Source organism: Aplidium turbinatum, chromosome 11 (assembly GCF_918807975.1).
Source record: "Aplidium turbinatum chromosome 11, kaAplTurb1.1, whole genome shotgun sequence".
NCBI classification, from domain to species: Eukaryota; Metazoa; Chordata; class Ascidiacea; order Aplousobranchia; family Polyclinidae; genus Aplidium; species Aplidium turbinatum.
The window spans coordinates 4,734,877-4,806,965 of record NC_137482.1 but is presented as its reverse complement, the minus strand read 5'-3'; the positions used below and the strand labels follow the sequence as shown (position 1 = coordinate 4,806,965).

The 72,089-nt window shown below is 38.5% G+C and overlaps 4 protein-coding genes across 4 annotated transcripts; 2 read left to right on the top strand and 2 right to left on the bottom strand.

Moving 5' to 3' along the window:
• The first annotated feature begins 15,718 nt into the window (after nt 1-15,718).
• LOC145779869 (carbohydrate sulfotransferase 9-like) lies at nt 15,719-23,576 on the top strand. Its single transcript, XM_082591537.1, has 2 exons — nt 15,719-15,859; nt 22,009-23,576. The coding sequence occupies exons 1-2, from the start codon at nt 15,775-15,777 to the stop codon at nt 22,962-22,964; spliced, it is 1,041 nt and encodes a 346-aa protein (XP_082447663.1). The 5' UTR covers nt 15,719-15,774; the 3' UTR covers nt 22,965-23,576.
• A 7,770-nt stretch (nt 23,577-31,346) lies between these two features.
• On the bottom strand, nt 31,347-43,331 carry LOC145779241 (UDP-glucose 6-dehydrogenase-like). Its single transcript, XM_082590782.1, has 11 exons — nt 43,135-43,331; nt 42,560-42,661; nt 41,809-42,009; nt 40,277-40,474; nt 39,865-39,985; nt 39,099-39,220; nt 38,455-38,575; nt 37,820-37,925; nt 37,107-37,239; nt 34,873-34,977; nt 31,347-33,862 (listed from the first exon to the last, which is right to left on the bottom strand). Exons 1-11 carry the CDS (start codon nt 43,291-43,293, stop codon nt 33,767-33,769), a joined length of 1,464 nt encoding a protein of 487 aa, XP_082446908.1. The 5' UTR covers nt 43,294-43,331; the 3' UTR covers nt 31,347-33,766.
• A 7,166-nt stretch (nt 43,332-50,497) lies between these two features.
• On the bottom strand, nt 50,498-60,390 carry LOC145779516 (uncharacterized). The gene is made up of 6 exons (XM_082591124.1): nt 60,245-60,390; nt 58,395-58,554; nt 57,922-58,058; nt 56,488-56,607; nt 55,697-55,750; nt 50,498-52,930 (listed from the first exon to the last, which is right to left on the bottom strand). The coding sequence occupies exons 1-6, from the start codon at nt 60,342-60,344 to the stop codon at nt 51,939-51,941; spliced, it is 1,563 nt and encodes a 520-aa protein (XP_082447250.1). The 5' UTR covers nt 60,345-60,390; the 3' UTR covers nt 50,498-51,938.
• Nucleotides 60,391-68,964: 8,574 nt separating this feature from the next.
• On the top strand, nt 68,965-70,167 carry LOC145779742 (SCAN domain-containing protein 3-like). The gene has a single exon (XM_082591381.1). It carries the CDS (start codon nt 68,965-68,967, stop codon nt 70,165-70,167), a length of 1,203 nt encoding a protein of 400 aa, XP_082447507.1.
• Nucleotides 70,168-72,089: the final 1,922 nt, after the last annotated feature.

The following is a 72,089-nucleotide window of genomic DNA, read 5'->3' as shown; positions in this document are numbered from 1 at the left end:
GTTAAATTGGTGTCATCAGCAAAAAGGCTCACCTGGAAAGAAGAAATGGAAGGAAGATCGTTTATGTAAATAATGAATAACAACGGTCCAAGAGTGGAACCCTGTGGAACACCACATGTTACACTGCGCAGACCTGATGCCATACCATTAATTATTGTGTATTGCTTTCTGTGTGTGAGATAACTTTCTAATAGTTTCAAAGGTAGTCCACGTATTCCATATCTTTGTAATTTCTTGATTAGGATATCATGATTTACTGTATCAAATGCTTTTGCAAGGTCAAGAAATATTGAACAAGTTATGTTTTTTTTATCTATATTTGAAATAAATTCATCGTATATGTGAGAGACAGCGAGTGAGGTAGAATGACCACTCCTGAAACCATGTTGACATGAAGTCAGAAGATCTGATTTGTCAAAATAACTGTAAATCCGTTCATAGAGGCATTTTTTAAATATTTTAGAAATTGGGGAGAGAAGTGATATAGGTCTATAATTTTTACAGGTTTCAAATGAACCAGACTTGTGAACTGGTACAATTTGAGCTACTTTAAGCTGGTCTGGATACGTGGTTTGTACAATACATTCATTAAATAAGGTAGTTAAGATTGGAGAAATGATTGGAGAGGACATTTTTAAAAACTTAATTGGTATTCCATGCATCCCAGTGCTTTTATTTGCATTAAAGTTTTTTAAATGTTTTGATACTTCTTCTGTGGTAATAGGTTTAAGAAAAAATGTTTTAGGGTGGTTAGGAATAACTGAGACAGGGTCATGATAACAATCTTGAGATGGAGCAGAAATTTTTGATGCCATTTTATTGCCTATGTTAGCAAAGTATTCATTAAACGAGTTTGCAGGGCTGCGATTTTTGCCTTTTTCGGTGACGAGGTCACTCGACACGCGCCATCACTATTCGACAAACGCCGTGCCTTACGAAAAAAAAAACATAACGAAAAAAAAATAAAATGGAAAAAAAAAAACGAGAGAGGACTAAACATCGTCAGGTCGAGGAACCATCGGGGGGGGGGGTATCACGTGATGCAATCATAAGAGTGCTGACTTACGTAAGCTTTCCTTCGCCAGGTACTTCAAAGCAAGGTCTAAAAGCGACGCTTCACACGAAAAACTCCCAAGGCGTCAGCGCCGCCATTTTGAACACTGCGGGAGAATGCTTTGATCGAAGTTCCAACGCCTGGCATCAAACATTTCGCAACACACGTTTCGTGCTATTCGTCACAACGGGTTTCCTTTATAGATGAAATAACCTAGGTTACGTTGAGTTGTCAACGTCTATGCCAGTTTGTATTTCACCGTTTGAGCTAATTAACAATATTGCTCTGGTAAAATGACTGTTGGATACTTGCTATGAAAGTTTTTCACATGTAGAAAACAGCCTAGTTTCCGACCAGACGTTCAGAAATACCGATGAAAAAAGCCGCTATTTTTATGTAAAGGAACATTTTGAACACTGCGGGAAAATGCTTTGATCGAAGTTCTAACGCCTGGCGTCAAATATTTCGCCACACACGTTCCGTGCTATTCGACACAACGGGTTTCTAACTTTCTTCGAAGTAGGCTACTTCTACTTGTCAACGTCTATGCAAGTTTGTATTTATGTCTGACTTATGCACTTGTTGTTCCAAGAATGGAGAATTCTTTTGCAATGTGAATAAAGAATAGTAGACAGATAAACACGGTTGCAACTCGACTTCCTTCCACTAAAAGGGTTTCTGTGATTACTTAATGGGCAATTTTCCACTTGCATTCACAAAAGCACACAACCCAGCTAGCAAAACCCGTCGTTTTTACATTGACTCAACGTCTGCAGACGTTGAATCGAAAAAACGAGAAGCGAAAAATATACTAGAGTAGTCTATCACGACCGCACTGTTTGATTTGTTGTGGTGTATTAATACCACAAGTAGCGATACGCACGCTGTTACGTTAATTCACCTCAAATAACTCAGGTGGGAAAAGTAAGTTAATTTTGGGTTAACTTTAAAGTAAGTTAACAGCACAAATCGATTTAAATTTCCTGGAGGGTTATATTACGTAGGCTACCCAGACAGCAAAAAATCATCATTTTACATTGATTCAACGTCTACAGACGTGAAGTCAATGCAAAAATAACGAATTTTGATGCCTGCGTATCAATGCCCAGGACGAAATTTACATTTGTTTTACATTAATTCGACATCTAGCGACGTTGAATTATCATAAAATAACGTTAATTGTTCAACCAGGTACCGGTAACAAATTAATAGCTCACTGCGAGATGATTGCCTCGATTTACGTTTACACTAACATAATTTCGGCACAATTGGGAAACTGCGAGCAAACACGAGTCTGTTTGATAAAGAACTAGCTGTCAGAACCGGAATTATCAGATGCTGTATCGGAGGATGAGGTTGTCGCGTCGTCACTAGAATACTTGAAGACGCAAAACTGTCCGTTCATGAACGCGCGATGCCATATGAGCGGAAGCATTACTTTACTGCCAAAGAACCATTTATTGAATTTCGTACTACTTTTTTAACTTGACCCCGTAGCTTTTCTAATTCCAATTTGTTTCCGTCATAAAATTCTTTACAAATTTTGCAAAATACCACACTAACTTTTCCTTTTGTTTGATAATTAATCTATAGCAGGTAAATTCTACTTTTTAACTGTATCTTCTTTCACCATGATTTATATTCGCAACGACACCGGTAAACAATAAGCATTCGATGAAAGAATAACTTTTGCGTAACAATTAAGCCAGTATTTACAAGGTTGCAAACTTTTCACAGTTCACAAGAGCATTGTCAGCGCATAAAATACCGGTAGCTTGCGTAATGCTCTGGGCTACCGCCGTGTGACACGCGATGAAGAAGCGCATAAAATTTCGTTTGGTTAAACTTGAAAGCATACTGTGCGGCAATTGCCGCCGCAATCCAAGGTTTGTTGATTTGGCGACGGCAATGTTTTTGAAGTCGTAGATACAAGCTAATTTCGAGGGCTGTATACATGTCCGGTAGGTAAATCAAATATAGTTATTACTATCTGTCCGGTAGGTATATAACTTAGCGCTTGATACTCCTTTGCAATCACTCAACCAGCGTGCGATTAAAAACTTAAATAAGTGACTCATACCACACAATTGTGCGGTAACTCGCGGCCAAACGCTTATAATCTCACTTTTGTGACGTCATATTACTATTCGACAAACAAACGCAGAATTTTTGGTTGTTTGACAAGAAAGAAAAAATCGCAGCCCTGCGAGTTTGCATAGAAAGTAGGTAGAATAGCAGTAGAATCAGAGATGATTTCATCATCTTCCTTCTTGATACTTGTAGGTGTATGTAGTTTACAACTTTTTTTAAATTTTGTTATGTCATTTATTGTTTGCCATAGCTTAGATGTGTTATGATGAGTGCTATGAATTAATCTGCTATAATGCATTTTTTTAGCTTGTTCTTTAATATGTGTTAGTTTGTTTCTCAATCAATCACTGGTTTATTTTTTTTCTCAAATTATCACGACAAATACATTGGTACATTACATAGAAGTGAGAGAGGAAGGAAGCGAAAGACCTTATGAGGTCACCAAGTCAGCTTCCACCCCGGCGGCAGTACCGTATTTTACATAAAAATACTACCAATGAAAATTATACTGAAAACACTTAGAGAAAATAATGAAACGTTGAATAAGGTTACAATCGCAATGTGGGGGTTAGTAAATGCAAGCCAAAACATGAGAAGATTGTATATGAACATAACAAAACAAAACAAAAACAGAGAAATCAAACAAAACACAAATTAGATCCCAAAAGTTGTCAGACACGTCAGATCAATTTCACTGAAAAATACACAACAGAGTTACATTTAGCAAGAGTAACAACCGACCAAGTGCGTTTGATATTGCTTTTTGATTCTGTACACTCTGTATTCATTTAATGCTTCGATAGTGTTTACTTTTAACCTTGACTGAAATAGTTTGTTTTTGTGCTTAATAGACACCAAGATTGCTTTAGTAATCCAAGGTTTTCCTGTTAATTTTTTTTCTTTACGGGTACGTTTCCTTAGTGGTGCATGCTTTTGTAAGACTGTTTCAAATATGCTAATGAATTTGCTCATAGAGTTATTTACAGAAGTGCAATTAATATCAGTCATTTTTTTCAGATTTTCATCAAGGTCACACAGAAACTGTTCAGGATTAAATTTTTTTAATGCACAAGTATCTAATTTAATTCAATTCAAATTTGATATGTTGTTTAATAAGTACGGTATGTTGTTTAATAAGGCAATAAACCAATGTAGAGCTATTTTGAAATAATTTATCTTAGATAACCTAAACAACATAGATAGCAACAGCAATGAAACAAAAAGTAGTAACAGAGTAACAACCGACCAAGTGCGTTTGATATTGCTTTTTGATTCTGTACACTCTGTATTCATTTAATGCTTCGATAGTGTTTACTTTTAACCTTGACTGAAATAGTTTGTTTTTGTGCTTAATAGACACCAAGATTGCTTTAGTAATCCAAGGTTTTCCTGTTAATTTTTTTTCTTTACGGGTACGTTTCCTTAGTGGTGCATGCTTTTGTAAGACTGTTTCAAATATGCTAATGAATTTGCTCATAGAGGTATTTACAGAAATGCAATTAATATCAGTCATTTTTTTCAGATTTTCATCAAGGTCACACAGAAACTGTTCAGGATTAAATTTTTTTAATGCACAAGTATCTAATTTAATTCAATTCAAATTTGATATGTTGTTTAATAAGTACGGTACCGGTATGTTGTTTAATAAGGCAATAAACCAATGTAGAGCTATTTTGAAATAATTTATCTTAGATAACCTAAACAACATAGATAGCAACAGCAATGAAACAAAAAGTACAGTATATAGGCCTACATTGCCATGTAGCTACCTGCTACAGTGACACCATCTGTACTCCAACAAATTTATCTGCCTAGCGTACTGTTTTGTGTAAACTTGTGGCAGGTGCCACGCAAACTGGTGGCAGGTGCCACTGCCACAAATTTGTCACAACCCCTATTAGTGACGTCATGACCGGTCAAATAGTGTTTCAGATTCAAAGACCGGCGCCGGTTAAATAGCCACTGCCTTCATCTATATGATCAAGCCAGTTTGAAACACGCAAAACAGCAAATTTGAACACGTTTCAGGTTATCTACATATTCTGTGATGCACAGCCTGCTGGTAAAAAAAGCTTACCACCATTCTCATATGGGCTGCATTGAAACAAAACTCCAGGGTCCAAATGAGGATGGGTTTATTTATGTCTGGTTTTCTTTTCTCATCATATTGTCATTATCTGCGCTAAAAAACTGCATTAATATTGAAACTGGTATATACATCACTTTTGACATCTAAATCATGACATCTTCCATAAAGCTATAAGCTATGTTGTTTAATATATTATAATTATTAAGAGCATTTCTTCTCTATTTGAATAAGACCCTTCTGATGATCAGTTAAAGGTGAAACAGGCTGTTAAGGAAGCAAAGGAACTATAGTTGATTTTATTATAATTATATATGCTTGTCTTTGTAAGAAGGGCCATACACACTTCTTTCTAGAACATCATTGCTAATTCAAATGGTATTTATTTTGTATAATTTGGTTTGAAATTAAACAACATCAAACAGCACAAAACCAGTGACAAATAAAATTTTCCTGCTACCCTTAAGTAAAACTAGCCCAATTCTGCAAAAAAAAATCATAAAACTGGCAACCCTTCTTAGTTATCCTGTCTATAAAAATGTCAACAGCAAAGAAAACATAAGCAGTGAGGAAAAAAATGTGTTCAGTTTATTTCAGTTGCTTTTTAATTTCTGACTGTCACAGCGAAAACAATACACGTCAAAATAGCAAAGGTCTAGAAAAAGGTAGAAGCGACTTAACGCAAACGTTGTATCGTGCTTGAGACCGAGACCGAAATTAGGAATTAATTGGTTTTCGAAAAGGAGAGAATGCCAGGAGAGTAAAAATAGGAAGATTGATCGATTGATTGATTGAATCTTTATCCTCGGACTGGGAAAGCTTCTTGCAGAGCTTAATCCTGGCAGTTTCGCATACTTGTAGAGGCTTTGAATCACCGACGCAGGCCCGGTCGCAACTTTCTAAAAGGTAGGCTACCATAAAAATATCCCCTTGGAGCAACAAAGGAAAAACGCAAATACAGTAATAGCTAAATCAATTCATCGGTTGCCACTGCCTGACTTGGCGCGGAGGGTTAGGGTGGTGGTAGTCATTGCATTGACGTGGGTTTGATTCCCACCACTGCTTTGATCTTTTTCTTCCGTAATTACCAAAGAAAATTCGAAGGGGATTTTTTAATGGTACCTTTTCGAAACTTGTGGCCCGGTCACCGAGATTGACAGAGTGAAGTTTGTGATTGTTGAAGTCTTGTTGCCGGGGAATTATTTCATCCATTACATTCCTCTGAATGGAGAGCAGTCCTTAACGTGCGTTGCTCAAGCGCACACCCCGAGAGTCGAACCAGCGCCGCTTGATATTGAAGCTTCTTCGTTCCAGAAGTTACGCGCTAACCAACTGAGCTATTGGGGCGGACTAACGTTTAAGCAAGTGGTGTTTTAATTTTTTTCAGTTTTGTAAACCGCACTAGGCCTAAACATTGAATAAAGCTCTTGATCCAAATTAAAACTCTTCGCAATCCAAATTTAGCCGGAAGTTAGACGTAGCCACGATGGAGGGGCTTGAAGGACCAATAGCCTCCCCAAATTTTATCTTGCCTTCTCTCCCAAAATAGGTTTAAAATTTTTAATTTTTTTTTCTGATTGCTGATCATCACTCTTAACAATAAATAGGCTTATGGTAGGCTACTATGAACACTACAAAAGTTGCTCAAAGCCAAACAAAACAAACGAATTGAATCATTCGCAAAATAGTCACCTATAGCAATAGGCAGAGATGTAGGCTACGTACACGCCGCAAGTTCTACGCCACATACTTGCGGCGTATACTTTTTGTTTGCGCTAACGCTTGCGGCCACATTTTTTTGGATAGTTTGCGCTTGAGGCTACGCCGTAAAGTTTTCGCGGTTTTTTAGCGCATAGCGTCAACGCATACTTTTTAATGTATTTTTTTTCTCTACAACACGCCAATACCTTCCAGCGCTGCAGTTGAAAGAATGTTTTCAATGGGCAAAGACATATTGGAACCAAAACACAGCAAAATGTCAGATGAACACTTTCAGATGCTTGTGTTTCTTAGTGGAAATTCAAAATAAAACTTGTTTGTTTCGAGTGTTTATACCGCGTGAATGTTTGGCACCTAGCAAACAAAATTAGTTTGCGCTAGTGTATGCGCTGACGCCGCCAACTTTTTTTACAAGTTGCGTTGACGCATACGGCGTATGTTTTTTCGAACGTTTGCGTTTACGCTGACCGTGTCAATATTTTTTGTATGCGCGTACATCACTGCCTATAGGCTACAGTAGCCTAACGGTAGGCCTATATCAGGGATAGCCTATATATAGGCTTTTACAGCTTGTTTCACCCTAATTGAGATGATCGGAAGGTTCTTGTATTCAAGTATAACGTATGATTAATATAAGTTAGCCTGTATTATATAAAATGTTGTGTATTATTAATGATGTAATATATTTAACAAAACTTATTGTTTCATTTGAGTAAGAAGCTTCTGCTGATCCCAATTAAGAAGTAGAAGTATTAAAACACCTTAATAATCTTTCTTTCTGTAAACGTATAGGCTACAAGACATGATGGGATAGCCTACCTACAAAATTTGTCAAACTAGGCTATCCTCACCAATAATCGCCCCTTTCCTCACCAACTTATTCAATGAGTGTATCGATAAAGGAGTATATCCTGATGTAGCCTACTAAAAGTCGCTCCAGTTACCTCAATCCTCAAAAGTGGCTCCAGAAAATAATGTTCCAACTACAAGCCCATATCACTATTGTCCCCTTTCACCAAAATATTCGAAAAATGCCTCTATAAACAATTGCACAATTATCTAACAAGATAAGACCTGATCCACCTGATCACGCCACATCAGTATGGATTTAGACCACAATATTCCACTTCGCTAGCTGTGTCAAACGTTTGATAACATTTTAACTAATCCAGATATTAAAAATACAACTTGTTCTCCATTTGTTGATTTAGCTAAAGTCTTCAACACAGTTGATCACACTATTCTCATAACCTACAGAAACTGCAAACATATGGTTTTCGGGGTCTTCCATTACAATTGGTAAAAAGCTATATCAGTAATCGTCTACAGCACACGGTCGTCAATGGAATCTCTTCAAGCTCAGGACAGGTTACCTGCGGTGTGCCCCAAGGATCGACATTGGGACCCCTTCTTTTTTACTTTATATAAATGACTTACGACATTCAACAAACATAAATGTTAAACTATTTGCAGACGATACCAATCTTACGATGAATAACAAATGTGAAATAAATTTGCAGGACAATGTAAATACCGAAATACAAAAAGTTTCGCCTCCTGGTTGAAGCTTAGGCCTAATAGATTATCGTTAAATTTCTCAAAAACTGAATACATGCTAATAACAAATAAAAAAAAAACACATAAAAGATTTTAACATTAACATTGATAACACAAGCATTCAACAAATGATCAAATAAAATATCTTGGCGTTTACATAGATAATAAATTAACATGGAAATACAGTACCACATAGATAAAATTTGCGGAAAAGTAGCAACAGGTTCACGGGCGTTGCTAAAACTCAGAAAGTATGTCAACACAGACACTTTAAAAGATGTGTATCATGCTTTGATTTACTGCCATTTATAGCATTGTATAAGTTATCAAATTGGGGAAAGGCCTGTAATAAGTTAAAATTACAAAAAAAGGTTATGACTGTTAGACTGTGAAATTGCGCACTTTTGAGCCGACAAATCTGCCAATTTTTCGTTGATTTCAATGTAGAACTAGCAGATGGTGTTAACTGAGCTGTAGAACAGAAAATAAAACGATGAATTAATACAGTACTACAACCCTGATTAAATAAACCTCCAAATGTGAATTTTCTAAATCAATTCCCGTTGTCAGTCAGATCTTAACTTATTCAATATGCCACATGATCAAGAGAGCATGGAAACCGGAATTTCTGCTGACGGCGGTAAGTTCCTCCAAGTTGTCGGATAAGGAAGCTTTGTCACGACAACCTCTTTAAGAAAAGCACACTCATCGTTCTGCTTTAAAGACAGAGGACAACTTTTCCTCGGACTTTCCAGGCACTTTTCTTAAAAACTTGACCTCAATTTCTCCATCTTCATTGAAGCATTCGATTTGACCAATGTCGTGCACAATGTTGTACGTTGACGTACAACTCTGTGACGTCAATTTGACGGCATCAACTTTTTGTTGACGCTGAGGCTAGCGCCGTCAGTTTATTGTTAGTTGACGGAAGTGATAGCGCCGTCAACTAGTTTGCCGATTTTAAGCGTCAAGCGCTATGCGTCATTTTTTGTTTTCATGAAAAATCTCGCTTCACAATGTTTGTCGTATCCAGGCTTACACCCGGTGGTTGAAGATTTAGATTCAGTGGACGGGAAGGCAAGGAAGCCAATCTTCGTGTCCACCTTTAGGCATGCCTTCAAGTGTTCTGCCACAGACACAGCCGCATGCTCTTGAGTGGTGTCGAACCGGCACCCTTTCGATTGCCGTTCCAGTGTTCTCACCACTCGGCTATGCAGCCAGCTATACAATGGCTTCACAATGAGAGTTTCACGATGTATTCTGGCCAGCGCGACTCATCCGAATTACCCGCTTTCGCGTTGGTTGGAATGGCTACCTGGAATACAAGCGGAAAAAGTTCGCCAAATGGTGATCACTCGTATCGAGAACGAGGGATCAGCGAGAGAAAGCGAAAAATTAATGAATGTCATTGGGGAGGTTGAAGATACTTTATTTCAAGAGCTCTATGCCTCTGAAAAGAGCGATGTTGGTGCAGTGGACCTCGTTAAAAGATTTATATATTATGCTGAGCCATCACAGCACGCTTGAAACAGTGATCCCTTTCCGAGTAAACGTTTTCAAGACTTGTTTTTGAAATACAACATACCGATACCATCCAGCGCTGCTGTGGAATGCATGTTTTCACTTGGAAAGGACATTATGCGTCCCAAACGCAGCAGATTGTCAGACAAATGTTTTGAAATGCTTGTGTTTCTATAAGGAAATAACTAATAAGCTAGGTAGCTAATTGCAATACAGTCTCAAAACATAAAACCTGCTCTTATTTTATAGCCATTGTTAGCCTAAGCTTGGTTGCAATACTTCTGTTTTGTGAGATCCTGGCTAAAATAGCGCTAAAAATTAGCGCTGACGCTGACGCCGTCAATTTCTTTTTGAGTTGACGTAGTACTTTACGCCGTAAAGTTTTTAGGCAATTCGCGCTGACGCTGACGCTGACTCAATTTATTTTATTGACGCGTACAACACTGGTCATGCACAGGTCGGGTTGTCCCTTGCATGTTGCTAGTAGGCTACAGGTTACAAATAAATTCAAACTTCAATAGACTAATGGACACTTGGACAGGTTATTTTTTCAGAGAGTTAGACTATTAAAGAGTAAAATACACTTTGTTAGCTACTTAAAGACTAAATATATCATCACTCAAACTGGCAGCTGAAGTGACGTAAACTGAGCCACCGGCTCAACTTACATGTACATCACTGGGTCAAGTTGCCTCCAACGCCGCCATTAAAAGTTAAACTGAAATTTCTTCAGACATAAGTTAGTATACATGAGCTAGGAACCTCACTTTAATAGTTTTTGAATAAGCTATCATTAGTCATTACTATAGGGCCATTTTTATTTTGACCTAAAAAAAATTTTTGACTTTATTTTTATCAAATTTTGACTTTATTTTGACCTAACGAAATTGCTTATTTGTAGAAGCCACAGTTCTTCCTTGAATTGATACAAGTCACCCAAACATAATATTTTATCGATTTCAGACCCAAACGTGTTCAATGAAATGGGCTTGTTCAATAAAAGTTTGCCCTGTTTGCGATGCTTGTCGCTCCAATCCAGCTTGATGGCGCTTACTTTTCCTGCGGCTTTCAACAAAATACTTTTTATCGCACTTCACTATAAACTCGCAATAATTGCACCTTAAATCACCCCCGGGAGTTGCATTAAGTTCATCAGGAAAATCTCGACAAATCTGTCCAACTTTTGCTGAAGACGATTTAGCTTGCTTAAAGGGATAGGCTACTAAAGGAAAAACCTGACTTGGCGATTTTCCACGTTCTGTGTGTTCAATGCTACCATAAAACGATTTTCAATAAAAATTTTCCCCATTGCGGTCTGATCAGCATTCCGCGCGTGCTTTTGTCAGAGCTTTCAAAACAGGAATGGGCGTGAGCAGCGAAGCGTGCGACTGTACATCTACGTCACTATAGACTAGCAATCAGTTGATCGCGCAATAGTTATTACTGCGGGCGATTTAACTGTAGGCTATGTATGGATGTACATCAAAACAGCAGATTTCAACATCAAAACATCACACAGTTTGCTCAAAACATCAAATCTTATGTTAAAACATCGGATGTGGTAACGTGGCTTTTGTTATTGCTGTCGATAGAGACGTATTCTCGAGCAGTTTTCCACTTTTTGGTCATTTTGAAAAAATAAATGAAACATTGGACTTTGGGCCTTGCCAGTGCCATTGAAAACAAATTTTATTCGGTAATTTTTTTTAAAATGTATTCTTGAATGTTCAGTTTACGCATTTTAATGCTTAATTCCAGTTTGAAAATTTCATTTAGTAGGCCTTTAAGCATTTTTGTATTACAGATAGTCAGTAAGCTATTTCTAAAATCCAAACTGTTGATCTTTGAAAAGACAACGTTTGTGAAGAGAAAGTGTTTTATAAGAATTATTTAAATATACGTAACAATGAATAAACAATGGACAATTTGTGATAAAAGTTACGGTACTGCGGATCCAAGTGGGCATTGTGACATATTTTCTTCTTTTATGAGTTAATATGGTTTGATAGTCCGTCCGCCCCGTTAGCTCAGTGGTTACGTGCCACGCGGCGCTGGTTCGACTCTCGTGGTGTGCGCTTGAGCAACGCATTTCAGGACTGCTCTCCATTTAGCGGCACCTAGTGAATGAAATAATTCCCTGGTAATAAGACTTCAACAATCGGAAACGTCACTCTGCCAATCTCGATAACCGGCCCTGCTTCAACAAGCCTCTACATAGTCTACAAGTATATGAAGCTACCAGGAATAACCTATCAAGGCTTTGTCAGTCCGAGGATAAAGATTCAAACCAAACCAACTACGTGAACTCGTGAAGTCTTGCATTTCTTTTTGTACTAAACTATGTAGGGAGGATGAGGTAAGTTGAGCCACTTTTTACTTAAACGCTTCTGCTAAGAAAACCGCTTGGTTTACAATAAAAGTGAAAGTGGCAGCATAATGGTTGATGTTTTGGCCTCTAAAAAAAATATTTTCATAACTCATAATTGTGTCGCAGTTCCTAATTTACCATGCTTCTAGAAGGATTTAACAAAAATTACTCAGAAACACAAAAAGTTTGTCAAAAGCCATAATTTGACAAATTTTGACTTTATTGAAAATTTTGACTTTATTGTCAATTTTGACTTTATTTTGACCTATAAATTTCTTAGAAACAGTCCCCTAGGTGCTGAAAACAAGTTTATTCTTTGATTCTTGGACAAACGAGGTCCTTAAAAAATTTTGACTTTATTGACTTTTACGGGCCCTAGTGATTACTGTGGCCTACATATAAATACTGGTAAATGCCACAGACATTTTGGACAACCCAAAAAAACATTTTTATCAAAAAGTTCAAACTTCTTCAAAACTTCCCAAAATCCCTAAAAACTGTTTTTCTGTACAGCTCCATATGAGATAAACCGTCAGGTGGGTGGCAGTAGCAAGTTGATGCGATTTTTATTTTTCGAGTTACGAGGAGTGGCTCAACACACCCATTGGCTCAACTAACCTCATCTTCCCTCGGTAACTAAATTGTTTTCGGAACTTTTCACTGCTTTGATGTTGTGTATTGTTTTTTTTTAGGCAATTTTTGGTTCAAAAAAATTGAGTTTAGAAGGCTGGCCTTACTAAAGCAATGGTGCCTTTTTAAGGCCCACTCAGCAGTAATTAGAAAATCAACTATAATTTTAAAACTGTGGTCAATACGTTATTAAAATTGTTCTAAAGAAGTGCTTTAAAGATGCTAAAACACAATAAAACACACATTGGTAGCCGCTTTTTTTCATTTCATGATCAATTTGCAATCAAATCAAAATGGCGGCCTTATTGGGGAATGGGGAAGGATACCAAGCACAAAATTTGGCAAAAAGTCCATGCAGGTATTGGGACCAATGGACTGGTCAGAGGTTCCAAGTAAGCTAAAATCTTATCATTTCATTATTTCAAAAAAAAGATCAAAACGTTACTTTTACAGAGCTACAGTGCATCGTAAGTGATATGTTATGGAAATCAACTTTTCAGTTTCGTATGCAATATATTATTATTTATTTGCGTAAGAAAAAGCTGTCCATATCCAAAGCAAAACAACGAAATAATACAGGTACACACACTGCGAATGCACAAAGGTCACAGAAAGTCACTTTAGATGTCGTCAGTTTAAGAGCTTACTACATATCTACTGTTACCAATTTACATACAATGAGAGTTGGAAGAGTTGAAAGTATTCAGAACGATAAAAACAATCAGATGACATCAGGTCTGATATAAAGCGATTTGAGGAGTGTATGCAACGGTTGATAAACGAAAACATGTTTTGCCTCAATAAAGCATCAAACGTTGTTATATTATTCATTACTTGATATTCACGGACACTAATATAACGAAGAAAATTGTGCAATATTCTGAAAGAATCATTGTAAGCAACACGTAATCGTTTTTTACTGGAAGATCTAAACCTGTTCTACAACTGGGGTGCGTAAAACGACATACGGTAGCCTACAATAAGAGCGAAATACAATATGTTTTTTACAGCAGTTCAGTCGGAAACTTGAGCAATCTCTGCTTACTTCTTGGAACTTTGTGTTTACGTTATCTTAAATAGGCTAAGCTTTTTTGGTGCGTATGTTGAAGCGCGGAAAGTTTTAACGTTTAATTTTTTTTCTCTTGTATTTAAATGGAAAAATCGTCATTTCCGTAAGGTGGCAATTGACTAGTAGACGATATGGTTGTCTCGTTGTCTCCCTGTCTGTATGTGAACTTCTGTAACTTTTGCATTGTGTATAATGCTTGCATATTTCAAACATGTAGGCCTACAATGTTCCTGTTACTGACAAATAAACCATTGATTGATTGAATTAAGGCAAAACAGGCTTGAAATTAGTGACTTAAAGTGATTGTATTTGGTATGATTTTCATCACACTGAGATAGCTAAGTCTTCTTGGGACGAGCTCCTATACAGAATCAAAAGTAAAGTATTCCAGTAAAGAACCACTTCATTGTCCGCGGCCGCGCTACCTTCAATGCAATTATAGTTCAGTTTGTTTTTATTTCTGACTACAACGAAAAAACAATGTATGACTAACATAGCAGACGTATAGAAAAAGGTAGAAGCGACAAAACGTGGACGTTATAACGTGCATGATACCAAAGCAGGACAACCAGTTTTAAATATGGCAGTAGATTTGTAGATAGGCCTACCGCTTCTGTGTCGCTGGTAAGTCACATCTACTCAACAAAAAGTTATAAGCAAATCAGTCAAAAGCATAGCCTACCTTTTGCAAAGACAGATGTCGTAGCCATCATAAATCAACAACAAGAAAAATGGGAAAGAAGGCTTTTTTTCTTCAGGAAGCAAATAAACTTTTGTCAAAATGCTTTTCAGGTTATTTAGAACTTCAGACAAATCTCCCATTTTTTCTTTTTTTGGTCATTCACATTAGGCTAGAGTTAATTGAGTATGGAGTGGAGCCGGAGTTTGTCCGATTTTCAGAAAATGGAGTGGATTCGGAGTTTCACTTTTCACAAAAGTTTCGGAGTGAAGTGAAGTCGGAATTAGTTTTTTTAGCAACATTTGGTTTTTGGTTGAGTAAAGTTAGTCTTGTAGGCTATTGTTCTGTTTGTAGAAGAAAATAGTAAAAACTATCCCCACGATTTTCGACCAATCAGAAATGTTTAGCTTATAAGTGTGCACCATCAAAAACATTTAGGCTACCGGTATGTGTTACTAAAGATGACAAAAAATTGCACCCTTGAGCTACTTTGTGGTAGACTAATAAGCCTGCGCATTATAGCTAGTAGGCTGATCATGTTACCTCAGAACTTGATTTTGGAGTGGAGTAGATTTGGAGTCTAAAATGATGAAATTTTTTGGAGTCGGATGATCGGATTGTAGTGGAGTTTGATTTCATGGAGTAGGAGCAGAGTCGGAATCCAGGGATCTCTGAAGAACTTTAAAGATCCCTGTCGGAATCGTAAAAAATTCCACTCTGCTCAACACTGATTCATAAGTGTTTGATTTATTTGTTTTTTTAATCCGTGTTAGCCAATGGCCAATAGCTTTCATGGTACGTAGATAATTATTAAAAGACCAGAAACCTAAAATCGTCACCAAGTAAACATGTTCGCTGACAGGTTACTTGGTTCTGTGCTTGGAAATCATTAACAGTAACAAGGAGAACGATGTTCGCCGTTCCAACTGCGGACACAACTCATTTTAAAACTGAGGCTAAACATTTTTAAGACATTGCAAATTTAAACGTAGGCTAAAACATGGGAAGGATTGGTAGTAAAGCAATTGCATTGTTCTGCACTGGCTGTTTGTTTTTTGTTTGTTTAATTTTGTATGTGAACAATGGTAAGTACCGATGATTTTTGATTACTTTGAATAAAAATATTGATTGCATTACTTTTGTAGATGGTCGCATTTTGAAAGCAAGGACAATGCCAATAAAATGTTGGTTCAAATTGTATATTTATTGTATATTAAGCCTACATTACTCTTTTCCGCTTAATTGTTTTTATTTCTGGCCTTTGCAAAGAAAACAATACCTATAGGCTATGTCAAACACAACAAAGGTATAGAAAAAGGTAGAAGCGACAAAACACGAACGTTAAAACATACTTAGGATCGAAATAAGTTATTAAAGTTAAAGAAAACTGATATGGTCGCATCACTTAAAAAAATGTAAGATGAAAAGGAAATAGTCGCAAATTTCATTTTGCTTTGACATTGGTTGTTGTACAGTAGGCTTATAGTACAGTGGGAAGACGGCAATCAGAATGATTTTAAAATATTGTTGTTCGTTACGACACGTCATAGATTTCATTTGATAAATTTTCTCGTCACGTTTATTATTTAAACGTTTGCAATTTTTTGAGAATGGAAATTAAAGTAATATGCCGCATTAGGGATTATAAAAAAGCGGACCGTGTGAAACTAAAAAATTTTACAATGTAATGACAAATGATTTTTTCATCGTTTTGTTTCAAACGTTTAAGATGGACTCGTTATTGAAACTATGAAAAATTAGCCACCAGGGCTATGCCAAATCAAATAGGTAGATGGGCAAACAAACTACATCAAAGTATTCCAATATAGGTAGGTTTATTTTGAGAAAGAATATTACATACTAAGTTGTCAGTCGTAAATAAACATTTTTTTTTACTGGAGATCTTCAAATTGCGCATGATTTCTTTTACGAGTTCCTTAGTAAAATTTACAAAGTGATGATAGCCTAATTGTATTTCAGGCAGTCATTTGTCAGAGAAGCGATGTGTCCGAACGTTTTTAATTGAATTACCACGTGTTTTGCCTTTACTTGGTTGTAACGTAATGCATCTCCAGCTCATTTGATTTTAGTAGCCCACATCACATAAGTTATTATTTTTTTCTTTGAAGTTCCTGACGATGGCTAGATGATGCATAGCCGAAAACGCTACCAGTGTTTTTGAAACACAATAAGTGCTGGATCTTGTTTAACTCGGTTTCGCTGGTTAATTTCCGAAAAAATACCTTATAGAGATATAGTAGGGTTAGGCTTATATATTCTGAAGTGTGCAAATCACGGCGCAAATATACGGGTCCGTCCAAAACCGGAATTTTGAGCAAAGTGAAAATCAAAAGATTAGAAAATAAGTTGTAGATACGGAGAAATGAGATACTTATTAATGAGCTGGAAGGAGAAAGTAACAAATGAAAGATTGCTGAGTAGCCTAAAGTGAAAGAAGTGAAGTGTTAATAGAATTCATCAATAAGGGAAAATAAATTGACTAGCTATAGGCTAGATTTTGAAAATGTAGTTTTAACTGAGCGGCTTTGACAGTTGTGTTGATCAGATGTTCAATGACCAAAATTTTGAATGTTGTTATTAGGCTTGTTAGGCGTCACGCATATCAGACTTCTTTGTCTGTGACCTGCAGTTCTTGCAGTTTCTGCTTCTGGTTGTCGTCATTAGCCTGGAAAAGCTACCAGTTACCAGGATTCACCACGTGGAGGTAGACGACACGAATCCCATGCCAAAAATTAGACTTCTGCATGAACGAGACAATGTGCATGGTTACTGGATGCTTAAAACTAACACCACAGCAATACCTGGCCTACCAGTGCTGTCAGGTATTCTTTACCCGCTAATGCAGGCAAAGAAGCGCTGGTGTTTTCATTGGTAAATAAAACCTGTGCTCATCCCAACTCATACTACACGATCGCGTATCCGCTCTCAATGTCCCAATCATACAACGCTTATCTAACTCAAGCTACCTACAACGCTTACCTAACTCAAGCTTGCCGATTTCAGCACGTCAGATGCCTGGTTCGAGAGATTGAGCACTGCACCAAAAATAAAATTTGCCTCGTTCTATTTGGTATCTCTCCTGCCTTCTCACTTCCACTTGGTTCCGAGGTTCAGAGACGTGAGTGGGTGACGCTGAATCGATCAAGAACGGGAGTTGGCCGCTTCAATGCTTGCTGGACACGCTGGGGCATGAAGGACTCTGCTTCGTGTCAGTGCGACGGAGCAAACAGCCAACCACATCATCTTTGGGTGTCCCATCTATTCCTCTCCCAACGGAATAACAGACCTCCGCACACTTGACGATCTGAGGAAAAGTTGGCTCCAAGTCCTTTCATTAGGCTGACCACAAACGTTCTGCTCCATACGAACGACGAGCTGAGCGGGTACGCAAGATCGAAGGGAAAAAAATTGCGATATGATATGATTATAGGAATTTCTATCCTAGAACTAAGATGGCTTCTATGAAAGCTTAATCTGGTAGTTTCGTCTGCTTGTAGAAGATTTGAACCACTGACGCAGGGTCGATCATCGAGATTGAATATCTCTCTTTATTGAAGTGTTGCTGTCTGTAAACTATTTTATTCACAAGCTGCCGCTGAATGAAGAGCGGTCCATAAAGACGTTGCTCAAGCGCACACCCGAGATCCAGACAGTAAATCAACCGTTTTTACATTGGTTTAACGGCAGACGTTGAATCAATGTAAAAAACGGTTGATATGTTGTCTGGGGAGCTGAGCCAGCGCCAGTTGTTCTTGCGATGACTTATACATAGATGCTGTAGGTAGAGTGACTGATACCGGGGAGATGTTACGGACAAACGAAACGAATGAATTTTAGGAGAAATGACTGCAAAATGTTTAACCTATATTTTCATCAGTCCTTATCACTACGCATACTGTACCTATGACTGAGTCTAAAAGCCTCGTTTTAGCAGCAACTGTGGAGCACAGCAACACTCAGGCTGCAACGAACGTGACCAGTATCTAGGCCGAAATTGCTTTTCTTGTTGCCGTGATACTATAACGTCTTCTTCTGGTCGTCAAATATACATAATAAATGTGTTCAACTGGTATACGCCTTAAAAGAAACGAATTTTGGACGCTTTTTAAGCAGTTGCTAATTTACGACAATTTTGGACAAGTTTGTTTTGGTTCCATTATGTATAGGTATTCATCGGTGGCAAATATTGTATCAGCAATTAAGTAACTAATTGTCTATCATAGTGTGTTTGCATTTGTGACAACGTCTTGTAACATGGTTGCTGCCTAGTTTGTTTGTTTACTTGGTTTGCAATGTGTTTTTTTTTATAGCTGTAGGTGAAAGGAAAGTAGTCTATTCAATTTATTTACAATAAGCGCTTCCAGGGTCGTTGAGAGAAAATTTCGGCCAAGCGTCAATCAGAACCTCGGACACCAAATAAGACACTTCTAAGAAAAGCACGCACTTTATCTTTTAAAATATACGGTGATTTTTTCACGTTCCTTGGCCTCTTTAAAAGGTTACCGGCCTAACGGCTCCTAGAATCATATCGTGCCCGGGTCTGAAGGAACCCCTTGTCAAAGCTACCGAGCGCTTTTACACCCAGGGTTAGGCACCAAAATGCAGCCAAGTAACATAAATCTCCGTTATAAACAGTGTTGGGCGCGATAACTCATTTTCAGCTAAGCGATAACGATAATCGATAAACGAAAAATGTCTAAAGCGACAACGATAAACAATAAATCAAAAAAAAGTTAAGCGATAACGACAAACGATAAGTTATCGCCGATAATGTCCGATAACGATAGTTTTTTTTTTTTCTTGATTAGCGCTGCCCCATCCCATGCAGTCCGAACTGTTTTCATCAACATGACGAAAAATCGAACATAATATACTGTAGTGTAAAGGGACAAAACTTTTTGTAAGTTATGCATAAATAGAATCGCAACAGCGGCAGTAGGTATCGAATCTTCAACCTCTTGATCCTGAATCAAACCACTGAGGTAACCGCCGTGCTTATAATTATACCTTCAGATACCAGTTGGGTGCTTTTATCAATTGAGTTACACTGCCGCTTACGTGCAGTAGGCAAAATAATTAAGTTAAATGAAAATACCATAAAAAATTCCAAACTTTGTATTTTGCTTTTTGCTTAAAGGTCTGTTTACAGCAAAGTCAGCAATAATTGAAAAATTCCAAAAAACGCAAAATGCTTGAAAATTCATCAGTAATCTTAAGCGTTATTGGTAGTAAAAATGTGCATACTGTAAAACCCATCAAGCTTATCAAAGTACAGTAGTCGTGTTTGTTTAAGAACAAAAACATAATTATCGTAATTTACTGGTAATTTCAGATAATTTTTATTGTTTTCTTTGTGAACACCATCATTAAAGCAATGGCAGAACGCTGAGTTGTTGAGATAATAATTACAATATAAGCACTGTATTTGTGGGAATAAAAATATTTGATTGAGGTAGGCTATGTCGCATAGGTACAGTAAATGAGAAAGGTTATACTGTATTTAGCATAATTTTACCACGCAACTCGATGCGCCTATTGTCACGCAAAAACTACTACAAGATGCAAAACATGTGATGTCGGTCTGCATGTCAAATGCTTCAAGCAATATCATATTCCGCAATGACTTGTTTCAGTGATGTTGTGTTACTTTGCTAATTTTCATCTTCATATTTTTTGAACTTTCATTTCAATAAAATGCTCGATGACAATAATGACATGACAAGACATGAACAAGACATTTCCTATTCATCACTTTGAGCGATAAGTAAAATGTAATAACGCTTAAGCATTACGCACAAGAAACTTGTGAAATTTGATAACGGATTTGCCTAGCGTCTTATTATATAGGACTGCTTTTTTCTCAAAAAGTACAAACACAATTAGGAAAAAAATAATTGTGATATGTTTTTTAGGTCATAATTATGCAATATTTAAATTTTCCGAAAGTTGTTTTTTAAGTACTTTCACTTTCGGCACAAATGGTTTAAATTTTTAAGTTAAATAGCACTTACGCATTTGGTTATTACTTTTGGATTAAAATTATATCGCCAAGCTAGAAAAAAATCGATCTTACAGTCTATAACTGATCTTGTGTTGTTATTGTGTGTGAATTTTGTCTGTTAAACTGAGTTTGTGACGTAACCGCACGTCTCAAGGCAAGTTCTTGCAATTTTAGTTAATCTACTCATCTAAAGATTTAATGCGCTTAAAACAGTAAGTTTCATGTTTTGACCAGAGAGATTTTATTTTTTTACGACAATTACTAAAAGCTAACACTTCCAACGAAAAAAGAAAGCACAAGAATAAAATAGTTGATCGTGAGGTGGCGCGAAAGACCATGTTTCCGATGTAAAAGCGGCCTCGTATTGCGACACTTTCACAAACCACTCGCCAATTTTTTTCGCTTCGCTTCAAAGGAATCTGTACCGCCTGTGCGCTTAATTTTTAATTGTAAAATTCACTCGCGATTGCCGATTGCAGCAAAACAACAAGAGCCTTGTTGCATGCATTTCATTGCATTGCAATTTGCAACTCTAAAAATTATTGTGTTGTCAGGTCCGTCGCTGCAGGGGGGGTGCCCCCTCCCCGGACAACGACCTGTGCACACACACTTCAAGCACTGAAGAAGAACTGGTTTTAATTTTAGTTTCATTAACTAGGTGGCTAGTAAAAATATTACTTTTCATGGTCTTTCCACTTGTATGTTGATCCGAAATAAAATTTATCGGTGATTAATTATCGGCGATAATCAAATATTGCCTTTGGCGATAACGATAAACGATAACTGAAAAAATAATTGAGCGATAACGATAAGCAATAAAAATTTATCGCCGATAATGCCCATCACTGGTTATAAACTTTAAAATATGAACTTGATGCTATACATCATAAATCTTTGTGTCTTAGTTTACTATCTTTCTTTCAAATATCTGTGCGTAATCTTGGAAATTATTCAGTTTATTTGAATACTGTCCACAGTCGCTTAAAACGTCTTATTTCAACTGAAACTATGCTTCAGAAAGGTGCCAGTTGTAAGTATTCTTCCGTGCATACTTTTCTGTTATGTACAATAACCACAGTATCCACGGGTCCAGGAATAATACGGCATTGGTAGAGTTGGTGTTAAGCAAATTATAAGGTTGTGCGTGGAGTTCTAAAATACAGATGAACTATAAAAAAAGATTAGCCTAACCTTTTTAGTTTTTGATTGCAGGTTCCACTTTCTACTACTACGAGGATTTCGATGAAATTGATAGAGTGTTTGATTCCGAAAAGGAAACCGGAATTAATTTTACAAACTTGATGAAACAAGAATTTGCAGATATGAGATTTAAGTTCAGAATTGATCATTTGAGGCAAGTCTGCAAAAGCGATGAAGATAACGGCTTGTGGAACCACGAGGAATCATTAAAGTACAGCAATGAATGGATGCGGAATGACAACTTTGTCGTTGTCCCAAAGCGTTCTTTCCTTGTGTGTGTATTACCAAAATGCGGCAGTTCAAGTTGGCATTGGCTGGCAAGAGACATGCGAGATCCATTGTCTGCGGGTCATACTTTTGGCTGGCAAGACAGGCAAAAAAATACCGAAATCTCTCAAGAACTAGACCCTGCTACAGGTACTCGTCTTCTTAAAGACAAGGACGCTTTTATCGCCATTGCGGTTCGTCATCCGTTTGCTAAAATGATTTCTGGTTGGAATGATAAATTAGCAATCGATAAAACCTATGCTAGTTTCCTCTTGGAGGCTTACCCGTTGATGCAAAAATATGCTAGCGACAAAGACAGCAAGCATCTTCTCAGATTTGAAGACCTTGCGGACTATATTGCGGCTCACGGAGACAATGTAAAAAACTTAGATTATCATTTCATGCCGATGCAGAGCTTGTGTAGGCCATGCTTGTACCCATATAACCATGTCGTTAAATTAGAATCGTTAGCCAACGATGAACATCGAATAAAAGTCAAACTGAACGTGACAAAAATGCCATGGAAACATAAGGGGTACTTTACCGAAGAACAACGTAATCCAACTGATATCATACGAGCCCATTTTAAATTTGTGAAAAAGTCAACTATTCGTAAGTTAATGAAAATATACTACTACGATTTTGTATTATTTGGCTACACTTTTGATGTGGATACTCTTACTGCTGGAGGCTTCATCTAATCCAGCATTGTCAACTCTCCAATCTGCAAATCAACCGTTTTTTACATTGATTCAACGTCTTCGCTGTCTGGGTCGGCTTCTATTTTTGGAAGCCTTTGTTTACATAGTGACGTTTTTTCTGTGTTGCCATTTCGGCTCTTTACGCCCTTTAACAATACTATTGTCTCAGCGTCAAAGACCCGCCTTTTGTTGCATTTATTCAACGATTTCAGACGTCGAATCATTGTCAGAAAGGTGGATTCCCTTTGCTGGTGTGAATCCTTATAAGATATGTTGTCTTCGTCATTTGAAATTTCGTTTGCATTGCAAAGCTTTATGTGAATTTTTTTAACAAATCTAGTTTACTTACACCGAAGTCAAGTTTACTTTTCCTTTTCATTTGTCACTAGAGTATTAAATTAAAAAGCTGTGGATTACATGAAAATATTGCGATGTCAAATATTGATTTTTGTGTCAAAACACAGCAAAGCAAACAACTAAGCTTTATATCAGCCACAAGCCGTGTTGCTTAGATCTGTGAAACAGTGACATCACATTTGTGTGTTACTATATCGGTCTATGGTACGTGTATGTCATTCTGCATTTAAATACTTTGCAATAAAATATTGTCTTTGTCCAAAAATAAGTTTTTTGGACAAGTCTATTTTTAAAACTTGTTGTCCAGCAGTTTAATAATTTCCATCTTATCCCAACAAGTATTGTTTGCATTATATCAGTGACGCAGGTAGAAAGAAAATTTTATGGAGAGCCAATAAATCTTTTGGGGGGGACAAATAGTTCAGTTTGTTTTTATTTCTGACCATCACAACGGAAAAAAACAATATATGACAAACATAGCAGAGGTCCAAAAAAGGGTAGAAGCGACAAAACGCGGACGTTATGGCGTGCATGATACCAAAGCAGGACAATCAGTTAAAAATGTGGCACGGTCGCAACACCTTAACAAATTTTTTTTATAAATTTAGAAAAAAAAAATATTCTAATGTTTGAAACAAAGACTTTGTATAGCTACTGAATACAGCCAAAAATTTATAAAATTTTATTAAATAAAAAACACTATGTCATTAAAAGGTTGTAATAGCATTTACAACCTCTTGCCCATCTGTTTACGGAATGCATTAAAACAAGACAAATTCCTTCCAAGTGGAAGAATGCTATCATCATACTTCTTCATAAAAAGGGAGACCAAAAAGACTTGGGAAACTATCGTCCGATTAGTCTTCTTCCAACAATTTACAAACTTTTTACCCGAGTAATCAACAGAATTGCTAAAGATTTGGACTACCACCAACCGAGAGAACAAGCAGGTTTTAGGGAAGGGTTTTCAACCATGGACCACTTGTATACTATCAACCAATTAGTTGAAAAAACAAACGAATATAACATCCCACTCTGCCTTGGACTAATAGATTATAAAAAGCGTTTGACTCTGTTGAAACATCAGCTGTCATTTCAGCATTGGAAAAACAGGGAATTGACCAATCATACACTCAACTTCTCAAAAACATTTACGCGGAAAATACATCTATAATTCGGCTGCACAAAGACTCTGAACCATTTCAGATTCAAAAAGGGGTACGTCAAGGTGACACAATATCTTCAAAACTTTTTACAGCAACCTTAGAAGAAATTTTTAAGCAACTTATAACTGGGAAGAAGAAGGAATCAAAATTGATGGTGAATACATAAACCATTTACGTTTTGCTGATGACATCATCCTTATATCTGAGCAACCTAATCAACTACAAAAAATGCTAAATGAACTCAATACAGAAAGCAAAAAGATTGGCCTTCATATGAACTTTAACAAAACGAAAGTTATGTTTAACAAACTGGCAGACATCGACAGCAATATTTTTTTGGACGGAGCGACTATCGAAAAAGTTGACCACTATATAATTATATCTTGGCCAAAAAATTACAACCAACTCCAATAAAGAAGATGAAATCAAAGAAGAATATCACTTGGATGGCAAGCCTTCAGAAGAGCAAGTTCGATATTTAAGTCAAAACTGCCTCTTTCTCTCAAGAAACAAGTCTACGATCAATGCATCCTTCCAACCGCTACATATGGTGCAGAAACTTGGAACGGAACCTTACAAAGAAATTAACACTTAAACTAAGAACTATGCACAGAGCACATGAACGAATCATGATGGGTTTAACATGGCGAGATAAAAAAGACTGCCGAATGGATCAGAAATCAAACAAAATTACGAGATATATTAAGCACAATCAAGAAACTAAAATGGTCCTGGGCAGGTCATATAGCAAGATATCAGGACAATAGATGGACTAAAAAATTAACAACATGGACACCACGAGAAACCAAAAGAAAGAAAGGAAAACCAAAAGTAAGATGGAGGGACGACATTGACAAACAATGCAATACAACCAATTGGTACCAACTAGCAGGGCCCACAAGAGGGAGGGACAACCGGTACATTGCACCGGGGCCCGGTGAGTTCAAGGGGACCCGACAAAATGTCTAAATTCATCGATAAAAAGATTGATTTCAACGATTTTGCATAAAATATTGTTTTTATATTAGTTCCGTATGTCGAATGGGGCCCCCTTATGGGTAGCCTAGGCTATGCCCTTTTTTAAAATTACAGGATTTTCAATTTTTTGAGTTTAGGGGGGCCCGACAAAATGTTTAAATTTGCGTGCTCAGGTCGATTTTGCATAAAATATTGTTTTTTATATGAATATTATTTTTGTATTTTGAATGGCCCCCTCATGGGTATGCCCTTTTTTAGAACAACAAAATTTTCATTTTTTTGCGTTCAGGGGGCCAATAAAATGTTTAAATTTGCTTGTTAAGGTCAATTTTGCATAAAATGTTTTTTATATTTTGAAGTTGGTATTGCTTCTATGAAGTTGGTATTTCTTAATGTCATGAACAATAGCAATGTATTCATCCTAAGTTTTCTGCCCTAGTCTCTGCAGATTTCAAGGTCAGAAATGGTATTGTATGTTAATGTAAAGCTGTAAGCACACATATGCAATGCAATCCAGCCATGTCAGATATAGTATTGCAATTTTAATCTTCGAAATGGCTGATTTTACCCCCTTGTTGCCATGGTTACAATCACTCAATCAGGTGTTGCCAGAGTTAGGAAGGGTTAGAGTTAGGAAAGGTTAGGGTTTTGATCTTTGCCCAGGACTAAAAAAATTTCCAAAATACAAGTTTTTGTTTTCAACAACTATAAACTTTTCCTCAAATTAGGGCAGAATTCCATATCTGACAACGCAATTGAGGCTATATTTACACTAAAGTGTTTTAGCATTTTACAGCATTTTATCTTTGTGTACAACTATATGTGTATCTGTGAATTTAAGTTATATTTACAATAGTGCATTGTTTGTGAAATAATGGAGTGGTAATACTTTAACCTAATTTATCCTTTGTAAGAACGCGCACCGCAAATTTTGCCTGTGATTGTTTGTTTGTTTTGTTTGTTTATCTTTATCCTGCATTGCGGGAAAGCGGACTTGAGCGCTATGCATCGGTGTACGCCTTCCGACATACACCTGACCCACGCTGCAGCCGATGGCAATGTCTGTTTACGGTTGTCTACTCTACTTATGACTTAAATTTGGTACTACCCTTTACTCGAAATCGATCACTGGGTAGAGGCAATTATCGTAAAGTTTCTTGCCTAGAGAAACAACAGCAAGTGCGGGTGGCTGGATTGGTGAGATATCACGCGACATGTCGCGCTGGGGGGCCCGGCAGCAACATCTGCACCGGGGCCCTGCAGGGCTCTTGGAGGCCCTGCCAACTAGCACATAATCATGTAAATTGGCATGAAAAGAGGAAGGCTTACGCTCTGCAGTGGGCTCTCACAGGCTGAAAATGATGATGAATAGCATTTAAAACCAACTTTTGGGAGTGACAAGATTAAATCTGGGAGTAGAAGTGATCGCTCGCCCGAGCCGCTATGGCTACATCCCTGCACTGTATCATTTTTTACACAACTGCCAACAACAAAGACCGATAAAAAAGCCTATGACAAACTTCTATCCAGCTCTTTGTTGTCTTAACAAGACGTTATAGGCTGTCTCAACAAAGGTTTGTTTTACGGCATGCTTGGGTCACTAACAAACTTTACATTTTGCGTAATCGTTCAAAAAGGCAAAACTCGTGTTTCTCGGCATCGAATGTAACAAGAATTCTTCTTCGTCCTATGAGCTGTTCTTCTGGACTATATGTTTGGGCATGATGTCATCAGCCACTCGACAGTCTCGTCATCCAGGGCCTTCAGTCCAGGCGCTCCATGTGGTGGTTGATGGATTGGGCAGTCATGGACGACATGATCTACTGTCTGGTCTGTGGCGCCACACTCGCATCCCGGTGAGGGAGCCAGGCCCCATTTGCACATGTCTGAACGAAAGCGACCGACGCCGGTTCGTAGGCGGTTAAGCCGGACCCACGCAAGTCTTGCGAGGGACATTCCCGGAGGATGGGGATCGACGTCGGGTAGGAAATCACGGAGTCGGGAAGTGTTGTTTTGTCACTCCATGTTCCATGTGTAGTTCGTCCAGTGTGCCGCACTTATTCCAAGATCTTCAACGTTGTTCAGAAGCTGTCGTGCGGCGGGCACAAATGGGCGTCTTGATTTCAGTCGCTGCTGTCCTCCAGGTAGGCGCTGGAATGTACTGTGGAGGAGGTGGTCGGGGTCCAGTGCGCGACGAGCAAGGGAAATCATGGCTCCTTTACGGCGAAGCTCAGCAGGTTGGATGCCTGCAAGGATGGGAAGGCAATCCGTTGGAGTGGGACGCAGGCATCCAGTCACAGTGCGTAGTGCGTCATTGATGGCGGTGTCAATGTGGCGGGTGTGAGAGCTGCGGCACCACACTGGTGCGCAGTACTCAGCGGTAGAATGGACAAGGGCCAAGGTAGCTGTGCGAAGGGTTTTCGCATCAGCTCCCCAGCCGGAACCCGCCAGCCGCCTCAAAAGTGCAACGCGCGCAGATAGTTTTTTGCGCAGTGACTCCAGGTGTCGTCGGTACGTGAGTGACCTGTCCAGGGTTACGCCGAGGTAGGTGAGTTCGGCGCAGTAGGGTAGGTGTTCGTCATCGGTGGTAATGTTGATCTCACGTTTTGCTTCCTTGTTGTTTAGGTGGAAGGCCGCCGACACTGTCTTTGCCTTGCTGAGCTGTAGCTTCCATTTCTGGAGATATGTTGATATAGTTGACATGTCCTGGCTTAGGTTCCTCTCCATTGACTGCCAATCTCCGGCTGGATGCAGGAGAGCCAGATCGTCTGCATAAGCATACTTCCTGGAGATGGTGTCAGGCAGGTCATAGATGTAAGTGTTAAAGAGGAGGGGAGCCAGGACAGAGCCCTGTGGGACGCCGTTCCTGAGTCGACGTAGTCTACTTCGTCGGCCGCTACCGGTGGAAAGGGTAAAGCTGCGGTTTTGCACAAGTTCCATAATCATATGGACCATGTGCCTGTCAGGAAGGAGACGGAGTAGTTTGCAGGTAAGGCCGCTGTGCCATACAGTGTCGTAGGCAGCCGTGAGATCGACAAACACGGCGCCAGCCTTCTTTTTTGCCGAGAAGCTGTCCTCGATGTCTTGGGTCATCAGAGTGACCTGGTCTACAGTTGATCTTCCGTGGCGAAAGCCGGCTTGTTCCCGAGGGAGCTGAGGGTCTATTATCGGTTCGACACGGGCGTAGATAAGTCTTTTGAGTATCTTGAAGGGGATACAGAGCAGAGAGATGGGGCGATAGCTCTTCGGATCCCCTGGGGGCTTCTTCGGCTTTGGGACTGCAACCACTAGAGCTCTTCTCCAGATTCTTGGGATGCGCAGGTGACGCAAGCAGGAAAGGAATTCTTTTAACCAGGACCTCATAGAGGGGGCAGCTTGGAGTATTAGTTCCGAGCATAGGTGGTCAAGGCCCGGGGATTTGCCTGGCTTTAGGTGCTGGAGGGCGGAGGCAAATTCTTCTGGGGTAAACTCACCAGAGATGTTGCCCTCGACAGGTGTTGGGACCTTCCAGAGGTTCGTCATTTCCTTGAGGACGGACTTGTCTGATTCACGGTCTCTCGTTCTGTAACAAGAATTGATAGCGATAGACACGTGTTTCGCTCATGAGGTTGGGCTCATCAGTGTCGCACCACTAATTCATACCACGTAGTTCTCAACCGCTGCTTTTGTCAGTTAGGCGAAATACGTGTCTATGGCTGTCAACACTTGCTACACTCGACTACCAAGAAACACATGTTTTAGGAAAAGTCTTGATGGCTACTGTGAAGGCCACACCGGTATGGTTAACGATACGCAACGCTCGCTGTTCTACAGGAAGTAGTCAGGTAGTGCTGACGCCAGGAAGATCGCTTCTTCTCAACAAGGCAAAACGTGTTGCAAAGATCATTAATAGAAGGGAAGATAAATCTTAAAAAAAGAAACAAAGGCAGGCCAAGTATGATTAGGACAACAAACATCTGTAAATGGACAAAACTAAATTATAAAGGTGCAGTACGAACAGCTCATGATCGAGAACAATGGCGCATTGTATCTAACCATCCAACCCTCAATACGAGGAAGGAACATAATGATGATGAGATCGTTTCAACGTCTCACGACGTTGAAACGGTTTGTAATAAGAAATTTAGTTTGGACAATGGCTATTTTAAATCTACAATCTTAATTACGGTCCTACGTCGTATCACAAACAATGTTTTTTTCCAGTTTAAGAACAGTGATTCCCAAACCATGGACCACAGAGCAATTGATTTTGGGCTGCAAAGTCTTTGATTGCTGTTAGCATACAGGGGACTGAGTGCAAAGTTGTTAGTGGGGCGTGGCGATAAGGGGCGAGAAAAATACTCTTCACGCCAGTAGAAAACAGATAAAAACATTTGTGTGCATTTTTCTTTTTACTCATTATTGTGCATCTTCTCTCGTGTTGTCGCTATATGTCAGGGCATCCGTTGATTAGCCACTGCCTGGTGTCGTCGTCGATAGAAACTAGGCCTTCCATACCATGAGGTGGTCTGTATAGCCGGCAATCCTTGATAATGTGGACTGCCGTCTGCATTTCACCACACTCACAAGCAGCACTCTCTGCCAAGCCCCAACGCAACATGTCTGCACCATAGCGTCCAACACCAGTGAGCAAACGGTTACGCCTTGATGAGACAAGTCTAGAGAGACCATGGCTCAGCTGGTTCTCGGGCGGGGATCTGAATACTTGGTGAAGTGGGGATGTGCTGCTTGACCATTGTTCACACCACGCCGCGTGGCACCACTGTTTGCTAGGGCTTCCACCAGAGGCTGCCAGAAGGTCTTGTGCAGCGCGTACAAATGGCTTTCTTGATATTAGCCGCTGCTTTGGTGGATATCTCAGCGTGGTTGCGTGTAGCAGATGGCCGGGGTTTAGGGCTTTACGGCTCAGGAAAAGAACAGCACGTTGGCGCCGTAGTGCAGCTGGCTCAATGTTTGCAAGGACAGGCAAGCAGCAGTCAGTTGGACGGAGGCAACCTGTGACAGTTCGCAGGCAGTTGTTGATTGGCACATCGACAGGGTCAGTATGGGCGCTTCTGCACCAAGTAGCAGCACAGTATTCAGCAGGGGCGTAGACTAGGGACTGAGGGGTTAGCACCCCACCTTGTACCAGCAAGACGTTTCAAGAGAGCAGAGCAAGCTGTCACTTTTCCGCGAAGGTGTTTGCGGTATGTAAGAGACCGATCAAGTCGAACCCCAAGGTAGCATACATGTTATTGTGCATTTTTATTCAAACACACCCTTACCGAAGTCATTTACATTTAAGTAGGCCTAAGTGGATTAGCGACAAGAGGTTGTTTAAATATGATTTGACGCATTTTTTCTACTTTTCTTCTTTTTAATCTCGGCCAAATAATATTACACAAAACAAAGGTTTTTATACCCCACCCTTTATGCGATGATATTATCTGATGTTTGAAAAGCATGAAAATTACACATGACAAACTTGCAGGTGGTGAAAGCTTCAGGTATGTGATTGGTCGTAGCCATCTTTACACTCCATTCCCGACTTTGTAGCTACAGTTTGATTGATTTGATCTTTATCCTCGGACTGGGAAAGCTTCTTTGAGAGCTTAATTCTGGCAGTTTCACATACTTGTAGAGGCTTTGAACCACTGTTGTTGTTTCGTATAACGTTATCAAGCAAATATCCTACCTGTGATTCTGAAACTTTTGTATGGATTTCCCAAAATACCGCTTTTTTGCATACAAATAAAGTACGTAGACGATGCGAAATATTTTTCCTCGTTGCTGAAAACAGTCTGAGTTAACTTCCCGGGTCATGAAAATTCGTGAAAAAAGACAGCCAAGTGAACCTCTACAAGACTAGCTTTCAGTTCAGACGACAATACGTATTCTGGACTACTGTGTATTGTTTGACTATGCGTTGATAATACGATGTGTGCAGCAACGTAAACAAGACAGAAATGAAAACGAGGCCACAAAGCAGCATATTGACTATTCTACGCCTAAATAACTTACACAGAAAAGAAAGTAAATTAGCATAACATTAAAACCAAGCTTGGCGCTTCATTGCCTCCAACCCTAGACGAGAGGAAAGAACTTAATGATGATCTCATTCCATTCCTATTCATTCATAGGTCTTTGCAGTGAAGTACAACGTGGTTAAGAGCATGCGAGTGACAAAGACACAAAATATTCGTATGCATAAAGCTTAAAAATACAGATATAAAACCACGCCACTAAATCCTAGGCAGGCATCAGGTCAAAGAGGTAGACTGAAGCGTTGTTGCCGGTTAAAATGATGACCACCGCACAAACTATGGGCACTCGGCGGTATCCGACAATCTGCAATCAGTTCAGTTTGTTTCATTTCTGCATAGCAGAGGTCTACAAAAATACAGAAGCGGCAAAACACGAACGTTATATCGTGTTGACAGTGATACCCAAAGTATCTAAATGATAATAACTGAGTCAATTTCTTTAAGCCTTGAGCCAATTGTTTTGAAGAATTGGTTTGCGTGCTGGGCCACCAGTACGTCACATGAACAGCACTGGCGTCAGATAAAAACGGGAAAAGTTCTTCTAAACCTAAAATACACGCACGACAAGGGTCAAATATACCTATTGCTGGGTTTTAGGAAGTTGTGAGTTCAATATAAAAATTGTTTAAGTAACACATACGAAAATATTTTGTGAAACACCATATGCACGAATTCAATACCCACTGCACGCTGTAAATCAGGAGTCGTTCATCAGCGGGCTCGCACCACTGAGGGGTGTTAGACCTGTTCCTAGGGGTGTGTACTGTGTAAATGCTGAATCAAGAGTTATTTACAAAATGCTGAGTAGTTCACCAGGCTTTTAACCTATATTCTGAGTTGTAGATATTTAAATGTTCTTTTTTTAGTCATTCCAGAAAACTCGCGGGTGATTTCAAAAAGGTGCCAACATGGAAGAGGTTATCGACCGCTGCTGTAGGTGGTTATTACCAATTGGAGTCTGTTGCAATTCTCAACGAGCTCCGGAGTGTCGCGTTATCGTCGACACAAAAAGACATGCAAAAATAAAATGGAATTGTGATTGTGAAAACTAATAAAGCAACAAAGATATTGCGTACATAAACCTTTTATGAAGTATATCATCTACTAACGTTACGAGCGCCTTATGGCACACTGGTAAATTGCACACATCATATATAAAAAACACATCATTTAAAGCGCTTCTCGGCGGTACAGTGTAGCAAGAACTGAGAGTGACAGACACGTGTTATGCCCATTAGGCAAAGCCTCATCAGTATCGCACCATTAATTCATGTCACAGGGTTCTCAACTGCTACGCTTTTAAAATATACTGCATAACAAGTAAACGAACTAGTTTGATTGTGTATGCGTAATTTTCTAATGTGTACATTGTACAAACAATACAAATTGACCACAAATACTTTTTATATCGTGCCTCGCCTACAAGTAAACATAGAAATGCCAAAAACGTCTAGCCGTCGATATAAAATAAGCTACAATCAGCTGATTGATGAAAGGACTATTTACTTCAGAATGACAAAGTTTGTGGTGACTAGTTCCCAGACAGCTTAATCTTGGCAAATTTACACCCTGTGTCGACAATATGCGTTGTTGTCGGCAGTCCCCTCTAAACGGAGAGTTGGAGACGCCGAGCTTTGAACCAAGGTTGTTTGATCTCACAAAACTTCCATGATCGGGCGAATAGGGTCGGCCCATGTGTAACAGGCCAACGGATCCAAACTCTTCTGGGCCTATCTCCTTGCAGCCGAAGCTGAGAATACAAATCTACGCTTTCTCGATAACTTTTGTGCCTACGGAGTGCTAGATAATTGCGTACGACTCTAGGAAATCTAAATTGTTTAATTAAGCAAAAGATCGATCACTTGTGAATTAAAACAAATTGCTGTAAAAAGATTTCGGATAATTTCTTCTAAATTGAATTGCACGAGAATTACAAAGTTTCTATAATTCTTAAATATTTACAAACTGTTGTGTACACTGTAGTGTATACTGTACAGAATATCAAGCTTATCAAAATCTTCCTAGAAATTACAAAGCTTTACAGCACGTAAGCGTCACACTACGGTAGGGACAGAAACACTAACAGTGAAAAAAATCCAATCAATCTTGCAAAAGCTACGTCAATTGGTTTGCAAGAGCAATCAAATTTGACTACGTCACCGACCAAACAGCAAAGTCCGTCGTTTTTGCATTGATTCAAGGTCGGCAGTCGTTGAATCAATGTAAAAATACTATCCGACAACTGCGTATGATTAAAACTAAGCGTTCTAATTTAAGTTTATGGTAGAACTCTCGAAGTTGGTGAGAGGATGTTATGAGAGGAACCAATGTGGAATTGATCAGCTTGGCCAACCCGCTTCCCGATCATCTCCACCTGTTTGGTTCAACACAGAGCTTCAATTTAACACTTTTCTATGAGCAGCTTGTAAAAATATCACATGAAGACGACAAAGCACATCTTAGGAGCAAAAAATCTTTTCACAGCAACTTCTAAGCAAGCTTGACCTCGGCAGTATAATTGGAAGTATATGACAGTCACCACACTGCTGCATAACCGTGTAACTAAATCCCGCCAAAATCACTATTAGTAAATCCCGCCAAAATCACTATTGAGAAATCCCGCCAAAATCCCTGTTATAAAATCCCCCCAAAATCACTATTAGTAAATCCGGCCAAAATCATTATTACTAAATCCCGCTAAAATTACTGTTAGCAAATCCCGCCAAAATGACTGTTAGTAAATTCCGCCAAAATCACTATGGGCAAACACTCTCTTCTGCAGATTGACGGGGAAATAAATCCCGCCAAAATCACTATGGGCAAACACTCTCTTCTGCAGATTGACGGGGAAATAAATCCCGCCAAAATCACAAATAGTGGTTTTGGCGGGATTTAATACACCGTCAATCTGCAGAAAAGAGAAGTTGACAAAAATCATCATGTCTATCCACTTTTTTATATAGGCTACAGTAATCTTACAGTAACATACACGGGCATTTTATGTAATTTTACAGTAATATTACATACACAGTAATTTTATATACGCGCAATTTTATATAAAGTACACTTCAAAGTTAACGTTCTGACTTTGCAAATCAAACAAGTGTGACATTTATGAAATTCTAAATATAGCGCTTTAAACAACCACATTAACTAAATCCAACCTTCAGTTACTAAGAAAAGAGGATGGATGGTCATTTTATTTTTGTTTGGATGCGAAACGTACATAAAACAAAAACGTACAGTGTGCATCCAATGAGAAAGTGCGAAAGACCGTAGCCCTGAAGGCGTAGGAGGTCGTTGAGTCTGCACTCTCTCATTCAAATAGTCATACAAAAGAAAGTATTGCGTTTTTAAATACTGTAGCAAAGAAATCACCGTCACCTGAAAACCAATCTTGATCAGTCGATCGTGAGGCAAAATTCCTCTTCCGTCGAAAATAAACGCGGGCTTCAACATTTTCTCGAAGATCCTCTCGTAATCCAAAGACTAAAACGAACCAAATTATTGTGTTGCATCCAGGCTTACGCCTGGCGGTTGAAATGTCAGATTGTGTGGACATGAAGGCAAAGAAAGCAATCTTCAAGTCCATCAAACAATTCAATGTCAGGAAAAAAAATTTCAAACTTTTACATCGTTTTAATGTGAAAATTGAACCTATGATAGCTGAGATAAAAAAAATCAACAATTAACGTAAAAAGTCATCATTAGAGAAAAATCACTGGACTCAGGTGACTTGGAATTAACGTAAAAAGTCATCATTAGAGAAAAATCACTGGACTCAGGTGACTTGGAAAACTTTAACATCAGCGGTGAAACAGAGAAGGGAATACCCAGCCAATAAATCGATCTTTTTACATTAATTTTAGGTCAGCAGACGTTGCATCAATGCATCAATATACAAAAGGACCGATCTTTCTGATCTTTAAAATTCAAAGAAAATGAAGGGGTGTACCAGCAAACATCTATAGGATTGGCCCATGATACAAGGCCCATCATCTCAACCAACGCTTCAAGACAACTTTCTACTTTCACTTTACTACGCTGAAGAGATCGGAAGATCGAAACACTGGCCTTTGTCCGTAGTTACTTTTCGTAATGTCTTTTTAGACATTCTTTTTGAGTCAATAATACTTTTAAAGAAATAAAAAAGAGTCAAAAGGCATGTAAATTTCACTCTGTGTGGAGCTACATGTACTTGAGAGGTTAACTGTTATTTTTTTATTCACTTGTTGATTCATTCATATCAGTTTGTATCCTCTGGGGATCCTTCTCTTGTATCATGGGCCAATCCTATAGATGTTTGCTGGTACAACCCCTTCATTTTCTTTGAATTTTAATACTTATATGTGCCGCTAGAATCTAATTTCTTGTATTTTAGATCCATCTCAGATGATTGTTTTGTCCTAGCTCAGTTGCAAATTCTTGTCTTTTTTTCTAGTTTTTATTTTTAACAAATTCCTGCCATTTCTTAGCACAAATTCTCTTAAAAAAATCACACCTTTTAATAGGCTGTAAAACTACGTTTCGCTGAGGTCCAAAGTTAAAACTTAAATCCAGTCTCACTGTCTCACAACAATCACTCAAGTTTCATCATCTCAACCAACGCTTCAAGACAACTTTCTACTTTCACTTTACTACGCTGAAGAGATCGGAAGATCGAAACACTGGCCTTTGTCCGTAGTTACTTTTCGTAATGTCTTTTTAGACATTCTTTTTGAGTCAATAATACTTTTAAAGAAATAAAAAAGAGTCAAAAGGCATGTAAATTTCACTCTGTGTGGAGCTACATGTACTTGAGAGGTTAACTGTTATTTTTTTATTCACTTGTTGATTCATTCATATCAGTTTGTATCCTCTGGGGATCCTTCTCTTGTATCATGGGCCAATCCTATAGATGTTTGCTGGTACAACCCCTTCATTTTCTTTGAATTTTAATACTTATATGTGCCGCTAGAATCTAATTTCTTGTATTTTAGATCCATCTCAGATGATTGTTTTGTCCTAGCTCAGTTGCAAATTCTTGTCTTTTTTTCTAGTTTTTATTTTTAACAAATTCCTGCCATTTCTTAGCACAAATTCTCTTAAAAAAATCACACCTTTTAATAGGCTGTAAAACTACGTTTCGCTGAGGTCCAAAGTTAAAACTTAAATCCAGTCTCACTGTCTCACAACAATCACTCAAGTTTCATCATCTCAACCAACGCTTCAAGACAACTTTCTACTTTCACTTTACTACGCTGAAGAGATCGGAAGATCGAAACACTGGCCTTTGTCCGTAGTTACTTTTCGTAATGTCTTTTTAGACATTCTTTTTGAGTCAATAATACTTTTAAAGAAATAAAAAAGAGTCAAAAGGCATGTAAATTTCACTCTGTGTGGAGCTACATGTACTTGAGAGGTTAACTGTTATTTTTTTACTCACTTGTTTCTGATCTTTGATTACATTTACAAAAGATCTGGCTTTTAGACTGTAAAAATGTTTTAAATGCGGAGACGCAAGTGATAAGCCACCGACTGATTTAAGGGGTAGAGTTATCGGAAAACACAAGGCGAGCTTTAAACTTAAACAGAAATCCCTGCAACTATCACCTGCAAAAAGTGAAGAAAGTAATTACCATGAAAAGATCCCACTCTGTACACACAGCAATAGCGTGAGAGCCGACGCACGCGTCATAGACATCAGTGGCGACTTTAACATGCTCTTCCACCGTTTCCGGCCGGCTGCACATGGTCGGGTGCTCAAGGTCTCTGAAACGCACATACGGCATCCTAGTCAGCAAAGTCAGTCGTCTCTGACATTGATACAATGTATCAAGACGTTAAACAAATTGTGAAAAATGAATTCGATTGTAAAAATCATTCGCAGGCCATAGTGTCAGAACATGCAATTATGACCAGAGGTTAGTTGAAAAAGTAGTACTCCGTATAGTTAGCGTTGCGATAGTTCTTGGGAAATAATACACGCAATTGACATAACTAAAATAAATATACCGTATATTTTTTCTATATTGGTAAAAAATACAGTTAAATAGATTTTAGGTTCAATTTAACAGTTATTGCAATCGTGTGGTTTGGTCTAAAGCTGTTTGTGACACACTTGTAAGACAGTAAAGCTAAAAAAATAATGCTGGGAAGTAGCGAATTCAGTCTAATGAAGGAAATACAAAGCAACTAATCACGCTATAATATGATACCACATGGAGTCACAGTAACAATACTAAACGAATTAAACAACATAAGAGCAACACTCCAGGTGTGAGTTTGATGAAAGCTTAAGATTATTTGAACAATTTCTTTTCCATATTCAATAGATACTATTCGATCGCACCGATAAACTTGCTGCTTTGGGACTTTTGGATCATAGATGACCAAATTGGCTCCTTCGTCCAGGAGGTACTTTGAAATGTAGATGGCAGAAGATTCTCTTGTGTCACCTTAACATATATTTATCGTTTTGCGACATCTAAAGTAAATTAATAATATTGCAAGAATATCCTTACGCTTTCATGAGAAAAAGACTAAGTAGCATTCACCAGCTGAAGTCATCAGCATATCTGAACCATATCTCTACCCTACCCAGACAACCAGATTATCAAAAGTTAAGATTTTGCATTGTTAAATACATGGCGCATCTTTCACGCAATGCAGTGGTTTCGAACGCTACTCAGCAAGTTTTAACGGCCATCAACAACTCCAAAGGTTGCCAGACGTTGAAACGAATAAAAAAGAAGCAACTTTTGCCGGCTCCGGCTGAGATGTAATCGTGCTGAGATGTAATCGTGTTTTCTGAAAGTTATACCAGATTTTCTAGTAACAAGACCGAAAAACTTTTATTTTTGAAAACAAAACCATTTCAAAATGTATTTCCTGGCATCTTTCAACCCTCACGTATCTACTTTCGTTCAAACAAAGATATAGCTGAACTTGAACGAGCCCAACTTGTCATATCGGCACATTACTAACCTGTGTCCTTTTTAAATGCAAATCCCAGCAACGTGATCTGCTTCCCCGACACAGTGTTAAAGAGCGAACCGATGATGCGGCTTGCAAATCTCCGTCGCTGGTAGTCGTTTATTTCGATCACCTGCGCACGACACAAGACTGCATGATGTGGGCAACTATCACGTCAAAGCAACAAAGTATCCACAAAAGTAAACCCACGATAGTATAATAAATACAGTACAGTGTGATTTGAAAACAATTGCTGACATTTTCAGAATATATCTCAGCTCAAGCTGTTCTTTGCTACCACATCGCTTGATGAGGTCACAATGTCACAACAGTAACCTCACACTCACAGCCAACAAAACCTGTCAGTTTTAAACTGATTATATTTCTACCTCGTCTGCAGACGTTGAATCAATGTAAAAATGACGGATTTTATTGACTGGGCAATATTAGCTGGGTTGTAATGCTAACGCATTTACTGCTAAGCTAATAAAATACAGAAAATTTAGATGAGTTATTTCTTGGAAATGTACTAGGATTAGCAAAAAGGTCCCACAATTTAGAATTAAAATACTGCACAAACTGTTACGATTTCGGTTGAGTAAAGACTTGCCACGTTTATGTGTCTTGTAAATATTTAGATAAATTATTGGTTATACCTGTTGCCAGTAATTAGCCACTTCTGGAAGGTTGAGCGACTCGCATAAGTATACGAGGTTGAGCACGTCTTTTTGAAAACAACTTCCACCAAATCCAACAGAAGCTTTTAAAAACTTATCACCTAAAAATCGGTTTGTCTTAAAACTTCATGACAGTTAAGATGCTGTGTCACACAGAGCCACATAACAACAACATGAAAAAGGTGAAACTTCACCTGCTTATCAGTATCACCAATGTCAGTTTCACCTTGTCTAAACCCAAAACCATTAACCACCATCGGTAGAGGAATTCATAACACTTAAGTGAAGAGTTAGCTTTTTATGGTTAATTGCGTTTTTTTTTGCAAATAAAAGATTTATATTATCATAAGTGGACGAAAAGGCAATCTTCATGACCATCTTATTTTTCAGATATGGCATTAAAGCTAATTCCTGAGTAAGACACAGCTGCATGCTCTCGGTAGGTGTCGAACCGAGGTCTCACCGAGCGTCGGTCAACGGTTTTCACTAGGTACTCAGCCACGCAGCTGACTTCTAAAGTGGCCAACGAATCATAAAATTGACATTCGTATGCTTCCTCAGGTTGTAAATAAACAGATTACATACAGGCACCAAATCTGTGTTAGATCCATTTCCGGGCAGCAAAAACAGTCATTTTTACACTAATTCCACATTTGCAGAGTGCAGACGTTGAATCAACGTAAAAATGACGGATTTTGCTGTCTGGGTCTGTTGTTTCAGTTTTTTATTCAAGTCTGTCAAATACCGATTCTTGTGTCGGTTCCAATAGCGTTTGCCACTTCAGTAACGTCGGCACCAGTGACTTCACATACGGCACTCATGGCATTGATGCTGCTTATACGTTGTGCTAAGAATGCATTGGCAGCCTACAAACAAAAATTTTCACAGGAGTTTGCATAAAAATTGAATGATCTTGCATGATGATAAAATACAGGTATAGCATGAAACTATGAATGGTGCATAATGCATACATGACCATTAAAAACGTATTGTGTGTATCACCAACAGATCTTCAAAGAAGTAGATAAAACAGTACCGGTATTACAACTTTTGGCATGAAGCTCGACTTTAAAACAAACCTAACGTTACGTTATAGGCTATCTCTCTTCTTGAATAGAAATCTTGAAATATTTCATCTTTTATTTTATCGTCCTTACTAGCTTAGACAATTCCGACGACCAGGTGTTTGTTTCGATGATCTTTTCTCGAGGAACCCAATGAGCGTACACAGAGGATAAAGTTTGAATGGCTTCATGTCCTTTCATGGAATCTTCTCCTCCAATGAGAACTCGATCCGGTTTGAGAAGATCTGCCATGGCTGTCCCTTCAGCCAAAAACTCTGGGTTGGATAAAACCTTTAAAACAGCACAGAGCATTCATACATCGGTAGGTCGGTACAGCAAAACACAACCATCCAAAGGTTAAGAAAAGTTGGCACTGAAAATTTCAAATAATTTGTTGTAAATTGAATACAAAATACCTTCCAATAAGTCTGACAGTTAATTCCCAATAAAAACAAAACAAATGCTACGGTACTGATAAATAGAAAGAATAAATGGTCAGTAGTATGATAACTTCACAATCAAGTCATTTCAGAAATCAATGAGCTCTTTTCGTACTCATTAGAGTAGTTAGTTGTTCACTTTACAGCACCTTTTTTTTGTATTTCAGAACATTTTGCAGACAAGCAAAAACCTCATGCAAACCACTGGTTGAAAACCACTGTGCTTAAATGCAAGTTTCCACAGCATCAATAAAAAAATACATGGATATTGCTTTGGTTACCTAGCAAAGCCAACATTACTGTGCTCAGTGTGCTGTGCTGTACCAGTTGCTATTCTGTGCATTACTGTGCTATATCGTAAAAAAAATAGATGACAAAACAGAAAACTAACTTTTTGTTGATGCTAACAAGCATTTGGGTGAGATTATTGCTCTCAATGAACATTGAACAATGTCACATCAACTGGCAAAAAGACTTAATACTAAAATCCAAGGGAAAGATTATGTAAAATAACAGCATTTCAATTTTAAATACATCTCAAGCAATGATAAATTAGTACTTGGTTCCATTTGAATAAGAGTACTGGTGAAGCCGCGTTTATGGCAGCAAAAGCTCTACAAATAAATTTTATTTAGTTGCCAAACATGTTTGTTTTGTGAAGAAAGGGGCGTTCTTCCCGGCTATCAGCACAAGGCTGAGCACTTACTAGTACAGCGAGCAGCTGCGATTCGCCAACCATAACGGTGTAGCTTCCACGCTAGCCATTCAGACCATCCAATCTATCGCTGTCAATTCTTGCTACAAATCGGCTGCCGAGAAACATATTGTTGATTGGATGGTCTGAATGGCTAGCGTGGAAGCTACACCGTTATGGTTGGCGAATCGCAGCTGCTCGCTGTACTAGTGAGTGCTCAGCCTTGTGCTGATAGCCGGGAAGAACGCCCCTTTCTTCACAATGTCCTCTGCCCTGGCGCCTGCTGGTTTTGTTGGCTCTTTCTTTGTTTCCACAAAGATAAGAGTTAAACTGACTGGTAAAGCGGTGGTCGAATAAATTTGTGGCAGAATACGGTGCGATACTGATGAGCCCAGCCTCATGGGCGAAACACGTGTCTATCGCTGTCAATTCTTGCTACAAATCGGCTGCCGAGAAACATGTTTGTTTTATTTACCAATTTTAACACACACCTGATAAGTACAATTTGGTTTTGTATTTGCTTGAAGAATTCTTTTGATGCTTGCAGCAGCCCTCACCGGCACAGTACTTTTTTCAACAACTATTTTGTGTCCTTCCGTTACAGATGCGATATGCCTTGCACAAGATTCAACATACTTCAAATCAGCTGCTCTGCCTTTGCCAAGGCCGTAGGTTTTTGTTGGAGTGTTGACCTGCAAATAATTTTTGTTTCAAACAAAACCTTAAATCAATAGTATTCCACATTTGATTGCTATATATATATACTTATACTTTTCTTTAGTCTACTGTCTCACTACACATTAAATTATAAACGTGAACATATCAACTCTACAATTCGTTGATGAGATAGCAGTACCAATACCAAAAGACAACAGTTGACTAAATAGCAGTTTTGGGATTTACAAGTACCACAGTATTCCCGCATATTAAACGAACGGTTAACAGGCCCCCCACTTATTAAGCCCAATTTCGTCCTGTCGGAATTACTCTCATTCATTTATGTAATAAACGAATCCGCTTTTTAAGACCAAAACCATGCTTAATAAGCTCAACTTTTGATTACATCTGCTTGAATTTGTGTAAAAAGGCATCACAATTTACTATTTTTTGTCTTGCTTTCGAAAACTTCATGTTTTATTACCCTGCTTACTTAGTGCTTACTCAGTGTTTAATTGAACTGTTTTGTCGCAAATCAAAAAACCTACAAAACCCTAGCCACATTAGGCTACTCTTGTCTCTTACCGAAATGAAAATGATGTCAGCACCTACAATAGCACTGTCTATATCAGTAGAGAAGAATAAGTTGAAGCCACGACACTTTTTCACAATCTCTTCCAAACCTGGCTGCAAAATAATTCATTAAGTGCAGTAAAAAAATCTTGCAGTTTAGCATTACTCATGATTCATATTTGCTGTATCTACTGCACATTCACATGGAATAGCCTGATTTTTTTTATATCCTGAGTTTTAATTCCACATAGGTATGTAACAAGTCAAAGACTAAAGATTGGAATACAATGGGTGGAGATGCAAGAAGGCATTTTTGTTTCATCTACGCATTTCACAAATTATGCAATTGCATAACTTACCAAGATATAGCTATATATATACCTATTGAATTGAAAAATCTTTATACATCAATTGCACACAATTTCAGAAAAGTGAAAAACTTTAATTTGCTTTCATAAAAATAGCATTTATTTTATATAGTACCACATCTATAACATAAACGTTGATAATCCAAGACATTGCAATACATGGATATCAAAAAATCACAATAATCAATTAATTTTTTCATAAGTGCATTTAGATCATACCTCATAGATTGGCAATTTTTCAGAATTCCAAGCAGCTATCCTATCTTTGTTGATGTCGACAACAGTAACCACAATGTCAGGACACTTGAAAGCTATCATTGAACAAGTGGGCCCTCCAACATATCCAGCACCAATGCAACAAATTTTTTTAACAGGCATTTTGAAACAAATATATATATATTCAAAATTTGCCTACCAGTAACTATCTTAATCAAACTAGAATTATTTTTTTAACTTAACTCTGGTAAAAAATTGTATGCAAATTATTCATAGTTATTAAGGTTTGACTCAGTGCTGTAGTGAAGTACTGGGATTTGACAAAAACTTGGAAAATATCACAGGGGTTTACAAGCCTTAAAGCAGCCGGCGGCCATGGCCGCTAAGTAGTGCTTGAATGTCCGCCAGTGCTACGTCCTCAGTTGGCCAATTTGGCCGTCAGTTTCTTTTAACTAATTACCGTATTTAATTTTGCAATAGAATGATCGTGGATTAACTGTCGAAAATATCTAGTATCAAAGAGTGACGCAGAATTAGGTCAGCGTGTCATAATCACCACTGTTGTATTGTGCGCAAACATTTGCTATTGTATGGAAAATATCCAGCTGTGATCACCAGCTATAAGTCTTGTTTGTAATTCCCGATGTTTATTTTAGCAAAATGTTAATCCGAAGTGCTAATTTACATGGGCTGGCAATATTGTCGTGTTTATTTAGATTCAATGTTGTCGGACATTGAATCGTTGTGTAAAGGGAGAACTACCCAGACAACAAAATTCGTCATTTTTACCCTGATTTAACGACTGCAAACGTAGAAGTAATATAAAAATGACGGATTTTGTTGTCTGGATAGGTTAGTTGACATCCGAGGGGAAAACACATGTCTTTAGAGTTGAGAAATGCTTCCGCTGTGGGTTAGTGACTTCACACCCTAAATGGTGACATCATAACGGTATAAACGGTCAGGTTTTATGAAAAGCGGTATGCAGTTGAAACAGTTTACTGAGCAGCGAGCAGTTGAAACAATTTAGTGTCGTAAGATGGTCCCGCAATACCGGATTACAATCCCGATAAAGCAGTTATTATGTGGTACAACGATTCTATAGCAGGACGTCGCCCAGACTTCAACAACACTAAGTGATCCTTTTGGCATTGTTGCAAGTTTAATTCTATTTACTTGTGCTATCGTTATTTGTATTTTGGCCTCCAAGCACGCAGATTTGGCCGCCGAGAAGGAGCTCTCGGTAGACCACGATGGCTGCCGGGAAAAAACACGAGTTTTAAGGCCTGGGTTTAAGTCGCTGATCGCAGTTTCCGCAAACATTTTAAAAGGGTTAGGGTATCAGAGTATCGGTATTCGCAAACAAACAAACTAAAAAGACTGAGAGAAAAAAATAAAACATCGCTGATCGCAGTTTCCGTTTTTCCGCAGTTTTTGCAACATTCTAAAATTTCCGGTAATGATTCTAAAAGTTTGCCGAAGTCACTGATTGCAGTTTCCGCAAACATTTCAAAAGGGTTAGGGTTTAGGGCCTGGGTTTTTTTTCGCTGAGACTTTTTGGTCATTTGTCCGAAATGACTTGAAAAAATTTGGTCAATTTTATTTATTTTGGTCATTTTTAGTCATTTTTGGTCATCTATAGTCAATTGTATATATATATGTTTTCGGACATTTTGACCGAATTGACTATATTTTTTTCGGACATTTTGCTAAAAAATTGGTCAATGACCGATAAATGACTGAAAAAAACCCAGGTTTAGGGTGTTTCCGCAAACAAACAAATTGAAAAAATCGAGAGAAAAAAATAGAACAAAGCCGAAGTCGCTGATTGCAGTTTCCGTTTTTCCGCAAGCATTTTAAAATTTCTGGTAATGATCCTAAGAGTTTGCCGAAGTCACTGATTGCAGTTTCCGCAAACATTTTAAAAGGGTTAGGAAGTGGGGTGCATGGGGAAGTGGGTGCATGGGAGATGTGCAAAGATAAAGAGAGTGACATGCAGATCAGGAGATGGTTTTGAATGTGAAAGATGCAGGAAGATTGAGGAAGGAATGGTTGGTCCTGTTGAAAAGCTGAATGACGAAGTTGAATCCGTGAATGCCTTTTGCTTTCTAGGAGATAGATTGAATGCAAGTGGTGGTTGTGAAACGGCAGTGACTGCAAGAGGAAGGTTTGGTTGGGTGAAATTCAGAGAGTGTCGAGAGTTGTTATGTGGTAGAAGATTTCCGTTGAAAATGAGGGGAAGAATTTATACTAGTTGTGTGAGATCTGCAATGCTGTACAGAAGTGAGACATGGTGCTTACGGGAAAACGAATTGGCAATTTCAAAAAAAACCGAGAGAGCGATGGTGAGAGCAATGTGTGATGTGAAGCTGATGGACAAAAGGAATACTGAAGAACTTATGAACTTGCTTGGGTTGAATGAAAATGTTGATAAGTTGGCGAAAGCGAATGGAGTGAGGTGGTATGGGCATGTTTTGAGAAAGGATGAAGATGATGTTTTGAGAAGAGCGCTGGAGTTGCGAGTAGAGGGTCGTAGAAAACAAGGAAGACCCAAGAAAACGTGGAAAAGGCAAATTGAGGAAGAAAGTAGCAAGGTGGGCTTAGCAAGAGAGGACGCGTTAGACAGATCGATGTGGAGGCAGGGTGTGAAGGCGATTGCAGCATTTGGAGGTGAATCCGGCCACCCTCAGTAACGGGGACATCACCGGATTAAAACTGGACTACTACTACTAGGGTGATCGGAGTTTCCGCAAACATTTTAAAATTTCTGGTAATGATGCTAAAAGTTTTTGTTTGTTTGCGGAAAATTTTTAAATGTTTGCGTAAGCTGCAATCAGCAACTTCGGCATTTTTTACTTGATCTTTTCAAGGTACGAACTGACGGTACGAATTGTTCATGGTACGAATTACCGGCAGGTTGCATCCCAACTCAGTGGCTATAGATAATTACCCATCAAACGGGGTGACTTTGTTCACCGGGGTGACTTTGATCAGCACTGTTTTAGCTTTGTAATTACCAATTTGAGTAATTGGACTTCGCTCAAATTCCAAGGATGGGGTCTGAAGTACTTGAGCGAAGTCCAGTTACTCAAATTGGCAATTACAAAGCTAAAACAGTGCTGAACAAAGTCACCCCGGTGAACTAAGTCACCCCGGTTGACGTATACATCACATACGATAAGATATCATAGATAGATATCATACATCCCTTGGCTTTTAAAAACTGTATTTTTCAGATAAAGATAGGCCTATTGCAATGTACCATATGACAGAATAGTTACGGTATCTTTCAGAATTTTTGCTTGGCAAAACTGTTACAAGAACAGCTTTTTTACTTCCGAAATTCCAACAGCATACCTCAAGTCGCATGTCGTCCAAAATTGCCAGATTTATTTATTAAATTATGCAAAGATTATACCATCAAAAAACGATGAATTTTACCCTCAAGCCCCCATCAGCATCTGAAAATCAATCAATCAATCAATGTTTTATTTGTCAGTAACAGGAACATAGGTACATAATAATAGACGAACCGCCCAGCAACGACTACGGTACATTTAAGTTTTCTTAGCAAACTTTCAATTGGAGTGGTGTGGTTATCCGAAATGCCATGGATACTTGGAATGGAACACAAATCAAATCAATTCTTCAACAATGAAATTTTTTGCCTACTGTTACAATTTGTTATCTTTTTTTACTATTATACAGAAGTAATAATCTCCTGAGTAAACGAATAGCTAAACTCATAAACCATGCAAAGCAAAAAAAATCTCAATTTTTTCTCAAAACATTAGTTTAAAGCTTCAATATTACTTGTACAGCAACAAGTTTCGGTCTTTACTCTTTCGGAACAACCGAAACGGCTTCTTCAGCCTACTTCCTTTCCTAGTTCCTACCAGTGTTGTGCGGATATTGAAATTTGATAATCCAATCCAATCCGAAATTTTTTAGAAATATCCGAATCCAATCCGGATCCAAAAATAATAGGAAAAGCAATATCCAATCCAGATCCGAATATCCGAAAACTAGGATTATAGCAGACATATGTTACACTAATATTTTTTTCTTACCCTACCATCCTTGTCTCAATTGCAGCATAACGATTGATTGATTGAATCTTTATCTTCGGACTGGGAAAGCTTTTTGCAGAGCTTAATCCTGGCAGTTTCGCATACTTGTAGAGGCTTTGAATCACTGACGCAGGCCCGGTCACCGAGATTGACAGAGTGAAGTTTCCGATTGTTGAAGGCTTGTTGCCGGGGAACTATTCCATCCATTAGATGCCGCTGAATGGAGAGCAGTCCTTAACGTGCGTTGCTCAAGCGCACACCCCGAGAGTCAAACCAGCGCCGCTTGATCTTGAAGCTTCTTCGTTCCAGAAGTGACGCGCTAACCAATTGAGCTATCGGGGCGGACGAATTGAGCTATCGGGGCGAGATGAATTCATACTGATATTAAAGTAGCACTCAGCCTACCAGTAATCAATCTAAAACACAACAATAAACGACAATAACAAAACAAAGAAAATAGCAGTGTAGTAAGCATGCACAGTTCCAGTTGCACAGTGCACACACTTATCAAAAGCATACTGTTTTTGAATATAATGATGCAAATGTCATTATAAGATCAGTGTATAATAACTTGTCACTAATCACATGCTCACTTCCATGAACAATACAGAAATGTAAGTCGTTCAGAAAACTATTCTTCCTCAGACCTAAACACAGAGTTGAGTACAAGTAAAGCATCAACAGTTGATAATGTGAATATAATCTAAAATGTCAAGTCAAAAGCATAATACAGTAGTATGCTGCACAGCAACAGGAGATCTACTATGGCAAACTTTTTAGCTTCTGCTGGGCACCGGCCAGCACTTTCTAGTACCGAGGTAGGCTACTTTCATCAACCTCTTAGCGTGGCGTACCTGCCTTTGCTTAGTTGCTGGTTTGCTTCTGCTGACTGCGACAGACTGCGACTGCGACTCTGCGAGTACCGTACATCGGTATCAGACTAGTGCTGCCAGATCTACGGAGGCTAGCTTCTCTGAAACGAAGATCAGCAACTACATGGAATTTATGTCATTCAATTTATTAAAACGTAACTAAACAAAGTTAAACAGATTCGGATAATCCAGCTCCGGATCCAGCTTGGGAAAAATTCAATCCAATCCAATCCGGATCCGAAAAATTTCTTCAAATCCGGCAGGATCAGACTCCAAAAATCCGGATCCTGAACAACACTGGTTCCTACACCGAATTCCCATGGTTCTTGTTCGTGTTGCCAGATCTTTTTTAAATTTTTAGCCCAATTTACTAAAAAATGAAGACAAGTTGGAAACAAACCCAAAGCAAAAGTAACATGAAAATGGAAAATTTGTGCAAAACAAAGTCATGAATGAAAACTTTTTCAAGCAAAAATGATATTTTTTCCATGAAATCCCGCTTGAAACGTTGTCTCCCTGTTAGTATAGGAACTTGTGCAAATTTTGCATTGTGCATGAGCTCTCGCATGTTTCAAACATACTGTACATGTACGGTAGCCTACTATATTCTTGTTACTGACAAATCAACTACTGATTGATTGATTGAAACAAATAAATCAACCAGACCACAGCCATAAACAGTACAAATTCAGTCTCAGTATCAAAGAATCAGACTCGCAAATAAAAATTGTCCAATCCCGCAACGGAAAGACCGAAAGGTTGTTACTTTTCCGCTTATTGACGTGTTTAAAGTTTGTCCATTTACTCGGTGCTCCTGAGTTCTCGAAGAGGAAGAGCGGTAGGCCTATACTCAACACCACACGCAGTAAATAGAATGATTGTTTATTGATTCATTTATTCATGCTTATATTTCTGACCATGACAGAAAAAATAACAGCACTTGCCATACCGTGACATAACACAGCAAGGGACTGCAAAATAGGTGAAGTAACAAAACGCGAACCTAAAAGTGTGCTTCAGAGAAAAATGATTTATTAAATACAAAGATAAAGCTTTGGTAGAGAGTTTGCAAATACAAAGATTTTGACAAAAATTTGAAATTTAAAAATTAAAGCAAAAGCAAAAAGGAAACCACAAAATTGGTGTCATAGGTAAATTTGTTAGACAATTGCTATATGTTGGTCGGCCGTAGCCTAGGCTATAGTGTTCTACTGTTCACTGTTCAGTTCGTTTTTATTTCTGACCATCACAACAACAAAAAGTAGTGCGTTATCAAGAGTGTTATTGATCAGCGTAGGGGACACAGCGATCGTGATATGTTCGGTTTAGCTCTTGAAGAAGAGCAAGGTAGGCAAGTGTGCCCCGTTAGCTCAGTGCTCAAACGCCCGACTCAAGGTCAAGCGGCGCTGGTTCGACTCTCGGGTTGTGCGCTTGAACAACGCATTTCAGTTCTGCTCTCCATTCTGCGGCACCGAGCCAGTGGTTCAAGTATGTTAAAATGCCAAGACTAACCTATCAAAGAGGCTTTGTCAGTCCGAAAATAAATGTTCAAAACCAACTAACTTTCTGACACTTCACGGCAACTATAGAACGCTGGCAAGATTTTCGAGCTTATAAAAAGCATAATTATTATTATTATCATTAAACAAAGAAATTTACTAAATTGTATCTGCTGAGGACATGTGAATTCATTTCTTCATTGCATTGAGTAGGTGTGAGAGTGAGACTAAAACTTATTTGGTTGAGTTGCCAGTTACAGGCTATTTTGAGTCCATGGTGACGCTGCTTTGACAAAAAATTGTTCGAATTTACAAATGTAGCATGCCAGACCTCAGATATGTGTTCAAGCTTGTTATCGAACATGGATCAAAGTCCAAAGCAGTTTGCATACTTGCCTACAAGCTTTAAATTAGGCTAGTGACACATCCAGGCTCATCGTCACACACACACAGACACCGAGATAAGTTGAAAAAGTAAAGTTTTGTTTGTGGAGGATTATCTGTGAACTATTCTGTTCACTAGATGACGCTAAAGGATGGATATTTATCTTTGAAGTGCATTGCTCATTGTCGAGTTCAAAGAGAGTTGTTCGATCTTGCTAATTCTTCGTTTACAGCGTTGGGCGTTTATCCCACTGAGCTAGCTATAGGCTAGTGGCAGACATGGTGTCACTTTTTAGGCTGCACTCATTTTAAACTACACTTCTTCCTGTCTCATGCAGATTACTATTATATCAGTCGTATTTGGGGTCATTTATGGCAGTGGTGGATCTAGGGCAACCACAGCCGTAAAATAAAGAAAAAATATTTTATTCACGGTGTATTTGCAAAGTCGAATTAATGTAGATGTAACTTACACATCATTGTGTTTTATTGAAATCGCCTCCCCCTCCACAACTACTTATTGGATCGGCTTCTGTATCATGGAAGTGTTCGTGGCGATTTTTTCCATGAGGTCTTGCATCTAGACTGCACGGCGCACGCGAACCTATTAAAATGGCTGTAGGCTCAAGTAAATTCGAATTTGTTCAGTAGGTGAAAGGTACTTCAGATGTATCTCTTTGAAATCGCAGCCTAGTTTTGTAAAATTAAAGTGTGAACACAATCTCAAATCACTTCAAAACACCTTCTGATTTCTACCACAAGTGCCAAATCTAATAGTTCAATGTTTGTATGGCAATTGGTGACAGTGTTACAAAACAACCCAAAATCATTCAAAATAACAAAGTAGGCCTAGCAAAGATCTTCGTAAGTCGGCTATCTTTATAGGCCTATTTTTTGTCTTATCCAGGGTTTAGTAGTTGAAAATTTAGGTTGGTTGATTTGGTTTTAAATCTTTATTCTCTGACTACAAAGCTTTGATTATTTCTAGAAGCTTCGCATACTTGTAGAGGTTTTTGTATTTAGATCAAGTGGACGGGAATGCGAAGAAGTAAAACAAACACCTTGGTGTGCTTTTCTGTTATTAGTTGAAGCCCTAACCCTCTCTGGGTGGTATGAGATGCTGACACAAACGCCTCGTATTCTTTTTCTGCAGTGCATATTTTTTATTGGTTTTATTTTTATTAAACCTTAAAATTTTATTAACAATTGCCTACAGCTTCTCAACGGCGTTGTCCCTCACCTAAAGTTGTTGAGATTTGCACAAAAAATCCACTAGAGCTGACAGTTTTTAATTTCACCACTAATTTATGATTAAAATTTTGTTAATGTCCCCGCCATTGATCACCAAAAGATCTTCAGACAAATTGACATTAAACAATATCCTGTTCCAAACTGACATGTTTTTGTGAACCGTCGGTCACGTGACATCCGCAACAAAGTTGTATTTCATCATAATTTAATAAGATTTCATATCGACATCTAAGATGATAAGCAAGAAAGTTAGTTGAGGGTACAGCAGCACTCTTTGAGGGCTATAAGCCTATCAGTCCCTTGCTGACACAATATCTATATCAGTAACTAGTAATATATCAGTAACTAGTGATATATCAGTAACCAGTAATATATCAGTAACTAGTAATATATCAGTAACTAGTAATATATCAGTAACTACAGTAATATATCAGTCCCCTATATCAGTAACTACAAATTCAATTTGATTTATACTAGACAGCAATAATGCTAGCAATGTGGCAATGCGACTAAATATCATCAGTAGTCAAACTGGAGGTTATGGTCACGGAAAAGCGAAGCCAAAGGGCTTCAGCGGCAATATTTTGATGCAACATAAAAATTTAGTTTGCCAAAGGAATGGTTTGTCATCTCTCGCCGAGAGCCAAGTTAACTACTTTCTTGATCATAATCATCATAGTATTTAATTAAAGTCAAGATTTCCGATTCTTCTCTAAAATATAATTACGATTCTACATATAACATGTTAACCAAATAACGTTTAAACCTAATGCCAGCCCTAAATTAAAAGTGCGAACTGGCAGTAACGAAACGCTACTATTTGGTTTGTCAGTAGAACTAATTTTCCCTTGTAACCCAGAATTGGGAGCAGCCAACTTGGCGGAACTTTGAAGCCTCGTGGGTTTCAGGCCTTTCTCTAATTTTTCATGTATTTCGTTACTACCATTGGTAAATTGGGTGTGTAAAGATTTTCTGACAGTGTCTTCTATTTCGTTAGGTTCTACATCGAATTTCGGTTCTTTAAGCGTAGTTTTTATGTGAGACTTTGCATGGTCATGGTTATGGATTCGATTTTTGGAGTGCTGTTTTGGTTCTGAAATTTCGATTTTGGTTTCACTACGGTTGGAAGCCGTTGATAGAGTGGGCACAACTTTGAAACTGTCATTGGAAGACTTATCCTCCTTTGGCAGAAATGTGTCTTCTATTTCGTTAGATTCTACATCGAATTTCGGTTCTTCAAGCGTAGTTTTTACATGAAACTTTGCATGGTCATGGATTCGATTTTCGGAGTGTTGTTTTGGTTCTAAAACTTGGATTTTGGTTTCACTGCGGTTGGAAGCCGTTGAGAGAGTAGGCACGACTTTGAAACTGCCATTGGAAGACTTATCCTCCTTTGACAGAAATGTGTCTTCTATTTCGTTAGGAATAGGTTCTAAATCGAATTTCGGTTCTTCAAGTGTAGTTTTTATGTGAGACTTTGCATGGTCATGGTTATGGATTCGATTTTTGATGTACTGTATTTTGGTTTCACTGCGATTGGAAGCCGTTGATAGAGTAGGTACAACTTTGAAACTGTCATTGATAAACTTATCCTCCTTTGGCAGAATAATATGCGGAACAATAATTTCCTTTTCAAATTCGCTTTGCGGAGTGGTTTCCATGTACGCTTTGTTTTCGGCAGTTGCTTCTGCTTCATACTTGGTCGTTAAAGGCGTCGTGTGGTCTGAAAAAAGCAAAAAAAAAATGACGATAAAAAAATTAATGATTACCACATTACAGCATCCATATTGCTGGCATGGCACAAAGATGATTCGCTGAAACAAAACATTTTTGTAGCAACTAATAACTTTAATGATTAGCGATAAAATTCGACAACAGAAGGGCTTTGTATCCTTGATTTAATGAACTGTAGGCTTTGTCAATATTTAGTGGTAATGTGCAACATCATAAAACTAATGCATCCCTAGAATTAAACAAACAACTTGCAATAACAACTGATAGCATGTGAAATTAAATGCAGTAGCTTATGTCTCGTTAAATATTGCGTTGAAATGTAAAGCTTATCACGTGCATACTGAGCCATTTAAGCATCACCGCCATAGCAATGTAGAGTAAATCTCAATACAAATTGTAATTTCGTCTACCACCTGTGATCTTAACATTTTTCTAGGGCATAGCGATTGTCTTAGTTAAAAACAAGAAGATAATATGATGTATATTTACGTAAATACACCGTTTCATGAGCATCATATCCATGAAAATCTACTCTTCAAATAAGCATAATTGATTTTATTATGCACTGCTTCCAATATTGTCTTGAGCACAAATCGAAAGCTTTTATTTTCAGTTATCACCATCACAACGAAAGCATCAAATTCCATAATAGCCTGCAGCAGAGTTAAAATTTAACTTTCACTGACCCACTGCACCAGTGAAATCTATGGGGGTTTTCCTCATCTTTGCCACATTTCAGTCGGCAATTTGGTCTGACAACTCTTTTTTAAAACCCTGGTTGGGATTGGCAGCAGGATAAACCTCATAAATGATGAACACGGAGTTTTTATCACTAAAAGTGCGTTGTCGGATCAGTGGAAGTTGGAACCCTCCAAAGTGGAAGACCAGCCATGGCACATCTTGCAGACATATCTCAATCATCAATTTTGACTTAATGTTGGCGTAAAGCCCAACAAAAGTTAATCAGCATGGAACGTCTAACAGCTCAGATGGTTAGCGCGTGACTTCGTGAACGAAGAAGCTTCAAGATCAAGCGGCGCTGGTTCGACTCTCGGGGTGTGCGCTTGAGCAACGCACGTTAAGGACTGCTCTCCATTCAGCGGCATTTAATGGATGGAACAATTCACAGACAACAAGACTTCAACAATCAGAAACTTCATTCTGTCAATCTCGGTGACCGGGCTTGCGTCAGTGGTTTAAAGCCTCTACAAGTATGCGAAACTACCAGGATAAAGTTCTGCAAGAAGCTTTCCTAGTCCGAGGATAAAGATTTAATCAAACAACAGAAAAGAAAATTCTATTGTTTTAGTAAGAGTGGTGACAGTTGTTTGATTCGTCTGACAAAAACAATAGACCAAGTAAAACGGGGGCTGTGATCTACCCCAAGGTTTCCCAAACCATGGGTTGTGATGAATAGATTGTAAAAATGGAAGTTATTGCCAAGTGTAAAGTAGCTGTTGCAAGTAGTAATGTGTATTTATTTTGCTGGAATAGGCGAACCATTTGCTGTTTAGAATTTGATTTCTTTATTTGCTAGAATTTGTGAACCATTTGTCAGTCTAAGAATTTTCGTCTGTCATCTCACAAGTAGAACTATTCGACCATTTATTTGATCGTTTAACGTTTGATATCCCAATAAACTATGTCATCAATCTTTCTATAGTCTCTTTACGCGTAAAAACTAGAAAGAATTGTGACACCTACCAAGGGTCGCTTTGAAAATCATTTTCTGAGATGGGGTCGCATAATAAAAAGACAGCGCAGGTCGTATCTAACCTACTTTCATGGCACGTTTATGCCAACTTCAACACCTGTCAACGTACAAACATTTATCTCTGTCTTTGTCCAGACAGCAAATCAGTCGTGGTTTACATTGATTGAACGATTTACTATCTGGCATCTTATCACGTTTGTTGCTAGCCTATGTAGCTTGAGCCATTCAAATACTGGAAGCGGAATAGTTTGTTCTTATTGAGCCGGCAAACAATGTAAAGAGCTGATTTGCTGGCTTGGATTTCATGGGACGGCAAACAATGAATCACGATTGATTTTTGATTACGCAAAATTTCGCGGAACCTGTCGCTGCTTGCAACGATTACAAATTTATTGTCGGTCGTATTAAAATGAACAACAGCAACAGGCAACAATAAAAGCTGATCGGATGAATTGTAGTAACCCCTAAAGTAAAGAGAACAACGATTGCTTTGCTGTCTAGTAGGATATACTTTGAAAAATCATGTGTCGAGTAATGCAAAAAGTGTCGCACTGTTTTTTTCGGAATGGCCCGTTTCGGTGATTCCGATTCGGTTAGTCCGATTCGGTGAGTCCGATTCGGTGAGTCCGATTCCTTAACGGGGGATTTTTTCAAATTTTTTTTTTAATTATTGGGTACCGTAGCCTAATTATCATTGCCGTTTTAGGGTTAGGGGTTAGGAGTTAGGGTTAGAGGTAAGGAAATCACCGAATCGAACTCACCGAATAGTAGCAGACCCGTGTTTTCGCCACTAAAAGTTAAAAACCACTAAGACAAAAGGAACCGACAAACGTGGGAAGTGAGAGTGTGGTAAAATTGTAGCCAGCATAGTTTCGTTTGTCTTGTAAACCAATCTTCAATTTCTGCGATTAAAAGCGAAACAATGCAGGAGTAATGAAGTAATTCAACCCATTCTTTCGGGTCCATTACTGTCACAAATTTGTGAACATGTAACAGAAATATATTCCACAGAAATATATTACTGACTTAGCGCATACTTACAGCGATTTTCGTACTCCGTTAAGTTAAGGTCGTCGTAATTGGAATTTTCAGTACCTAAAGAAGACGAGATTAAAGCAAACGGATGACAGCGAAACTTAAGTGCCATATGATGTTCAAATGCAAATAACAACTGTAACACGTAGACTGCTTACACATGCTAAGAATCATGTTTTACATTCAGACATTTAATTGGCAATGATTTTCTTGTCTAAAACAAAGCAGCCAAGGAAAACCAGTAAATCATAGCTCCAATGACAGATTGTCCGTTCATAATTTCTAGTTTTCCTATGCAACTAAATAATAATAATAATAATTATTTCCCAGATGACAAAATCTGTCATTTTCACATTGCTTTAACGTCTGCAGATGTTGAAGCAATGTGAAAATGACATCTATTGGTGTCTGGAAATCCGTTCATGAAAGGTACGACGAATATAACTCGTGTAAACTTAGCTTTGCAATGTGCTACAGAATGTGCTACAGAATGTGCTAAGAGATAAGTGATTGCAACTGACAAAAACTGAAATTTCCCTTTTGATACACAACAAAAGCCGCAAATTTTCAATGATAAAGCACGTGCCGAATTAAAAAGCAACCAAAACGTGCTGTAATATTTATCCGCAATCAATTCATTACACAAACTCTAATCTTTTCAGGAAGTCATCGTAGATCAGTAGTTACACACTGTAGCCCTACATCCATTAATTGGAGCTTCATAGCTAGTAGTAAAAGCATAAATAAACGTAATAGTGACATTAATTATTGGTAACACAGTAGCCTGCCATACTCACAATACTTCTCAGTGTTTATCCCCATAAGTTGAGGGTGGTAAGTAGAACTGGCCACATGGAAACAGTAGGCGGCTTCTTTGTCGCAATTGCACAACTTGTCTTGATAGGGTGAGTTCTTATCTATACAATCAACGCCATACATAACAATGTAATAAATTAAGACCACACTTTCACTTGAAATGATTCACTTCAATAGATTTGCGTCACTAAGGTTCAATATATATGCTCCAGTAGTCCAGTCTATACAATATATACAATTGCCTCCCAAAAATATTTTAGATAAAAGTTTTACACTCTGCTACAGCATCATTTGACAAAGTTTTACTATTGATTTAGGCTGAAAGTACTCTCCGAAAGCGCAATTTTAAGGCATTCTTTTCAAAATTTTATAAGGGAGGGCCCTCCAGACTCCTCTTTGGGTCCTTCGCTTTCCGTGAATCGTTGACAGGCTTACTCACATCTGCAAAAAATACTTTGTTGCCCTTCCCCAACATTTTTATGCTAGTTGTGTCCCTGGCTCCAGTGAGGGGCGTGATGACTCTCTTGGAATATTTTAATGGCATTGATGAACACATTAAAAGTTAACCAGTGCAAACTGATAAGCTCTAAGTTTTCAACGTCGACTTATATACAGTAGTACAAAGCTAGTGGTTAGGCAATAGTTTTTATTGTGCGTGTGGTTGAAGTCGCTTGCTTGTATTTTACAACTATACGTGCTACGCACTGTACAATCTGTATGCACGTTCCCTCTTCCAGTTTTCCAGGTAAGATTGTTGGAGACGCTGGGTACCAAAGGTGGATTTTCAACTACATGCTAATCTTCTTCATCGTGTGTCACACGGCCGTAGCCCAGAGCATCACGCAGGCTCTTGCTCTATCGTTGAACTCGGCCAAATCCTGTGCAGAGCACCTTGCTTTTAGGTCAGGGCATTCGAGTAGATGTTGCATCGTTTGCTCCTGTCCGCATTTGCAACTTGTGCTCCCCATGGAATACCCCCAGTGTCTCATCAAGGTTTTACACCTGCCAATACCAGTTCTTAAGCGGTTGAGGCATCGCCAATACTTCCACGGTTCACATTTTCCGGGAGGAAGGCTCTCCATGGGTGTGAGCTCCATATTGGCCAATGTCGGTCCGACTGCCAGTCCCTCCTGCCATAGTTGAACCCGCACATTGGCGGCGACATCGTCTTGACCTAATGGGACAACTGAAGCAAGGAAAGTTTTTCTGGACTTCAGACGTCTACATGCTAATACAAATCAGCACCTTTTTAACTGGTAGCTTGATAAGTCTATTATCAAGCACTCAATCTTCTTCGTCACCACTTAACCCAGATAAAAAAGAGAATGCGTTGCAAGTTAATGCAAGCAATTTAGAGACGACAAACAAGGTTTTTAATAATATTAAACTCAAGCACCAACACACCACCAACTTACCGCAAATAACTTCTCCCTCGCGGCATTCACTGTTATAAGATGGAAAGATATTTCCAGCAAATGATATAACGCTTTCCCATATGGTTTTTTCCACATTTCCAGCTTCTGAGTAGCACTGATCGTGTCTCTGGCAGCACCTAAATTAAGTCAAATTTCTTGAATTATTGGTTGCAAAAAATCTTCCAATAGAGCAGCGCAGCTGATTACGCGGCTTTCAGTTGCTTCTGCTGTTGTCAAACCCTTCACTGGCAAGGGTTGACCATAATTCTGAATTACCAGGGCTGTTTAGTGTTTGCTATAAGTATCACAGTGCTCATTTTTGCAAAGTGTAAAACACAGATTACGTCGTTATCAACACAATGACTACAACCTACAGAGAGCAAATCAACCGTTTTTTACATTGATTTAACATCTACAGACGTGGAATCAATGTAAAAAACGGTTGATTCGCTGTCAGGGAAATGTTTAGTTACTTGTCTGTTTCGTCAATTGGCTGCCCAAAGCCGGAAAAGCCACAGAAGCAGCCATAGGTTCCATATGTACCGAGTATCACGATATCAGGCTGGTGACAAGCAATAGCTCGATGGAAATTGACAGCGTTGCGTCGAAAACGTTTGGTCAGGTAGCTTCCCACTGAAACATAGTTGTCGCAAACGTTAATTCATAATGTTGTTGGGAAAAGAGTAACAGACAAACCAACTCCCAAAGGAGAAAGCCAACATTCGAAGTCTGCATGACACGTCAGACTCAAGATCAAATGGCGCTGGTTCGGCTCTCGGGGTGTGCGCTTGAGTAACGCATTTCAGAACTGCTCGCCATTTCAAGAGCTATTGAAAAAAACTTCACTTTGTCAATTTCGGTTATCGGCCCTGCGTCAAAAGCCTTTACAAGTATGCGAAACTACCAGGAATAACCCAGCAAAGGCTTTGTCAGTCCGAGAATAAAGATTCAAAAACCAAACCAAACCTTTGCTTAAGCCCACTAGTTGGAACAACTGATCGTTTTTGATGGAAAAAAGAAAAATGGTGCCAGTCTGGCTTCAACTACTCTTGAACAATGGCCACAAGCCAAATTTCATATCAGTAAAGCAAAATTCATATCTTCATTTCATATCAAATCCTTTCTTGTAAAGAAATGCTTTTATTTTAAACCGCTTTCGATAAAGCAAAATTTCATTTTATTATGACAAAACGCCAAATTCCAAAAACTTTTTCATGGTCTCATCACAAGGTCAACCAGCCATCCGACAGTGCTACATCATCACACAGACAATATTTACCTGTGCGCATTAACGTCACTATCTAAAGCCGGGTATACAAGCACTCAGCCATTGTTCATCGCGTGAGAAAATTACCACTGACGGCCATTTCAGCCAATTGAAAAGCGTGCGCAGAGATGCGTGACGTTCATAGTAAGCGCTATGCTTGATCATGTATTATCCCTCTGGGCATTTTTTAATGCTAACCGCCAAAACGTCTTCTTTAGCCAACGCTCTGAGTGAAACGTGGAAGACAGCACTCAGTAGTCACAACCGCACAATCTAACATAGGCGTGGCCTTTAACTTATTTTCAATGCATTGTCACATCGGTAGTGTATTATGATCGTTAATATCTCTCGTTATAATATCATATGTTTGCAAAATGGTTGATTCGTCCATAGTTCTAGCATGTTTAAAGCACAATGAACCGCTGCCAAGATTAAAAGAGGCGTAAGATGGGTTTTCGTTGCCTGGTACGAAAGCAAAATAACGCCCTATTTTTCGGTGAAAAAAGTGACGGACTGTATAAATCGTTATCTTCGGACTGAAAAAGTGCTTCTTCGGACTGAATATGAAAAAGTACTTCGAATACTTGCAGAGACCTTGAATCACTGAAGCAGGTATATTATCAAGACTGACTAGAAGTAGAGGATGGCGCTGAACGAAGAGCTGCTTTCGCAGAGTTTTCAACGTCAACAGACGTTGAATCAGTGAAAAAAACGGTTGCTTTGCTCTCTGGATTCAAGCATAGATCAATGCACCGAGAGCAAAGTCATCGTTCTTGAAGCAATAAATTTTTTTTTTACGTTTTTGACAAAACTCAAAATATCAAAAATGCAATGCAAAATTTCATAAACATGACATTGTTAATTTTTTTTAGATTATTCGCTCAAAATTAGTTGCGCGTTTCAAATTCCCAATTAGTGTGAGTCGCCTTTTGTACCCCGTTTATCAGGTCGTGGTCCCCCTGTCTCGGCCTAGAGCACAACTTTAATTTCAGTAAGAAAATGTAGGTCTTCTACTACGTTATAAAAATACAGCAATGAAGTCGCTAATTCACTTACTTTCTGAAAGGTAGTTTATGGGCTTTGGCAACCCTTCCACAAGCAAAGAAGATGTCATAAGAATCATGCATGTAACCAGGTAAAAACGTTTTCGAAACATATCTGCTGTCAAAACTGCACCCTATCAAAAACTGCGACAAAAACCACCTCCTGCAATTAAATTAGTTAAGAATTACAGAATTTCAAAGTAGTATTTCATCTGCTTCCCAAAGGAAGATAAATGTTTAAGCTTTCATTATGTAGACTGCATTCTGCATTCTTGTTGGATAAAAATTAATGTAGATACTTTATCCAGTTCAATTAAACAGACAATCTAATCCTGAATCAAATACCATAGTTAACTAAATTGTATGTTTAAACTTCGACTCCTGCACAGTAGCTAAAATGGAAATATGTTTTTATCGGGGATGAAAAGAAAGCATATAGTAGACCTGTGTCATTTTTCTTCCCCTGCCGCAACTGAAAATTGCTTTTCATTTTTGACACTCATTCTTCACTTCTCTCATATTTTTTGCTGAATCAACAGTTAAACTGCAAGAGCGACTACTCCGAGTAGTCGATTTCAAAACGCCACATCACAACTAGTCTTGGAGGTTACTATCGGTCGTTAAACCTCGAGTGAGAGACCTCCGTTCATTCAAAAGGTCTGGCGACTCAATGGTGTGACGTGTAGACTGTAGAAAAAATCCCAGACATTTCAATTTTTCCACCGGTCGCTCGAAGAACGCTGGCTACTTCTCTTTTACCTTTTGGTAAAAATCAATTCAATGTCTGCAGACGTCAAATCTATGCAAATGTAGGCTACGTATTTTTCTGGCTGAGTGTGAAATTTTTTTGAAAAATCTTTCATTGTATGCTTATTGCTTAATAAAATTGAGAATTTTTCTATTTTACTGATTGAATTATTCATGAAAATACCGCAAAAGAGAAACTGACTTATCGACCACTTCAAAAGTTATTTCAGTTCAAACAACATAATACTTTATGCACTTGAAGTGCATGTCTACGTGCTTCTATGAGCCTGCCTAAAGTTAAACGGTCATGTGAAGCATTGCTGTTTATAACTTCATTGACAGATGTATTTGCAAGACTTCACTTGGATGACTTCGAAATATTTTATTACTACAAAAAAACGTATCACATTTACATTGGTTTTAAAAGCTTACTATTATTCTCAGTTTTAGCTAAACGTGAGTGCGTACTGCGTACGTACCGGCTTGAAGAAGGTTTTGTCACTCACGTGAGGTTACGCCGGAAGGAAACGCAATTTGAGGTTACTCGGTGTCATATCAGAAGCACTCTTTCACAGTGCGCCTTCTACTGCATAAGTTTTCTTTGGTAAAATCAGTGATGTAGTAAAAAAATTTCAGGGAAACAAAAGCAACTATTGGGAGGAAAATGTGATCAATGTCTTAAAAACATTTTTTTTGGCAGCAAAGGAAAATTCTGGGGAGAGATGGCCTCCCAAGCTCACCCCCATTGCTACGTCTGTGGGTAAAATATTTCTTTTTTCTTCATTGGGCCGTCTTTTGATTCAAACTTTTAGTAGGACAGGGTCTGCGCCAGTGGTTTAAAGTATCTACATTCTACAAGCATGCAAAGTTTCCAAAAGCCTTAACCTTGGGAAGCTATCTCAGTCCGAGGATAAAGATTCTCAAAATCAATCATTTTTTTGCCAGCGCTGGTAGCCAAATCGGTAAAAAAAAAGAAGCCTACTCGGAAAAAGTTTACCCTGGTAAATATTTTTCCCATTAAATATTTTCAATTTTTTTACCAGGGAGCAGGAAATTTACCAGAGCGATGTTTATCAGGTTGAGTATTTTTCAGGGTGGATTTTTTTCGGGGGATATTTACTTTCACTTTATAACGTCCGCGTTTTGTCGCTTCTCTCTTTTTCTAGGCCTCTGCTAAGGTTGGCATAGGCCAGGGGCATAGGCCTATATTGTTTTTCATTATAATGGTCAAAGATAAAAACAAACCGAACTGATTCATTTCTGTTCTGCCAATACAAACTACTTGGCAGTGGACATTATAGTTAGGCTACATTACTGGACAATGCACATTAGGCCTACTCTGTGCTATGTGTAGGAGGTGTACGTAACAATAGTCTGTAATGGAAAAGTCCAAAGAATTGATTTTAACATTTTCAGGTTCTACTTTACAAGTGATAGATATTTTCCAAGCTGCAAAAGTGTGCATTGTGTTGTAAGTTAATTGTTTCAAAATATAAAAAAAGAGGACATTTAAACATTTTTGAAATTAATTGAAGGCGAGGAATGGGATGGAAGGCAGATTTGGTGAAGGAAGATGAAAAGGGCCAGAAGATCTTCGGACTCCGTCATAAACTGTCTAATATCCCTGTCTATGAAGAAACGCGACAAAGTTTGTAAAATAAGATGGTTGCTTGGTTTAAACTTTATTCTTGCACATAGACTACAATGCCTCTGATAAGTTATTCCTGGTAGTGTAGCAGTCGCACTACTTGCAAAGGCTTGTAATCACTGAAGCAGGGTCGTTTACCGAGTGCCGTTTCGTTTGTTGTCTGTGAATTATTCCATCCGCTAAGTGTTGCTGAATGGAGAACAGTCTTGAAATGCATAATGCTCAAGCGCACACCCCGGCAACCGAACCAGCGCTGCTTGTGAAGTGTCTTCGTGTAGAACAGGGTTGTCCAAAGCCTGGCCCGCGGGCCGCATGCGGCCCGCGACCTCCTTCAATGCGGCCCGCCGCCTCTTCTAGAAAACTTTTAAAAATTACCGTATATCCTCGCTTATAAGCCGACCCTAGAAAAACAACCTTAAAATGGTAAATTTATAAAAATCCGCATATAAGTTTTATGTTTAATTTGTAATGAAATGATATCTGTTATGAAAGAGTACAATGTACAACGACACTACAGCACTCTTCATGTCACTGGCTATGATAAATACACTGGTGAGGCGCGGAGAGCCCTACTCAATGATCTCAAATCAAACCTGCGTAAGCGTCAAGAAAACATGTTTCAATTAGTGAAGCCTTCGTCTTCTACAACCATTGCTTCTTATGATGTATCACTTTTGATGGCTAAATCCAAAAAACTTCAATGTATTCAATGCTCCGCTGACTATAACTATATCAGAAGCCGATTTGCAGCTTGAATTGTGTGACTTGCAAAGTGACCAGTTTTTATTAAGCAAAGCTACACTGCCAATCACTCAATTTTGGCCTCTTCTTTCTGAAGAGCATTATCTTAATTTACGCCGTTTTGGATTGCACTTGCTGTCAATGTTTGGCAGTACCTACCTTTGTGAAGCAGCATTTTCCGCAATGAAGTCGATTAAATCCAAAGAGAGGAATCTACTTAAACAAACATCTCTCGAAGCCTGCCTTCGTTTAGCCTTAACCTCAGTTGACATTGACACAAAGGAGCTGGCTTCCAAAATGCAGGCACACCCATCTCACTGAATTTTAAGTAAACTGTACCGTTTTACGTAGGGGAAGGTCTAGTTAGTTGAGCCAGAAATCGATTTTTCTGCAATAAAAATTCAACGACAAACTTTACCAAAAATCCGAATCCATCATGATAAATTTCAGTCTTATGCGGTTCTTGTGAACATGTTTGTGTTTGCGACTGACCCCGATTTATATCATTTATCGGCATTTTAAAATTAAAATTTAGCCGGCTCAAATGATACCCTAAATTTCACGGTTGAGCCACCGGTTGATCCACCATTATTTCACTTCCAAAAGATATCCCAAAACAGAGCTCAATCTGCATCAAACACAATAAACTCTTCTGTTGAACATCTTGCAAATAAACAATCAAAAAAAGTTTAAACTGTGTATTGTGTCTAGTGTCTTAAAATGAAAGAACAGTGAACACTGAACGAACAGAAATTTATATTTCTGAAAACACTGAGAATCATTGAATAGGAAACTTTGCACGAAGGTGCTTTTACCTTTCTGAAACGATTTCGCGAGGTTTGTGAAGAAAACGAACATTAGCCACCAGTGGTGTTGCTATCGAGAAAAATATAAGGGGGGAGTGCTAAAAAAATTACCCTCAAACTGGCGCATTACAGAAAAAACTACTCTTATGGAAGTTTAAGGGGGGCAGTGGACCGCCCCCGGCTAAGACACCAGTTATACGCATCAATTACAGTACGGTACAACAAAATTAGGGCAGTACGTAAGGACCATCGGCTCATAAACTACATTCCTTATGATAAAGGCATGGCTCAACCGTGAACATTGCAAGTGGCTCAACTGTTAACATCGCCGCCATTTTCAAAATTCATGAAAAATTGCCAAGAACCAACTGGCTAATCAAGCAACGAGAACTACTAAAACAAAGAGTAAGTTACCCTCACCTATCCCAGTATTTCCATTAAGACAATGATGAAACATCGTAGGAAAAAATAGCACATTTCTTATTTTTCTCAAAACTACTTTAACCTACCATTTTACATTTAACTGCTTCACAATTTTTCTGCTAGTAGAAAATCCCTAAAACTACATGTGCTGATGGACTTCAAGTTTTTCCATAATTTCGTTATGAAACGGTTGACTAATCATGCACGACGTTGCGATAAAACCGGATGGATCAACCGTTACCCGGCTCAACTAGGTAGGCACTTTAACATTACCCACTGGTCGAAGAGGTACGCAATCATGCGTGACATGTTCAATCAATATTTGTGTTTTAGTCACAATTTCGACTTGTTAAAGTGGCTACCATTAAGATCCTTCTTGCACTCAGTTCAGTTGCAGAAGAAAAAATAGTATTAGCAGAGGGTGGGAATCGAACCCACGAAATCGAAATTACTATACTCCTCTGCCCTAACCATTAGGTAACGGTGGTTGTGGTGAAGCAGTCAGTTAAATTTCTTTGTATCAAAATTTTTCGATTAGAATACACGTCACGAGTCACACGACTGAAATCAGCTGAATCGCGAATGAACATGTCACGCATGATTGCGTACCTCTTCGACCAGTGGGTAATGTTAAAGTGCCTACCGCTCAACTAACCAAACCTTCCCCTACTTCCTTAAATATTTTTTACGAATAAATTTATGGTTTATTCTTATTCATACTTGTCAGTTATTTTTAAGGTTTCCTGGTCTACTGACGTTGCTTAAAATTTCCAAAACTCTCTTATTCGTAGTATTCACATCTTAGCTTATTTAATCTATTCCCCAATATGTTTTTATGATAAATATAAAGATTCATTTACACATGTACGTGTTTTACTTTACATCTGGTACGGTGAGACAGTGTATAAGAGGAAAAATGTCAACTGCGGACCGCGATCTAATTTCCTTGCCGAATGCGTCCCGCGTCCCATAAAGTTTGGACAACCCTGGTGTAGAAAGTCAGGCGTTTAATCACTGAGCTAACGGGGAGATCAGCAAAAGTTTCCGTTTGATGACGTTTCTTAAACTGAAATGGGCTTAATTCTATTTTCAGTTTGTGTTGAACCAAACGCGACTGTTGCTCGGATGCGATATTCTTTTTTGCTACACGGACGATAGATTATTAGGCTATCTTTTATCTACTTTTGATCTCACTCTCAGAGAGCGCTAATCCAGTACAGTAGAACAAGAAAATGGAACATGCACGTGAAACATATTTTTCATTTTTAAATAAAATAATTAATTTTACTCTTGAAAATTTATTACTAAATAATTCACTACATGACAAATTAACATGTTCATCTTTTTTGTAAAAAGATGTTTGCAAAACATTTGAAGTATGACATTTGCTAGGAAAGGCATGACATGCACGCTTTACGCCGTAGCCTACCGCACACAAACACCAAAGTTTAAAACTTTCTCTGGTTTTAGAAATGTTACCAGAAGACAGAGCCAGGGGCTTAGCCAGCACAAAATTTCGGGGCGGAAATAAGTATTATTGCACATGTCAGTGAGCCCGGCAATGAGTTGGCGATAATGAAGCACTCATAGGGGGATCTAGCGGAGTTTTCCCAAACAAATTTTGTGAGCGCAGTTTTGACCTGCACTAAAATCGTCAATAAAAAACAAAAAGTTTGGTTGAGAATAGGAAAAAAGTAAAATACCGGTACCTCCATCAAGTTGCCTGGCCGTCACATGTTGAACCTTTTGCGATTTTACTTATAGTGTAGAATGAATAACCTTTGACCTGTGACAGTCACAGACGGCTAAAACGCAAATTAATACAATTCACTGTCAGCAGAACTGATAGAACTTTAAAATTTGTGTGATTTAGACCCTTCGATTCCGCATAAAAATCGTTTTTTTAAATAATTTAGTTTGTAGTGCAAATAAGATCTTTTAGAACAGATAAAAACTTTGTGTTTTTGCTTCTTTAGAGCTTTGTTTGACCCTTCTAGCTTAAGTAGTTTTCCAGATATGGCAATTCGACCTTTTGAGCTGGGTGGCACGGCCGTTGAAAAGATCCACCCCCTCCCTCCCAAGAAAATTTGAGAAATTATTTCTAGGTCCATGTGGCAGCTTTTTAAAACATTTTTTTAATTGAAATAAAAGTGCATTTTAGCCCACCCTAACAGTTAATGAGCTACATTGTTTACATCGTGTTTTAGGTGAAAACTTGAATGGTTGTGTGGCACCTCTAAACACTCTTCAATGTTTCCAAAATTTTACGCAGTAGCATATTTTAAACAATAAAAAAAGGTAAGGTGATCTTAACAAATTACTAAAATAAAATTTTCGGAACCACCCTATAGTGAGCAGTGTTTACTTTGAAATATTACATTATTTTGTTACGTTTTTGTCGGTGGTTGAGTGAGCAAAGCGAACAAGAGAATTTTGCAAATCTGGAAAAAAATTACATAGTAAATGTTAGACTAAATGTAAAATTACACGTCAAAAAACACTGCAAGAACTAAATATGCGTGAGCTCCTATACGGAGGTGGGCCCCTAGCCGGGGTTTGGCAAGCAGTAAATGCGGCCTTGCATGATTTCAGCTATTAATTATCGATCTTCTGTAGCAGATTTATTTTTTTTAAGCAGTCAAAACACATTAAATAGACCAAAATGAATAGGCACTCCCCAGCCGGTTGGTACGGAGACTCGGAGAGCTATTAACACGGCCCTGGCTACAATCTGCGAATTTTTCCAACTAGTATAGAGGACAAGAGGTGTGCAAAAATAACAGTTTGTGAAAAATTAACAGATAATTTCCTCAAAGACTCACATTATAACCAGGTGAAAGTTTCTACAAATATATGATTAAATATTTTTAAATATACGTGGTACATCTTAAATTTTGAGGCCTTAGGCTTCAGCCTTTCCAGTCTAGTTTGAAATTCGGCCCTGAACGCAATATATAGGCTACTAACAAAGAAACACAAGGTATGCAACGTGGTACGGAACGGTAATTGGTTGCAACGTAAAGTACAAAGGTAATCAACTCCAACGCCTATACCAGAAACGCTGGTGGTTATGTTTCAGCGACGCTGGATATGTAGGCCTACTACAGGGAATCAACATAAATAATGTCAACTACAACAGCCTACATGCCTAGCTAAAGTCGGCAGTGTTCAGAAAGGAAATCATTTTTTGTCGTACCTAGGCTTTCTCCCGGTAATTGAAGGTTTAGATTAAGTCGACGGGAAAGTAAGAAAGCCAATCTTCGTGTCCACTTTCAGGCCTTCCTTTCAGTGTCCTGCCAAAGACACAGCTACATGCTCTTGAGCGGTGTCGAACAGGCGCCCTTTCGAGTGCCGTACCAATGCTCTCACCGCTCGTCTATGCCGTCGAGTAATGTAAACGTAGCCTACATTATATTCCTTTTATGTAAGCTGTAATTTTTTGCTTTTTCTAGACCAGTGGTTCCCAAACTGTGGGCCATGGCCCACTAGTGGGCCATGAAGACGGTTTCAGTGAGCCACAGAGTTATTTGTAATTGAACTTATACTGTTCCTGTATTGTTAACAATTTCTAGATTTTTTACCGAAAAATTTTAAATGCCATTCTTAAAACTGTCTGCCACGGGGAGGAATTGTTACGTAACAATGAGTTTTTAAGCTTGCATGTGCCAGAAATCGTACTTAAAAACAAGCGTTCTTTATGTCGTGGACTGATAGGTGTGAGGTGCAGAGCGAAGAAGAGATTGAATAAAAATTTGCAAATCGAGACATGCTAAACTAAATTACTAAATACTAAATTATTCAATGGCAAACAAAAGAAAGTATGATGATAGTTACGTTAAATTTGGATTTACTTCGTTAAATGATCATGGAGTCGAAAAGGGACAGTGCGTAGTATGTTACCGCGTCTTAAGCAATGAGTCATTGAGACCGAGTAAATTGAGAAATCACCTGGAAAAAAATCATCCTGAGTTGAAAAATAAAAGCATTGAGTATTTTAAACGACTAGAATCTAGCTGTAAACGTCAACGACTTTACAAAACTGGAAACTTTCAACAAACTGATCAGAACCTTACAGAAGCATCTTTCGTTGTTAGCCAAATTATAGCTAAGCAGAAAAAAGCTCATAATATCGCTGAAACTGTTGTTAAACCGTCTGCACTGGCCATGACGAGAATTGTCCTGGGTGATAAACATGAGAAGTCTCAAAGCTATTTCTTTATCCAATAACACAGTAAAGAGACGAATTTCAGCAATGTCAGAAGACATTAAGGAACAAGTAGGCTAATAACTGAATTAAATAAATCTGCTTTTGGTCTATTCGCCATCCAGCTGGATGAGTCTGTCGATGTATCTTCAGTTTCTCAACTTATGGTTTTAGTTCGCCATGCAGTTGACACCTCTGTAAAGGAAGAATTACTCTTCTGCTGTGCTTTGGACACCAGCACAAAAGCATCAGATGTAATGGAAAAAGTCAACCATTTTTTTAATGAAAACGGAATATCCTGGGACAATCTGTGTGGCGTGTGCACTGACGGTGCACCTGCGATGCTTGGTTCCAAAAGTGGATTTAAGGCACTTGTGCAAAGAAAGGCTACTGGCGTTATGTTTACTCATTGCTTCATTCACCGGGAAGCTCTGGCTTCTAAAACTTTACCAAGTGGTCTCCAAGATGTGCTTAACGTTACTATTAAAATAGTAAATTTTGTGAAGAGCAGCGCTTTGCACATTCGTCTATTCAGAAAACTTTGTGAAGACATGGAATCTGATCATAAAAACCTTTTGTTTTACACAAAAGTTCGGTGGCTCTCTAAAGGGAACGTTTTATGCAGAGTGTTTGAGCTCCGCGATGAGTTGGAAATCTATTTAACTAATGTAAAACCTGAGTTAGCATTTCACTTTACCAATGCAAAATTTATTGCTTGTTTGGCATACTTGGTAGATATTTTTCATTCTTTAAACACCCTTAACCTGAAAATGCAAGGAAAAGAAAAAAACATTATTCAGAACATGGACTTGATCAATGCGTTTGTTGAAAAATTGGCAAACTGGAGACGAAAAGCTCAAAACGGCAATTTTGCCATGTTTAACAACCTGTCTGATATTTACGAGTTAAACGATGAACTAAAGACCAATATTGTTCAACATCTGAAAGAGCTGGAAAGCGAATTCAAGTCATATTTTCCTGAAGTTAGTGCTGATGACCTATCACTTGCAAGAAATCCGTTTCGACTTTCCCCTGAAAATGTGGAAGATGAATTGCAAGACCAATTGATTGAATTGAAAAACGACTCCAGTTGCCGAGATCTATTCGAAACTTTGCCACTCACGGAATTCTGGCTAAGCATGGCATCATCATATCCAGAAATAAGCAAAACTGTACTTAAACAGTTATTGCCTTTCACTTCTACATGGTTATGTGAATCTGCCTTTTCAGCGCTAGTATGTATGAAGTCCAAGCAACGCAACCGCCTTGAAGTTGAACATGACATTCGCTGTGCTCTTTCGACAACTGAGCCAAGAATTTCTAAGCTTGTTGCTAAAGCGCAAGAGCACCAGCACCCTTCCCATTAAAAAATAAATTGCAAAAAGCCATTTTGTTTGTTTTTGTGTTACATGTCATATAGTACAGTAATTAGGTGGTAGAACTTGGCCGATTAGCGTAGTGGTAAGAAACATCGCTATCTGTGCTGGAGGTCTGGGCTTCGATCCTCGGGCCAGTCAAATCAGGCACAGCGTCGCCACTTAGAAAATTGCTAGAGCCTATAGTGCTCGCCCATACACAAGTGTATAAAATATTTTGGGTGGGCCACGAACTTTTTTTGAATCAAAATTTAGGCCACGGAGTAAAAAAGTTTGGGAACCACTGTTCTAGACCTTATGCAATGTTGAACAAACTTGACAATGCTGTAGTTTGAACGTTATAATTAAAAGACAATTTACAACATCTTACACTCTTGTTAAACTCTCGGGTTGTCAACACTAAGTTGAAACATTTTTAGTTCTTGTGCATTGATTTGTAACTCGTTCTGACGATGCAATTTAACATCATGTGTGAACAGTGCTGTGTTAAACCCTTAGTGGGCCCCGGGGCCAGAATAATTTTGGGCCCTCTATCGTCAAGCAGACCTATAGTGTTGTGTAGACTATTCTTTCACTGCACTTATGTGGGAATGTGGTTCACTTAAATAAACTTTCTCACCAGTTTATAAAACAACACAAGTGTAAGTAAACGCAAATTCAAGTCTATCATTTCTTAGCTACACCTTTACTCGGATTGAAAGCTAAAAGTGTTAACAATTTCTAAAAAAAAAATTCTGCCAACAGAGTATGGTCACAACGCGATAATACCACCATACCACGCGTAATTTTGACTGTTTGAACTTTGCCGTGCGGTACCACGCAGACGAAATCTGAGGATGAAACCAAAACTGCAGAAATTATTAATTTTCGTTCAGATTTGGTCATCTGGTAACATTATTGTTTTTCACCATTTTTATGATTTATCTGGCAACTCCACTTGTTCTGTGAGCCAAGGTAAAAACATAGTGATTGTAATTTGTAAACAAAACAATGTAAAGCGTTTTGAGGATCAGGTGTTCAATTATTTTTATTCAACATTATTTCATTCCAAGGCAAAGCTTTCATTATTTTACGCAGGCATTCAAGTTAATTAAAGCTTTTCGGAATGGTAGCCTAGGTTAGTGGCAAGAATAAACAGGTCACTTGTGATAAGAATGATTTGATTGAATCTTTATCCTCGGACTGGGAAAACTTCTTGAAGAGCTTGATCCTGGCAGTTTTGCATACTTGTAAAGGCTTTGAATCACTGACGCAGGCCCGGTCACCGAGGTTGACAGAGTGAAGTGTCTGATTAACATGTGATATGCAAGGCCTATAAGGTATTTGAAGATAATGTGCTAATATTCAGAAGAAGAGCAATTTCATGTGCTAATATTCAGAAAAAAGTAAATACAGAAGAACGTTTTTCCTAGAAGTACCCAGCATTTGATATAAGGCAACTCAGATGAGCTATCAAAGGTGGATAATAGGCTAAGTGCTGCAAGTTACTCAATTGCCTAAATAGGCCCTAAATTTTTTCCAAAATTTGCTTTCATTTAATAGATTCCCTTGCATTTGATGTGCCCTTGCGCAAGTGCACTCTTATTTTTTGCGGTACAGGGACAGTGTGACATTTTAAGATGTTTTGCGTTGCAGTGTACGGGAAGACATTGCAGTGCGGCAGCGGACAGGTTTTTCCTGCTCGTGCTATCACTAGTCAAGGATATTTATAATTACGGTATTGCATATAAATGTTGAAAATGAAATGATACGGTAATTAAACTATCAGAAATGCTATTTTGGCTACACCGAACAATTTTTTAAAACAAAAAACTTTTATTGATGAGAATAAATTGAATGGCCTATGTGGATTCACAAAGGGCCCAACTCCATTTTTTTTTCATTTCACTTTTTGTGCATTCCGATTTATTTCA

What these genes read in the sequence shown, in the direction of transcription:
- LOC145779869 (XM_082591537.1), top strand. Translation starts at nt 15,775, where the DNA reads ATGGGAAGGATTGGTAGTAAAGCAATTGCATTGTTCTGCACTGGCTGT. An exon ending in AATTTTGTATGTGAACAATG is followed by an intron (nt 15,860 to 22,008) that starts GTAAGTACCGAT and finishes TTTTGATTGCAG; the next exon opens with GTTCCACTTTCTACTACTAC.
- LOC145779241 (XM_082590782.1), bottom strand. Translation starts at nt 43,293, where the DNA reads ATGCCTGTTAAAAAAATTTGTTGCATTGGTGCTGGATATGTTGGAGGG. An exon ending in AAAAATTGCCAATCTATGAG is followed by an intron (nt 42,662 to 43,134) that starts GTATGATCTAAA and finishes ATTATTTTGCAG; the next exon opens with CCAGGTTTGGAAGAGATTGT. An exon ending in TGGCTAATTACTGGCAACAG is followed by an intron (nt 38,576 to 39,098) that starts GTATAACCAATA and finishes TGTCGTGCGCAG; the next exon opens with GTGATCGAAATAAACGACTA.
- LOC145779516 (XM_082591124.1), bottom strand. Translation starts at nt 60,344, where the DNA reads ATGTTTCGAAAACGTTTTTACCTGGTTACATGCATGATTCTTATGACA. An exon ending in GATAAACACTGAGAAGTATT is followed by an intron (nt 55,751 to 56,487) that starts GTGAGTATGGCA and finishes CGTCTTCTTTAG; the next exon opens with GTACTGAAAATTCCAATTAC. An exon ending in AACGGAGTACGAAAATCGCT is followed by an intron (nt 52,931 to 55,696) that starts GTAAGTATGCGC and finishes TGCTTTTTTCAG; the next exon opens with ACCACACGACGCCTTTAACG.
- LOC145779742 (XM_082591381.1), top strand. Translation starts at nt 68,965, where the DNA reads ATGGTTTTAGTTCGCCATGCAGTTGACACCTCTGTAAAGGAAGAATTA.